The 66,177-nt window shown below is 36.7% G+C and overlaps 8 protein-coding genes across 8 annotated transcripts; 1 reads left to right on the top strand and 7 right to left on the bottom strand.

Annotated features, from left to right (window-relative positions):
- Positions 1-5,631: 5,631 nt before the first annotated feature.
- Positions 5,632-7,410, bottom strand: LOC143591930 (high mobility group B protein 3-like). The gene is made up of 6 exons (XM_077071985.1): positions 7,165-7,410; positions 6,437-6,544; positions 6,256-6,313; positions 6,095-6,139; positions 5,895-5,975; positions 5,632-5,805 (listed from the first exon to the last, which is right to left on the bottom strand). Exons 1-6 carry the CDS (start codon positions 7,368-7,370, stop codon positions 5,725-5,727), a joined length of 579 nt encoding a protein of 192 aa, XP_076928100.1. The 5' UTR covers positions 7,371-7,410; the 3' UTR covers positions 5,632-5,724.
- Positions 7,411-22,949: 15,539 nt separating this feature from the next.
- On the bottom strand, positions 22,950-25,145 carry LOC143591928 (uncharacterized). Its single transcript, XM_077071982.1, has one exon. It carries the CDS (start codon positions 25,143-25,145, stop codon positions 22,950-22,952), a length of 2,196 nt encoding a protein of 731 aa, XP_076928097.1.
- Positions 25,146-27,099: 1,954 nt separating this feature from the next.
- LOC143591927 (uncharacterized) lies at positions 27,100-28,470 on the bottom strand. Its single transcript, XM_077071981.1, has one exon. The coding sequence runs from the start codon at positions 28,468-28,470 to the stop codon at positions 27,100-27,102; it is 1,371 nt and encodes a 456-aa protein (XP_076928096.1).
- Positions 28,471-30,189: 1,719 nt separating this feature from the next.
- LOC143591925 (uncharacterized) lies at positions 30,190-30,870 on the top strand. Its single transcript, XM_077071980.1, has one exon. It carries the CDS (start codon positions 30,190-30,192, stop codon positions 30,868-30,870), a length of 681 nt encoding a protein of 226 aa, XP_076928095.1.
- Positions 30,871-52,595: 21,725 nt separating this feature from the next.
- Positions 52,596-54,128, bottom strand: LOC143591924 (uncharacterized). The gene has a single exon (XM_077071979.1). It carries the CDS (start codon positions 54,126-54,128, stop codon positions 52,596-52,598), a length of 1,533 nt encoding a protein of 510 aa, XP_076928094.1.
- Positions 54,129-56,009: 1,881 nt separating this feature from the next.
- On the bottom strand, positions 56,010-57,542 carry LOC143591923 (uncharacterized). Its single transcript, XM_077071978.1, has one exon. The coding sequence runs from the start codon at positions 57,540-57,542 to the stop codon at positions 56,010-56,012; it is 1,533 nt and encodes a 510-aa protein (XP_076928093.1).
- Positions 57,543-60,783: 3,241 nt separating this feature from the next.
- LOC143591922 (uncharacterized) lies at positions 60,784-61,602 on the bottom strand. Its single transcript, XM_077071977.1, has one exon. The coding sequence runs from the start codon at positions 61,600-61,602 to the stop codon at positions 60,784-60,786; it is 819 nt and encodes a 272-aa protein (XP_076928092.1).
- A 12-nt stretch (positions 61,603-61,614) lies between these two features.
- On the bottom strand, positions 61,615-62,910 carry LOC143591936 (uncharacterized). Its single transcript, XM_077071991.1, has one exon. It carries the CDS (start codon positions 62,908-62,910, stop codon positions 61,615-61,617), a length of 1,296 nt encoding a protein of 431 aa, XP_076928106.1.
- Between the last annotated feature and the right edge of the window lie 3,267 nt (positions 62,911-66,177).

The following is a 66,177-nucleotide window of genomic DNA, read 5'->3' as shown; positions in this document are numbered from 1 at the left end:
TGAGACTGATTCTATAGAAGATTTTGAGTTAGTTTGTTGGCGGGAAAGAATTACAATCAACTGTAAGAGTGTAGGGGGTGCAAATGAGCCGTGCCGGAGTTCAACTAGGTCGGAGCTCGGCTCGTTTAACTTACAGAAAGCTCGAGCTCGGCTCGTTTCGAGCTATGTTTCTAAAGGTTGAGCTAGCTCGGCTCGTGACTAGGTTTTCAAATCCTCGAGCTCGGGTGGGTCGCTCACAATTTATCAACTAGTTTTATATTTTATAATAATAATAACTTCTACAAATAATAGGCTCGTTTAGGCTCTCGAGCTGGCTCGAGCTCGATAAGTGAAGCTCTGACTTGGGCTCTGGCTTGTTTATTAAATGAGCTTATTTTTGGGCTAGAGCTCGGCTCGGGCTCGTTTAAGCTTGGTTTGATCGAGCTTTTTAATAAGTTGATCTCGAGTAACTTGCGAGCGACTTGGCTTGTTTACACCCCTACTCAAGTCTTATCACACTGTTTATAACTTGGGTTTGTGAGTTGTGACTGGTAAGCGTCTTTTTAATTGGTCACTATTTGTCGATCATGAACTTGTGATTTTTGTTAGATTTACTCGTTATTAAGACTTGAAGAAATTATATTACTTTTAATCACAAATTAAAACTTTATAAGAATGAAACTACAAGATAGGATAGCCTACATTTCCTCTTTTTCAGCCTCGAAGATGCATCGGTCACCTCCAACTACATATCACTAGTAATACATGGTAAAAGGTTAGCTTTCGCTAGAGATGCAATAGTTCAAAAACATTTTAATATATATATATTTTAAAACTACTTTTTCCTCACACAATATAAGATGCATATCAAAATGATTACATAAACATTCACGAAACCTACACATTTGTCAACAGTCAAGATTCAAACCATACATTAAAATTTGCGGAACCATTTATCTCATATTCCCGTTTACATCCTTTGTCACCTCTGACCTCTCAATCTCATTACACATTTGGATAGACAAAACGTTCTTTTTACCATCACATATATACCATTAATCTTTATAAATCAAAATCAATCTTTCACATGTTATTCTACTAGATTAGCCAACTAGGATGTCAACTAATACTATTAATATTTATAGAATTAATAACAAAGTTGTATTTTTTAACCATCCGTGTATTACACGGGCTATATTCTAGTGATAAAAAAGAATGAAAGCGAGCTAAGTGTCTTATTATGTAAGTAAAAATATTTAACTTTGGCGGCTAAAACATGACGGCTGAGAGAAACAAAATGTGAGCCGACTAAATATTTAATTCGTAGTAAAAGTATTTGATATGGCAGCTAAATGAAGATGACTAAGAGAGAAAAACAAGAAATCGGCTAATTATTTAATTGGTTTGGTAAATATTTTAAATTTTGGCAGCTAAAAGAAAGAAAAAAAAAGGACGGCTAAGTGAAGTTTTAGCTTACAAGCTGAGTTGGAGCCGGCTAAAAAGGAATATATGGAGGCGGCTAAGTGAATAGACACATATCCCGAAGCCGGTAAGAGTCAAGGATGTCGGCTAAATAACCAGAGATGTATGCTAAGTTTAGCCGCCTTTGACACGTGTCGAAATTTAAAGGCTAAAGGTGGGTCCCGTTTACATTTCACAAAAATTCCGTGTCCATAAAGTGGCGGCTAAGGTTTAGCCGGCTTCACAGACGTGTCATTTGTTTATTGATAAAAAAACTTAACAATTAAAATAGATGTGTTCTAAATTAGACATGTCTATTTTAATAAAATTTAGATCAAACTTATTTATTTTGATAATTAGCCATTAAAACGTTCTACAACCCGTTCTCAATATTGGTGGAATTACTTGCACCTTTACAATCTTTGTCACTTCTCGAATCAAATTTCCATACTTTTAGAATTCATTTCACTAACACTATACACCATTAGTCTTTAAATGTTTAAACTTTCCCACTGATCCTCTTTGGCACGTTTCAAGGTCAAACTAGCACATGAACACTACCTCTTTCCCTTCATGGCACGTTCCATGGTCAAACCTACACAAGAAAACTGCCTCGTTTCTTGTAAGTTATTGGATCGCTACAGGCAGTGTGTCAAATATCACACGCAGTCAATACTTAGCCTCTTACCATCAAAGCAATGGTATTTCCTTGCCAACACGCAACAACATATGAACCGTTTCTAGTAGTCACCAATCCCATCAACACTACACTTAAATAACTAATCAAGACAAAATTCCATCCTTTATATTTTCCCATAAACTCGTGATTAATTGTCACTTTATAATATAAATGATTACCCTTCTCTTTTGTGCAAACATAATCACCATTAGTCATGTGATCATTCACACCATAACATAACCTTACAATCATTATCCATGTACAACATTCACATGCTCAAAATCCAATACACAAAAAATCACATAGGAACTTCATTAATTCTATTAGTAACCCCACAAGTATATTTTCATATCCAATATAATCACATAAATCATCACGTTACTCATTCCCGTTTATAATGCATTTATCATTGTCATAAACCATATCTTACCTTATGTGAATGCGAGACAACATTTCACTCGTATTAATCCTTAGCAAGCAATTACCTAAATCCCATGCGCGCGTCAATTAAAATAAAGCGTGAGTGTGTTTTGGGGGGGGGGGTGATATAGTACCGACACGGTTATCTTTGATCGCCTGCCACAGACCGCCACCGCTGACGCCTCCTTTTTTGCCTTACTTGGCATCCACCGAGCCCCTTTACAACTATGGCGCGGTTGTGAACAACCACCATATTCGTCACTCACCTTGGCAGCTTGGCTTCCTCTACTTCTCGATCACGTCCCTTTAAAATTATCTCTACACCCCATATTACTTATCTTTTAATTAGTAGTGACTTATCTAAGTTAAGTTTTACTTTTAAATGATAATCTTTAATATTTGTGTGTGTCCCATTATATATCCACACGCATAATTATTAGTTTTTTACATTTTCAAATTTATGATTTTTAGTTAAAGTATTTTCTAGGAAAAATATTTCATTCGTTGATTTTTATTGCCTAAAATATAACTACATTGACAATATATATATTGGGAAATATTCAAAACGACTCATTCATAGAATGTGTTTTCAAGTTTATCCCTACTAAATCAAGTTTCTAACTTTGTTCATTTGGTATCTCGTCGCCGACGACATGATAGCGAACACCGACGATGCTATACTGAAACAAATATGATAACGACACGTTGGCGGAATCTGTGTTGACGATGCGTTATGTTGTTAACGTAGGGTAGCGGCGATGTGTTATGTTGCTAACGTAGGGTAGCAGCGATGCGTTATCACTAACGCATCGTGGAACCCTTGTGTTGTCATAACAAGGTAGCAGCAACATAACGCATCGCCGCTACCCTACGTTAGCAACATAACGCATCGTCAACCCTATGTTATACGTAACGTAGGGTAGCCGCGATGCGTTATGTTGCTAACGTAACGTAGGGTAGCAGCGATGCGTTATGTTGCTAACGTACGTAGGGTAGCAACGATGCGTTATCCACTAACGCATCCTCGACGACCTATTCCGGCCAGATTCCGGCCACGTGTCGTTATCCTATTTGTTTCAGTCACGCATCGTCGGTGTTCGCTATCATGTCGTCGGCGACGAGATAACAAAGAAACAAAGTTAGAAACTTGAATTCGTGAGGATAATTTTAAAAACACATTATCTAAATGGGCTATTATAGGAATTTTCTATGTATATATGCAACTAGTATCATCATAATAAAAATTTGAGTAAAAAGCAGTAAACTGCCACGTGTACAATTGAGAACCATTTGCCGTTATGCACCGTGACGGTTGACGACTACGCTCAATCATCGGTGGGTCGTGAATGGGCGTGTATAGCATGCTTTTTTTGGAAGGAATATGTATTGCATACTTTTAGATCAAACGAATAGTGCCTTAATCATTGATTACTAATTACTATTTTTTTCTTTTGTAGTTTTTTACTTTCGTGCATTCCCTATATCATCAAATTAGTATTCCATAGCTACTTTCTTAACAATTGATCTTATGTTACTAACTTACTATAAAACATTATATAGATGATGAAATCCAAATGATACATGTGGCTTGTCATCCGGTCAACAATATTTAACCCTAAAACAGCCTTGAATTCTTTAAGGTGTTGATTCTTTTAAAAGACAACAATTGTCTGCAATCTGATTTCATCGGATTTAATGTCTGCTACTGAAGATGTGGTATGAAGATCTGCAATCTGAAAATATAATACTGTTTGTTTTATAATGTAGATATCGTTTGCATAAGCTGAAAAGTAGTTGCCTATCATATATATTACAGTAAATAAAAGTCATTTAACGTTTGTAGACTGCTAAAATAATTGATGATGGTGTACGAACTATGGAAGTGAGTGTTGGTAGACAATTGTGGTAGGCGGTGAACGGTGGGTGGTGGTGATGGACGGTTGTGGTGGACCGTGATGATGGCCAACAATGGGTGGTGGACTATGGTTGTGGCGGGGTGGTGGTGGTGGATGGTGGTGGCGACGGACGGTGGGTGGTGGTAGCGACAGACAGTGGGTGGTGGTGGTGGATGGTGGTGGCGACGGACGGTGGGTGGTGGTGGTGATGGTGGTGTCGGGTGGTGGCGACGGACGATGGGTGGTGGTAGTGGACGGTGCTTGTGGCCTACGGGGGTGGTGGGTGGTTAACGGTGGTGGTGGTGAGTGGTTGACGGTGGTGGTGGCGGCAGACGGTGGGTGGTGGTGGCGATGTACGATGGGTGGTGGTAGTGGGTGGTGGTGGTAATGGACGGTGGGTGGGTGGTGGCGGCGGACGGTGGTGGTGGGTGGTGGTGGCGACGGACGGTGGATGGTGGTGGCAGACGGTGGGTGGTGGTGGTGTTGGACATTGGGTGTTGGTACTTTGTATGATGTTAAGAAGTGTGAAGATGGTGAAAAAAACTTATTTTTTAAGACAATAAAAGCAGTATTCAGATTTTTTTTTAAACAAACAGTCTTCAAGAGCTTATGTTTGCACGCCCGCAGACATAGTCTCCTTGCAAACATTATAAGCAAAAACAAACACAGCCTAAGATATCATGAAATTAAAACTAAGGTCTTATCAATTTTATATAGAAATTATAAATTCATGTAAGCAATTTACTCAATTTAATATCTGCATTAGTTTGGTTTGAAAAGAACTGAAATATCATATGTATTACTGAATATTAAGTCACAAGTTTCAAATAATGCCCCAAAGTTATACTAGGAATAAATCTATGAAAAATAGTTCCCCAACATAAGAAAATTTGAACATTTTGAAACTGATATTTTTGTGAATAAGCTCAGGTGATAATATGAAGTTTATCTATTATCCTTCCAAAGTAAATATCTAATGGACCATAGGAAGCAACTTGAAAGTACTAATTTCATAAAATGCATAAGCCAAATATCATCCACAACTTACATTAGTAACAACTTTATTCTACCCATCATAATATCTGCTATAATGCAACCATACCATAATATTTGATTCAATACTAACATACTATCTGCTTCAATACTTTCTTCCAGTTAAGTTCTAGACCCTCATCAATCTGCAAAAGATTATGGAAGATGAAAGTAATCAGAACTCATCACTATGAACATAAATGATTAAACTACTGTAAAAAATACTGATTAATTAGAGTAAATTTTGAATTAACTTACCTAAGAGGTAGCCTCTTGCTCCACATCATAGCTAACCTCTGATGACGATTTTGAAGTTGATGCGGATTTCTCCTTTTCAATCTAATTATGCACAATCACAAAATCAATTTAATAAGTTCAATTAAGAGTTTGTTAAACAAAATTGAAAAAACGAGATTATGAATTATTACCAGATCATCATTGTGCTGTTTCACAGCAATTCCATACTCAGCTTTCTTCGTTGCTGCCATAGCCACATAAGGAGCCTTCTCCTACACACAAAAACGCAGAATAAACGCATCATTCGTTAGACGAGTGCTTTAAAGGAATAAAATCAATCAACAGAAGCTTGGATCTGATAATATGATTCAATTTTATGAACAGATCTTACACTTTCTGACATAGACTTCCACTTAGCTCCACCTTCCTTAGCAACCTGTAATGAATTAAACACCAAACCTAATCAATCCGATATCTAAATTAACCTCTAACAAGTTCTATTCATTAAATCATACAGAATTTATTGATTAAATATGAAAATTGAAAACGTACAACAGAGATTGATTTGTTATCAGGAAAATTCTCCTTGTAATCCTTCCTGAATTGCTCCCTGTGATATCACAAAACACACCGTAAGTTATTATTATTTATTTATTAATATTATTATTATATAACTACTAACAAATTAATCACTTAATTTGAGATCCGGAATCATAATTCAAGTCGTACTTACATGAAGACGAAGAACGCACTCGGCGGACGCTTCGGTGCACCGGAATCCTTCTTCGAGGCTTTGTCCTTCTTAGCTACACTCTTCTCAACCTTCGACTTCTTCGTTGTGCTGTAACAACACGGAAATCAAACGCATCAATCAAACACTATCAAAATTTGACGGAAAATGCTTGAAACAGAAGCAATTAAACAACGCATCAACCAGATATAGTTATATAAACATCCACAAACGCGAATAATAACAGAGAGCAATTAACAACACGTAATTCAATTTCACATAAATTATCAGGATAAATTGTTAACTAATTCGAACGAAAATACTTGAAACTTAAGTAATTAAGCAACGCTTCAATCATATATAAACATTCTCGAACATAATTGAAAACAGAGAGCGATTATTAACATTAAACAGCTTAGATCTACGTTCGCACATAAATTACGAGAACAAAACGTTACAAAATTCGACGGAAAATGCTCGTAACAGAAGTAATTAAACAACGTATCAATCAGATACAAACATTCGCAAGCATAATCGAAAATAGAGAGCAATTAACAGCTTAGAAGTTAGATCTACGTTCGCACATCAATTACAATAACAAAACGTTACGAAATCTAACGGAAAATGCTCGTAACGGTAGATAATAAACAGTTATGTTCATAAATTAGATCTAGAATCAGTGAAACTACGAGATGATGAACGAAATAGAAGAGAGAGATGCAGAATATTACTCGGTAATGAGCTTCTTCTGAGCAACGGTAGCTGTGATTTTCGGTCCTCTCATTTTCTCTTCAACTTCTGGAGACTGAGATCTGATAAGTGTGTGTTTGCGTGTGTATGATTTGTGAGAGAAGGATGTATAGACGTGACTGATATATAGCGAGTTTCGAGCTTTTTGGCGGGAGAATTTGTTAGTTTTTTTTTTGTTGCACGTCATTGTCAAATTGCCGAGTGCCACGTGGGCTTTTTATTTGTTTTCATTTTGTTGATAGGTTTTTAGAAGTGTGAGAAGGAATCTAATCCATTGATTTTAAATTTATATGATGGAGATTAATTCAAGAATAAAAATTAAATAAAAATATATGAGAAGGGCATGAAGGTAATAACACACTTATGAAGACTCTCTTTCTTCACATGTAAGGCACATGTCAATTCCTCCATTATTTTAAAATGTCTATAACTTTTTCATACGACGTTTTTTTTAGAAATTTTTTTTATCAAAATAACAAGCCTTTTTTTATGTTTTGTTATATAAAAATAAAAAAAGTTGGTGAGTTTTTTTATATTGTGTTATTTGGTTGTCCATTGTGTTTTTAATTGAGTTTTTTTATGCATTGTGTTATAAATTTTGGTCATTGTTTTTTCAATTAATACTCATATTAAAGATAAAAATTAACACAAAGATTACATCATTGTGTCTTTCGTGCGTCATTGTGTCTTTGAGAATGTGTCATTATACTTATCTTTGTACTTTAGTCATTGTGTTCAATATTCACTTAATTTGAGAAAAATAGTATTATTTTGTCTGTGTATTACGTTCAAGGCATTGTGTAATATATAGATTTCATTGTGTTTTACATTTCAGACCATTGTGTTATATTATTTACCATTGTGTCTAACGTTTCTGGCCATTGTGTTATATGTATTTACCATTGTGTCTTACGTTTCAGGCCATTGTGTTATATTATTTACCATTGTGTCTTACGTTTCAGGCCATTGTGTTGTTATATGTATTCATTATTGTGTTTTACGTTTCAGGTTATTGTGTAATATGCATTCATCATTGTGTTTTATGTATTAGATAATTTGTTGGTATTTTTCATTATATATATATACACTATTACACAACGGTGTTATTAATATATAAAAAAACACCATGATTAGATGAAAGACACAATGACGAAAAACACACAATAACAAATAGAAAGACACAATGACGAAAAAAGACACTATGGTACTCAAAAAGACACAATGACGTAAATTACTTTTTATTATTATATAACAAAATTATACTCATATTAAAGGTAAAAAAACGCTTGTTATTATGGTGAATTTTATTTTTTAAAAAAATATCATATGAAAAAATTATAAACGTTTAAAAATGATGGGGGAATCAGCATGTGACTTGTATGTGGAGATAGAAAATGTGTAATATTACTTTTATACCCTTTTTACTTTGGTCCCTACTTGACACATGTCAATTAATCATGGCTTCTCATCCTTCTCATTTTTGTTCTCATTTGTAGAATAATATGACCCTATAGATTTATAGTGTAAGAGCATTCCCAATGGGTTCTCTATCTCCATCTTTAAATTTTAACTAAAAAACATAATTTCTTTAATTTATACATCAATTTCTAATAACATCCCCCAACCCATTCTCCATTACCATCTCTATATTCATTCGTCTTATTATAATTTTCAATATAAAATGATTTATAATATAAATTTATAGAAGGGTAGATGCAAATGGAGTATTGTGGAACACTTTAAATTTGAAGGCTTCTTATATAATTTCACTAAAATTTAGAGATGGAGTTTGGAGATAGAGAATGAGTTGGAGTGATTATTTGGATGTTTTTTCTAAATTTTAGAAATGAAGATGGATATAGAGAATCTATTGGGAATGCTCTAAGTTTAGGTAATGCTTCATACTTTGTGATAACTTTATTTAAATCCAAGCATGCTTATAATAATGGCTTTAAAATAAGAGTTGACATAAATTATGATTTTTAATAGAAAAATTAAATTGTGTATCGAAAAGATGCCCATAAGGCTATCTAGTGAAACTGTCGAGTGTCGATTCATCGCGGAGATGGATGAGGTGGCTACCTCGAGGGGCGATTTACAATGTTAATCAATGATTTTTGCGTGTAGATCTCCGCACATCGTCAGAGGTCCTAACACCTAAGAAAGAGAAGTGGAGAGCGGTGAAGGTAAACAACGAGCGGTAAGTATAGCGCATATATAGCCTAATGGCTTTTTTTCATTCAATGAATATGCTACATACTACAAAGGTTAACTCTTTAATAAGAGTTGGTGTAAAAATGAGCTTTTTTTCGATAAGGAATATATCCGGTTTTTAAACTTTACAGTAACTTTTGCGTGAATACATAAATAAATTAGCTAAACTTTCGCATTATAGATGTCTAATTTACTTACCAGTACATGTGAACGTTATTTTTTTTTTTAATTCTTTCAAATTTACAGAGTTACGGCTCAGTTACCCTTTTTATGAACTTGCAAGTATAACCTAACTTTTAGTATAAATAAAGTAAAAACGAATCGATAAACTTATTGAACTTGATCCATCAATGTGTACATATTCCATGACAATAAAAAGGAGGATATTATTTTATGGATTTACTCTTTATGGTGCTGTTTGTTTTTTCAGAGGTAAAATGTTTGAAGTCTGCGGACCACATCTGTCAAAATCTGTAGCAGAAGAGGTGGACCAAAACTCTGCATTTTACAACAAGAAGACTGTTTGTTTTTTAACATCTGCAGACTGCTAAATAAGTTGAAATTTAAATAAAATATAAATATAAATTAAAAAGGTCTTCATAGATAAAACTTTTATTGACCGATTTATTATAAGCAAAAAACATTCTGAGCATGTAATTATCTCATAAACCATTACAAATAACCTTATTTTTAACACCAAAAACGATATATATGTAATATGTATAAAACAAGTTTGTGCCTCCGAAACTTATGTGGCCCGGCCGATTGTACGGCTCGCACACCCTCCGAATTAAACCATATATGGTAATGTCAAAACACGGATTAATAACAGTTTGACTTGTGGTTCAATTTACAATTGTGTACTTCATTCCCGAATTCTACACCACCTAAAATCCATCTAAACGCCCACAATGGGATTACAGAAAATGATAAACCAACTATTATTATTCCAAAATAAAAAATGTTTAACCGAAAACGATGTTACAAGAAATCAAAGAATACAAACTGATACGAAACAAACGAATTATCCCTCTTAAGCAAGATCCAAACATATAAACAAGCACCAGATACGTGAGAACTCCATAAACATCAAAATTCAAAACTGTCCACTCTCTCTCATGCATATATTAGCATAATTTGAGAGATGATAAAAATGATGAAGACTATAACGGATGGGTGGAGCGGCGGCGGCAGTGGATGGGTGGAGTGGCGGCAGTGGTTGGGCGGCGGGTTGCAGCGGTGGAGGAGGCGGGTTGCAGCGGTGGAGGAGAGGAGGGTTGGAGTATTGGAAATGATTATTAGGGTTTGGACTTTGGTCTGATGAAGGAAAGATGAAAGAAATAAGAAAAGGGGTAGAAGACGTGAGAAGTAGCATTATCAACACTTCTAGGAGAAGAGGGCGCGAAGAGGTTTTTAATGAAATCTCTTCGGGAAACAAACACACTGCATGCCATAACCTCTGCGCGTGTTCTGCGCGGCGAAGAGAAAAGTGGTCTAGAAGAGCTTCTGAAGAAAAAAACACAGCCCCTATATTAACAAGAGCTTGATTACTACAAATAGCGCTATCAGCCTCTATGGGAATGCCAATTACACCATGGTAACATCGCTTGTGGTTGTTTATGGATGTTTTGGCCATCTTCATGGCATTTGAACTGCGTTAAATACGTTGGCCCTATCACATAGATCTACAAATGCATGACCTAATCCTTCTGCCCCACGATATGGGTAGAGTGCATGGCAACACCGTCACCTCATGTGTGTGGTATATGCAGTGTTGCAAAAATCCTGACTAGGCACCGATTGATCCCCGATTAATCGCTAGTCCCCACTTCACTGATTAAATTTAGGCTAGTCGGCCAATTAATATGTTAACGGTCAAATCCGGCCAAAATCGACGATTTTCGACGAGATTCCGACCAAAATCAGTGGTTTCCGGCGATATTACGGCCCAAATCAATTATTTTCGGCGAGATTGTAGCAAAAACTAGCGGTTTCCAGCGAGATTCCAGCCAATTTCCGGCCAAAATATGTTTGTGTGTGTATAAAACTGAAAATTACATATAAAACTGTGTGTTTGTATGTATAAAACTAAAAAATATACATTAAAGTCCAATCCGATTAATCTCGACTAATCCCGATTAATCGCTAGTCCCCACGCCACCGTCCGACCACCGACTATCGACTTTTGCAACACTGGGTATATGGCTTCATTTCATGGCAAATGTTTGCCACATGTATTAATTTATTTTTGGCATTTAGTGTAATTAGAGAACTAAAAAACAAAAAGTTCTAGGGTACTTAGGGTACTTGGGCTGTTCAAAAAGCTTGCGGCTCGAAGCTCGCTCGAAAAAACTCGAAAAAAGCTCGCTCGAAATTGGCTCGATTTATAAATGAGCCGAGCCTGAGCTAGCCCATGCTCGACTCGAGCTCGCTCGATAGGCTCGAATTATTTTTGTTTAATTTATTATATATAATATACATAGACACACACATATAAATTATCCAGCCCAATAATATGACACATGAGCTTCACTTAACATTCATATAATCTATATAATCAAGCCCAATCATTCTAATCTGACCCCTCATCCCATTTGACCCTAATTCTAAATAACCAGCCACTCATCTACCAGTAGCTCATATCTCAATTCCCATATCTCAATTCTTCTTAAACCCCTTATATCTCAATTCCCATTCCATATTCCTAATTAATTCTAAATCTTCACTCATTGTCATTGGCACATCGTTATTGCATTACAAAATGTGACTATGGAGCCACATTACAAAAAGAATGTAATGGGTTGAAAGATGATTTTGTAGTCATCGGCACCTGAAGAAGTGAAGTTTCAGAAAGATTTGAATGATGATTTGTCTCTAAAATTGACTAAAACTCAGAGTTAAATCTTGAGCATGATTCTGTTCAGAAGAAACCATAGAGAAACAAAACTTGGATATCAAGAATCTTGAAGGCTGCATATTATTTTCAAAAATTTCATTGAGTTCGAGCCAAATCGAGTCGAGCCGAGCCGAGCAGGCTCGATTTAAAACCGACCGGGGGGGGGGGGGGTACCCTTGGACCTTACTATGCCTCGACCATGATCATGGTACTAAAATTTGCCACATACATGATAAGCGGCCCTATATTTGTATGTTACTCTAGTAAGAGAACATTAAGGTAACGTTTAGCTAGAGTAAATGTGAGGCGAGATGGCATATACCATTACAAAGGAATGAAAAAAAAGTGTTTGGTAGGCTAAGAGCAGTGGCGGAACCAAGACATTTTAGTCGGGGGTCGTAACAGAAATGCTTATATTTTCATTAAAATAGATATCTAATCTAATCTAAGTATACTAATAAAAGAAAATAATGAGGATGATGTGGCAATCCCACATTCATTCTTGGTCTAATATCTCTTCTCATTCATCCTACATATCTATGGGTTATGGAGCAAAACCATATTGGCAAATGGGTTATAATTTCCTTTCTAATCTAATATTTCATCTCATTCATCATAACTATCAATTGGTAATGGGTCAAAATAATTTTGCCAAATGGGTTATAATTTAATTTATAATTCTCTAATTTTTCATCTTATTTATCATACATATCCATGGGTCATGGGACAAAACAATTTTGAGAAATGGGTTATAATTTTCTTCTAATTCTTTAATCTCTCATCTCATTATTATAGTTATTCACGAGTAATTGGTCAAAACAATTTTTGAAAATGTTGTATATAAAAAAAATCAAATTTATAAATTTGAGATTTTAAACTTCTTATTGTTTGTACTGTATATTTTATCTATAATTTTGTTTATGCTTTTAGATAATTGATCTTTTTATCTTTATTATTTGAGAAATCCCGTGTAATACACGGGTTCAAAAGCTAGTTAGTTAAAATAATAATTACTAGACTAGTAAAGGACAAAAGAAAATCAGTAAGCTTACTTCATAATTCTTGAGGGTTTGGCAGGGACCTTTTTTATGAAGGCGTCAGAGTTTTTTATTTAAGTATTAAACGCAACCTATAAAAATCTAGGTTTTTAATTTAGATAGTGGGCCAAGCTTTCTTTTGTTAAAAAGCCCACAAGATAATACATTTATTTAACCCACTAAACATATTTTATAACTGATCGTACTCTCTGTCTTCTCCATTTTACACTGCAACTTCCAAGAAAATATAAAACTCGCCGGACTTCTTTCTGTGCCGCCATTAGCCGACGCCAGAAAACCTTTCATCTATTTTTTTCTTTCAATTTTAATGCTTTGTGGAGGAAAATCAAGAGGGTCAGCTATATATAATTTTTTGGCTGTGTACTCCAGAGACCTTGTAATTTGGCCGGCCGGAGGGTCAGCCGACCCCCCTGACCCTCCCGTAGTTCCGCCCCTGGCTAAGAGAATGAAATCACATATTACCTTGTCCATTCAAATTATTTAAAACACCATAAATTCATTCCATCCACACTTATTATTATTTTTTTTCATTTAATCCCACTTCCACCCACATCACCTCCACCACCCACCACCACTGCGCCGCCACCCCACTACCACCTTTGGCCACCACCATCACCACCGCTCACCACAGCTTACACCTACCACCGCTCATCACCTCTGCCACCTTCACCCACAACCACCGTCATCTACCACCTCCAACCACCGCCACCCACCACCGAAAACCACCATCACTAACTGCCTACCACCACCATCGTCGTTCGCCACCCATTTTGTTTTATTCCTTCGTCTATCTTGTCTACCTGACAATATAAAAGCAACAACCCAACCCTTTTCTATTTACTACATAGTATTCAAACAACACAATAGAATAGTAATTATTTATTTTAACAACCCCTCAAAGTGAGAAAGTAGATAGAAATTAAGATGTATTTTTACAAAATTAAGTTTTTATGAAGAAAACATAAACATATAATATAAAATTTATATCAAGGCGTACATATAAACACTGACGTTTGTATTCGGAATTTAGAGTAACATTACTTTGTGAAAAAAAGTTAAAAATATATTATATATAGCCCAGATCGGTTTCGAATGAAACTTCACCCGAAACTCGTTTGATTGTATTCAAAATTTAGAGTAAAATTACGATGTAAAGCAAGTTAAAAATATATGAGTAAATTTGAAACTATTGGATCATCGGCCAATTGTTTCATTTTACTACATGTGCACAAGAATTGAATCATTGACCACTTTAACAACCCGTCAAAGTGAGAAAGTAGATAGAAATAAATATGTATTTTTACAAAATTAAGTTTTTATGAAGAAAACATAAACATATAATATAAAATTTATATCAAGGTGTACATATAAATATTGACGTGTGTATTTGAAATTTAAAGTAACATTACTTTGTGAAAAGAAGTTAATATATTATATATAGCCTAGATCGGTTTCGAATGAAACTTCACCCGAAACTCGTTTAATTGTATTCAAAATTTAGAGAAAAATTACGATGTAAAGAAAGTTATAAATATATGAGTAAACTGTCGTTTTCGTCCATGTAGTTTGTCCAAATTTGCGGCTTTAATCCAATAGTTTTAAATTTGCGATTTTCGTCCCCGTTGTTTCATTTTACTTGCAATCAAACCCAGTCGTTAAACCCATGAGCGTGCCCCTCACTTGTGAGGCAATTTTGTCAATTTTCTCCCCAAATAAACCCCAGTCCTAATTCAACAGCACTCTCACGTGAAGGGTTGGGGTGTATATGGGAAAAAAAGGACAAAATTGCCCTTCGCGTGAAAGGCACACTTATGGGTTTAACGACTAGACTTAACGTGATTATTAAATTTAGGTTTAATTGCAAGTGAAATGAAACCACATGGACGGAAATCGCAAATTTGAAACTGTTAGATTAAACCGCAGATTTGAACAAAATCACGGGAACGAAAACCGCAATTCACTCAACATATATTATATATCATTCGGATGAGTTTCAAACGAAATTTATACAAAGACGTAAATATTAATAAACATGTCCAATAGTATATACACATATTTTTTAATAAATAATTATACTATATATAAATGGAAACATAAAGCTATAGTAAAATGGGTATTTCTGTAATTTCATGTTTAAACCACCGCCACTAACCAGTGCATAAATCGATTGAACCGAATCTTCGAACGTACCTCGGACTGCTAGCTGTAATCAATGGGAGACTTCACCGGCGATAGACGTCGTTCAAAGGGTTTTGTTACTCTTCATCGGAGACAGTAGCGGTGGTTCGGATACCTGCAAACCTCGCGTGTTTCTCTAGTATATTTAAAAATAGAATTTGTCAAATACGGAGTATTAATTATAAAATAAAAACAATTCAAACATGAAAATGAACTGAATTTATGTTGGAGTATTAATTATAAAACAAAAAAAATTCAAACATGAAAATGAACTGAATTTATGTTGGAGTATTAATTATAAAACAAAAAAAATTCAAACATGAAAATGAACTGAATTTATGTTGCAAAGGAATATAATATGGGCATAGATGTCTAACTAAAAGTTAACTACAAACATAAAATAATTAAAAGAGTAAAGTGCTATTTTCGTTCTTGTAGTTTGACAAATAATGTGAATTTAGTCTAAAAAGTTTATTTTTTGTATACGGACCCTCCACGTTTCCCAGTTATTGCCAATTACATCCAAACTACTAACTCCGTTAAATTTAATCGTTAAGTTAGGGGTAAACATGTATTTTCACTATTTCTTTATTATAATACTTATTTTAGTGAACTGCGTTTTTCGTCCTTATGGTTTGTCCAAATCTGCTGTTTTAGTCCAATAGTTTCAAGTTTGTAGTTTTCGTACTTGTAGTTTCATTTAACTTGCAATCAAACCCGAATTTACTAACCTCGTTAATTTTGGTCGTTAACCCATTTGCGTGCCCCTCACGTGACGACCAGTTTGTCGTTTCTCTCCCTAAATAAACTTCAGTCCTAATTCGCAAGCCCCCTCACGTGATGGGCTGAGATGTATTTGGGAAAAAAAACAAGGAACAAAATTGCCCCTCATGTGAAGGGCACACTGATGGGTTTAACGACAAGACTTAACGAATTAGGAAATTCAGGTTTAATTGCAAGTGAAATTAAACCATAGGGAAGAAAATTGCAAATTTGAAACTACTGGACTAAAACTGCATATTTGGACAAACTAGAGGGACGAAAACCACAGTTAACTAAAATAAGTATTATAATAAAGAAATGGTGAAAAGATATGTCTATCCTTGATTTAACGGTTAAATTTAACGGGGTTAGTAATTTGGATGTACTTGGCAAGAACTGGGAAACATGGAGGGTTCATATACAAAAGATAAACTTTTTGGACTAAATTCGCATTATTTGTCAAACCAAAAGGACGAAAATGACACTTTACTCTAATTAAAATAAAGCTTGATAATAAATTGAATTTCAACTACCTATCAAAAATATGAAAAAGTAATTGGTCATCTTCATGTATAGACTATAGATACATATTTATTTTCACTTATAAATATTGGTTGTTGACTTGTATAAATTGCTTTACTAGAACACTCATTCTACCATCAAGAATCTATCCATTTGATTGAACAATTCAAGAAATGTCCATTTAAATCCGGCAGGCCTGGCGGTAGTTTATAGCTAGACGATGTTTTATGAACAAATTATAAGATGTCACATGTTCCAAGCAAATGTCAACCGGCAGAAAATTTCGATCTTTTTAAAACCATTTGATTTCGGTTTTTTGATTTTGGTTAGGTTTAGTTCAATTTTGATATTTTGACTTTTTTAAGTTTTGTCATTTGGGTTTGAAAGTTTTGTACCGAAAAAAGGAGTTTACAAAAAGTAATGAACTTGTTTTAAAATTTTTTATTAGTTAATATTAACTAATTATTTAATATTTGAGTTAAAATATATTTAAATACTATTAAAACAATACAATGTGGACACATGACCTTCAGCTAGGCTGTCCACATGTGCAATCTAGTCATTAAATTACTATTTCAGAAGCTCTAATATTGTGCCATGTGTCATGTTGACCAAACACCAAAAAACTTATTTAAACCTTAATATTTTTCACCAAAATCATTTTAATCTCTCTCTCTCTCTCTCTCTCTCTCTCTCTCTCTCTCTCTCTCTCTCTCTCTCTCTGCTTACTAACTCCACCATCCACCATCTTCTATATTCCAGTAATGTAACTCGGGAATAATCGTTTTCCGGTAAGGTTATATATTATACTCTAATGGCCAACAATGTTACTTGATTTTCCGGCAATGTAATATCTTTTTCCGGTAAGGTTTTCCGATATGGTTTTATATTTATTTTAATTGTTATATGATTTTGTAATAATCTCTTTAGGTTGTATATCAAAATCCAATATTGAATTGATATTTTGAAGTTATTACGGTTTTCCGGTAAGATTTTGTTTTCCGTTTTTGTTTGTATTTAATCTCTATCTCTCTCTCCTTATCTCTCTCGGCTTACTAACTCCACCATCCACCATCTTCTATATTCCGGTAATGTAGATCGAGATTGATCGTTTTCTGGTAAGGTTATATATTATACTCTAATGGCCAACAATGTTATATGATTTTCCGGCAAGGTTATATCTTTTTCCGGCAACATCATATTTTCTTCCGGTTATTGTAGATCTAACCTTTTTATCTTTGTTTTCATTGTTAACTGGTTTTTTAGGTACTAAATAAAAAACGACGATGAAGCTAATATTTCTACGTTTTTACGTTTTTCCGGCAAGTTTTCCGTTCATGTGTTATACCTATAACAATGGTTGTTTTATATTTATTTGAAGTTTTATATTTTTCCTGTTTTTTTCTTTCACATGTTGTTCTTCTAGGTTCTAAATAAAAAATTCATCCATGGACATTATTATTATTATTATTCTTTTTCCGCTAAGGCCAATAATAAATTATAAATTAGTGGTTTAACATTCCATAACATGTAGCATTACCGCGACTAATTTTTTTATATTTCTAAAACGATTACAATTTCGAATTTTAAATTCCAAATTTAAGTTAAAGTTGAAATTTATAAATGGTTGGTCAATATTCCATAACGTCTAAACTTACCATAATTACAGTTTATTATTTTCTAAAACTATTTGATTAAAAAAGTTTAAATTTCCAAATTTAAATTAAAGTTGATTTTTATATTTAATTGATGGTCAAATGTTTAAGTTGGTCAAACATTTTTAAATTGCCTGGTCAAACATTAAAGTTGATTTTAACTTTAAGTTGAACTTTTAAAATGGGTGACTAAACAAACATTCATAATTTCTAAAATTACCATCACTAAAAATTTATTGTTTATAAAACAATGCAATTTAAAATTTATAAATTTCCAAATTTAAATTAAAGTTGAATTTTATGAATTACTGGGTAAATTTTTCATAACATGTAACATTACCACGATTAAAATTTATTATTTGTAAAACGAATATTAATATTTAATTTTCTCATTTCAGGTTATGTTCCCAAGTTAATATAGTTAATTTCATGGGTTGAAGATTTGTTGATAAGATATCTTATTTTTTTGTTTAATATTGATGTATATTTTTGTTATTATTAATGTATTTTTCACAATTCATGTAATTTATTTGATTTTTATATAATCAATCATATACAGTTGTTGGTTTTGTCCATTTAATATATTTTAATCATAACCGATGTATTAAAGAAAATTTTTATTTTTGTATCTTATATTTATCTATTTATTAATGATAATCTCTATAACTTATAATAATTATTATAATTTTAGTAATTTTGTTATTATTAATTCATTACCTTTTCTAATTAGTTACGTCTTATTTTGACAGAAATAATAACATTTACACCTTACCATTTTTATATTTCAATATATTTGACTTAAAACATTATTATGTTATTATATTGTAAGATACATTATATTTTCTATATATAACCAATTATGTTATATATGAAAAACCCAATAAATAAGTTATAAAGTTTTCATGATTTTAATTACAAGATATTTAAACTTCTTTTAAATTTAGAAATTGACAAATCTTTCAACAAATGTTTTTAAAGGTTTTAATGCTCTCAATAATTTTAAACTCATTTCAAAATCTTTCCATAATTTTTTAAGGTTTTCAAAGTAACCAATTTGATTTTCATATTTGTAGTTATTTCTAAATTAATTAGTCATATTAGTAAAATTAGAACATATTTGATTTTAATATTTGTGATTTGGCATTAACTAGAATACGTTATCATTTTAATATTCAAAAAACTGATTGTCAAACAAAAAATACTTGTCATAATTTTAATGTAATCTTACTTTAATTTACGTGAATATTAATTATTAATTATTACCAAAATAATAACGGTGTTATTTTAGAACACAATATTCAAATTGACATAATTTCTAATAATCAATACTTAATATATCATAAATTAAATAACCATTTTATCATCATTTATAAATATTATTCGTCACATATGATTTAGTGAATATTATTAAACATGACAACTTTTCATAATTTATTAATTTTATTATTCTCATGAATCAAGATATTTCAAATTATTTCTATCTTTACATAGAAGACCAAATTCAAACTTAAAACTACAAAATTTAAACTCTTTTTTAATTAACATATTTAAACTCTTTTTAAATTCGGAAATTGATCAATCTTTCAAAATTTTTTTAAAGGTTTTAATACTCTCAATAATTTTAAACTCATTTCAAAATCTTTCCATAACTTTTTGAAGTTTTCAAATTAACCTATTTAATTTTCATTTTTGTAATTATTTCTAAATTAATTAGTCATATTAGTAAAATTAAAACCGATTTGGTTTTAATTTTTGTGATTTGGCATTAACTAGAATAAGTTATCATTTTAATATTCAAAAAACCGATTGTCAAACTAAAAATACTTACCATAATTGTAATGTAATTTTACTTTAATTTACGTGAATATTAATTATTAACTAATACTAAAATAATAACCGTGTTATTTTAGAACACAATATTTAAATTGAAATAATTTCTAATAATTAATACTTAATATATCATAAATTATATAATCGTTTTATCATCATTTATAAATATTATTCGGCACATATGATTTAGTGAATATTATTAAAAATGACAACTTTTCATAAAATATTAATGTCACTTTCTATTTCAAAAATTAATTTTTTTTCTTATTGTTATTATCAATAGTAGATTCAATTGATTATGAGATTCCACACCCGAAACATAAGTTTCTTTTTATATTCACCATTTTAAATTTGGTAATGTATGTTCAATATTTTTTTTTTGAATTTGTGTTCACAAAATATTAATGTCACTAAATTTCTCAATAATATATAATAAACACGTATTATATTTTTATTCATTTTAACTAAAAAGTTTTTTAAACATAATATAAATCTTCTAATTATAACATCCAAACAATTTGATAGTCTAAGTCTTCATAATGTTTTCAAAAAATATTAAAAATATTCGATAATTTATTTTTTATACGTTTATATTTTGTTTTCATTGATTTTGCATCATATTTTTTCACCTTTAATTATTTTCAAAGGCAACATAAAATTTTTAATCTTTCCAAAGTTATTTGAAAATTCATTTATTGTAAAACGTTTTCAAGTTTTCCAATTTTAACAAAATATTAATGTCAATGATCATTTAAAAGTTTGTTGCAAGATTGGTCAAAAATCAAACAAATTTTCATATATTTTTAAAGTTGACTAATCTCAATTTTATTATATTTTGTAACTATTTTGAAAATATTTTAAAACAGGTTGTTTTAGAAGAGTATAAAATTTGTTAGGTATAAAATGACGGCCAAAAAAGGTTTTTATTGTTATATCTTTTTGGTTTAATGGTTTAAGTTAAAGATATTTATGTCGTCATTTTACTTTGTTTGTTGTTATATGTTATTTTGTTTTAATAAAAACAAAATTTTAATAAAAACAACTTTATTAATGTTCAAATGTTACTCATTATTAAATATGTTATTATGGTATATTTAATTTGGATGCTATTAATTGTTTTATTATATTTTTCAGGTGATGAAACAAAATGAGTTTCTTTTGATAGAATGTTTGAAAAGATTGATGGTGGTTTAATATGAAAGTACATGTTTATGTGTTTTGTTGATGTTTTTTGGTTGTTCGATGTACATTAACTTATTGTAACTTTTAACTTTTAAGATCTAGACAATGTAAATGGTTAACGTTTTGGTCTGAAAGTTTGAAGAAGTATTGTGTTGTTTGAATTTGTTGTTTAAATTTATTATGTTTGTTATGTTCAAATTAACTTCCTGTAATTTGGAAGTTTTAATATTAAGACAACATAAATCTATTACTTTTTGGTTGGTATGGTGATGTGTTAAGTGACAATATAAATCTATCAAGTTTTAATAGTTAAAGAAATATTATGTTTATTTAAATTGATGTTTAAGTTGATTATATTTAATGACAAGTTATTCCACCCGCGTGTCACGCGAGCCTATACCCTAGTTTGAATTAAGACTATATATTAAGTTATAAATTCCTTAAAAATCACAAGAAAGTGAAAACCTATAAGTTTGGCCAGTTTCAATTTTAATTATATGCAACCCCGAGTTCGACCCGAATTTCGGATTTTACCCAAACATAAAATAAAATTGTTGGTTTTTTCGGATTTTTCCTAACTCCGGTAACTCACAATTCCTAACTCATGAACGCGACTTCCTGCATCTAGGATAGCAGAATTAGTTCAGATTCACAAGCCCAATAATTTCAAAACTTCACTTTTGTTCCAAGATAAGGGATCTGCGATGCATGGCAGTACCAATATTGCCATATGCTGTTTGATTATGACAATCGCTTTACGTTTTTGATTCAACACTTCGCCAACCGGCTTCCTACTGCAGCACTTAGTAGTCGTAATTCATGACTCGTAAGTTTTAACTTTTAAACTTGCAAATGTCCATAAATGATTCAAGTTTGATTTTGAGTAAGTGATGTGAATTCTATTGGTTCTAAATTCGTCATTTAGTTTATATATAATAACTATTTTTCTGTTTCTTATTAAGTGTTTGCTAAGTTGAACTCTAATATTTAAACCCTTATTTTTTGTATCCTATTTCCTACATCTGAAAACATTAATTGGCTAAATTTGGTCATCTTATGCATCTGATGACTGATCATGTACTGCCTGATATCTCTCCATCCCTCTTCCAAAGCTTGCATACCTTGTTTTTGCTACTTTCATATACACTAAGCATCCAGAGTTACATGAAAGACAATACATAAAACTTGGTGGTACAGAAATATGAAGAACGAAACAGAATACAAATTCTGACTGAACTAGTTATTAAGATGCTTTATAATGGACAACCGGTAGCTGCTGAATTCTTCAGCCTGCATCACCTTAGACACACCTTAAGGGACTGATTGCTTCAAGTAAAGACGCCACTCATCAACATATGCCATCTTTTCCAGGTCCATGCTTGGTAGTTCACGTGCCTCTAGTCTTTCCATTATCTTTGTTGTCTTACCAAGAAGCTTGGCTGCCACCTTGACACTTGCCTCTCTTTTCTCTATAAGCTTTCTTGACATTTGGCTGTTATGACACGCGGTATGTTAGTGAAGCAAGCAGAAAAGATGCCTGCAATCATGCCACTTAAAAGGGCAAACAACTGTTTTTTGGTAATTGGTTCTGTGTTGCTAAGCAAGATCGATTCTGCAATTCGGTACATTGAATTGGCAGCAATCAACTCCTTGGGAGTGTTCTCCATCAATTCTCCACGGACACTTCCATTCATTTCTCTATTTATGCTTCCACTCATTTCTTCACCGACACTTCCATTGACTTCTACACTGACACCTCCATTCATTTCTTCATTGACACTTCCTTTGATTTCTCTCACAATTTCTTTAGCTCTATCAGAAAACCACTTCAGAATTTCTATTGTTGTTTTACCTTTAAAAGCATCTTGTTCTAGAGCCTTGCCCAACCACGTGCGTTTGCGTTCCACCTCATTCCATAAGATTACTGTAGCCTTTCGAATATTTGCATATTCTTTTTCACAATTGAGGCTTTCTTCCACTCGACGAGTGTATGAAAGACCTTCACCAACACTTCTTAACAAGTTGTTAACTGTTTCCTTTGGGATATTTGGCAGAGCGGCCGCTATGCATGTTAAGGTTACTATTGGTAAGCTCCAACTGTTAACAAATTCAACGGAAAGCAGAGGCCGAACATGATTGATGTCAAAGTTCTCTACTCCTTTGAATCCTATAGATTTCTCTAGAAGCTCTAAGAGTTCCTTGCTTTGTTCCTTCTCAGCCTTTAATATGAAGAAATTCATAGAGTTTGATATTTGCGTCAGTGTTTTCTCTGCAAGCTCCACCTCATCATGAATTTTTAAAATGTAACTGCTAAGGTTGCCGTCCGTATTGTCAGTTATGGTGACGACGGGTGGAGTAACCTGCCTTGTCTTCAATGACTTCCAGCAGTAGATGACAAATATTGGAATGACTGTCGGGATGAGGGATATCACTTTGCACAAAATAACAATTACCTGTTGAAGTCTAATGCAAAAGCCTATAATGATACCTTTTGATTTATAGACGATAGTTCTTGATCTATTGCTTGATAGGAAATGTATAGGACTTTGTTTCCATTCTTGCAACTTTTGGGTCCAGTACTTTTCTACTTTAAAGACCATCAACTGAGTGTTGCTCCATTTGGTGATCAACTTGAAGCTCAAGACTGAAAAACACCTACATATGGGAGCAATGGCGCCCACAAAGACCCCAATGGACTGTGTTATGACAATGAAAAGTATTGACCCCTTGTAAGCTGATTTATATAGTTGCTCTCCATGCACTCCAAAGCGAACTTCACGCACCACAAGTAAGTTTATCATTAGTACACATACACAAATTACTCCAGAAGCAGTGGATGATGGATTGCTTGCCATCACAAATTGAGGGCTACCAGTTTCTGCCATGAGCCAGTATCTTCTCACATGTTGCCTTAGTTTCTCAATTTCAGACGTTTGCGTATCTTGTAGTTGTTGATCAGTTAAAGAAGTTTTGTTTGCGGTTTGATACTTGACTTCTAATATTTCCTTAGAGGTTGGAATTGTTAGGGATGAAGAAATCATTACAATTAGTAACAAAAGGATCATAGCCATATAGATGTATGCTACCATAACACAGTCAAAACTAGAAATATAGTCATCTAAACAATTTAAACTAATATGCTTGATAGCACCGGTATGTATATCAATGAAAATATTTACAATCATGGTGATAACGAGAATGGACAAACCTATGATATTCGCAAGAAGTGTCCGGTTGTCCATGGATGCCAATGAAGGCATAAAGTTAGCCATCATGGTGCACATGAATGCCAAACTTCCTAGTTTGGCTGCTTGGTCCATGTAACTTGGCATGTCACTGCTTAGATCCACAGGCAGTTTCATGGCGACTGTTATCACTGTAATAGATGCCGCGTTGAGACAGAAGTATTTGGACGGAAACCAGAATTTTTTGTTTCGGAAACCATGAAACAGATCTGCGGTCATGGCAAGGATGCAAAGCAACGATGCTATTGCAATGTATATCCCAATCCACACCATAGGTTCACTGTACTTGCCTTGATCTTCCCAATTATTTACAATGGAACATATATCGAACATGATCCATAGTTTATGATAGGTGGCATCCGCTAAATCTGAAATAATTTTCTCACAGTCCCCATGTACATAATACTGTAAAGGACGCATGTTTGTAATGTTGATGCAAATTGTTCAAAGCACGCGTCTTCTTTTATAACGAGTCATAATCTATCAGAAATTGCCAAGAAGGTGTAGATGCAATGCCATTGTAAAGTCATAGGAATGCTGAGTCTAGACATTTTACCAGTTCAATGACTTGGAGTGCGTTGACTTAGTTTGTCAATAATTAGACCTATTTTGGTGGTTGCAATACTCCGTCGCTAATTCTTCTTTCTGTAGCAGTGGACGTCTGTTTTGACAAACTATAGACCTTGCTTAAGATTTAGTATATGTTTCAAGCAGCTACATATAATTCATGGATTTGATAAATATTTAAAGAGATAACTTGGTTGGAAACGATATACAAAGAAAAGAAAGAAACAAATTCGTGGAAAATGAAGTTGTGACACACCGTCAATGATTAAATTAAGCCGACCATTACCTAATAAACGTTATAAAATAAGCAACTGATTGAGATGTTAATAAGTGTAACAAAATTATTATATTCTAAAGTAGCCTTTTATATTTTAAATAAAATTTGGAAGAAGTAGGGAGGAAACTTACTTGGATTAGTAAGTTGCGCATGCATAGAAGATGATAAAACCGTATTAAAATAAACGACTGTTTAAGAGTGCTTAACAGTGGTGTGGACGTGGACGAAATAGCCCAGATCTAGGATTAGGTGTCATGTCTGGGAAAAGCCCAACCAATATTAGGATGAAAATTAAAAATAGTATGCCCGGTCTTTTCTTCTAGGTATGGTCAACGAGAGTCAAAACCCATTCCAGGTGGAAGCCCGTTAGGTATGTACCTGGTTATAGAAGATTAAAAACTGATACGAACCAGATAGGGTAAGGTTTGGAGCCGAATATTAAAAACTGGGTTAGGAACTGGTTATTCTATAATTTTTTGTTTTTATTTTCAAGTATTATAAAACTTTTACTAAATAAAGATTGATTTTCATTTATTTTTGAGATTTTCAAAAGTACAAAATATGAACTTCAATTCAACCTAGAAATTGAAACTAAACTAACATACCAAGCATAAATTTGTAAACCCTAAATGGCTAAATTTGGTCATCAGCTTATGCAAGTGATGCACTGCCTGAGATCCCTCAATTACTCTTTCAAAGCCTAAATTCCTTGTTTTTGCTACTTTCAAACAATTGGCGAATTCATTAACTGCTTTGCCTGCTGAACTCAAGTATATGATCCATGAAAGCTTGAATTAGGACTAATAATGACTGATGGAGTTGATGCTAATTTATTTGACGGGTTTATGTATTCGTTGCTATAAATGAAATGACTGTAGTTTTTCACTTGTTCTTAGACCCCTTAGGCAAGTTCCTAGATCATTAATGACAATAGATGACGTAGTGATTTCCAATGAAACAACCGTACGTAACAGTTACAAAATACAAACAGGTAGGACAGGCCCTTTGTTTTACATGTTTTGGCTTGTAAGACTTCTCTGAGGAACCTCTAAGATTTTTGATATCGTCAAACATTAATTTTAATTTTTATATGTGTTTCAAATCAAACATTGTAGCTGAAGCTTGAGTTGGAAAATTGTTCATTTCATTTGTAGTTTTAGCTGAAAGACGGTTTTAGGATTGGTCACATGAATTTGGGAAATAGATTCATTATGCACACAAAACTTAGTAAACATATTACATATAAACAAATATACAGAGTTACATGAAAAACTTTTGATGTTTCATACATAGCACTTGCTAGAAAATAAATGAAAAAGAAAGATACAGAATAATAGTCATTAACATGCCTTATGAAGGACACTGGACAGTCTGGTAGTTGTTGAGTTCTTTTGCCTGCATCACATAGAGAGACCTTAAGGGATCAATGAATGCTTCAAATAAAGATGCCACTCATCAATATATGCCATCTTATCAGGGTCCATTCTTGGTAGTTCACGTGTCTCTAGTCTTTGTATAATCTTTGTAGTCCTACCAAAAAACCTTGGCTGCATCCTTGACACCTGCCTCTCTTTTCTCTATAACGCTTTCTTGGCATTTGACTGTTATGACATGCGGTATGTTAGTGAAGCAAGCAGAAAAGATGTCTGCAATCATGCCATTTAAAAGGGCAAACAACTGCTTTTTGGTAATTGGAACTGCATTGCTTGCGTCTCTACGCAAGATCGTTTCTGCAATTCGGTACATTGAATTGGCAGCAATCAACTCCTTGGGAGCGTTCTCCACCATTTCTCCTCGATTGATTTCTCTCACAATTTCCTTAGCTCTCTCAGAAAACCATTTAAGAATCTCTGTTGCTGTTTTCCCACTAAAATCATCTTTTTGTAAAGCCTTGTTCAACCACTTGCATTTGTGTTCGACCTCATTCCATAAGATTAAAATAGCCTTTCGAATATTTACATATTCCTTTTCACAGTTGAGGCTTTCTTCCACAATATTGGTGTATGAAAGACCTTCACCTACACTTCTTAACAAGCGCTTAATCGTGTCCTTATTGATATTTGGTAGACAAATCGCGATGCATGTTAAGGTTACTATTGGTAAGCTCCAACTGTTAACACTTTCAAAAGGAAGCAGAGGTTGAACATGATCAGTGTCAAAGGTTTCTACTCCTTTGAATCCTGTAGATTTTTCAAGAAGATCCAAAAGATCCCTGCTTTGTTCCTTCTCAGCCTTTAAGATGAATGAACTCATTGAGTTTGATATCTGCGTCAGTGTTTTCTCACTAAGCTCCACCTCATCATGAATTTTTAAAACGTAATTGCTAAGGCCTTCGTCTATATTGTCAGTTTTAAAGATGACTGATTGGGTAACCAACCTCACCTTAAGTGAGTTCCAACAGTAGACGAACAATATTAAAATCACCGTCGGGATGAATGATATCACTTTGCACAAAATGACAATTATCTGTTGAAGTCTAATGCAAAGGCTTAAAATGATACCTTTTGAATTGTAGGCGAGAGTTCTTGATCTAGGGCTTGATAGAAAACGTATAGGACTCTGTTTCCACTCAATCAACTTTTGGGTCCAATACTTTTCTACTTTAATAGCCATGAAATGAGTCATGTTCCATTTGTTATGCAACTTAAAGCTCAAAACAGAAAAACATCTAAATACAGGAGCAACAGTACCCACCAAAACCCCAATGGACTGTGTTATGGCAACAAAAAGTATTGACCATTTGTATGATGATCCATATACTTTTTGTTCCCCATGGTATCCACACGGGATTTCAAACACCAAAAGTAAGTTAAGTACTAGTATAATTACACAAATTACTCCAGAAGCAGTGGATAATGGATTGCAAGCCATCAAAAATTGAGGGCTACTGGTTTCTGCCATGACCCAGTATCTTCTCACATGTCGCCTCAGTTTCTCAACTCTAGAAATTTGGGTATGTTATATTAGTATATAAACTAAACTTATTAATATTTATATTACGTATAGGGGTCTTATTGTAATTATTGTATTTAGTAGGGTTAATATGTAATTACTTGGTCTATAAATATGGATGATGTCAGACAAATTAACATTAACGTATATTCAGTATCTTTAATCGAATGTTCAATATTTTAATTCAAGAATCAGTTTGTGTATATCATCTTGTTCATATTCAATTGTGTATTGTGTGATTTGTTCGCTGATTACCAACAGTGGCATCAGAGCCAAGGGTTTTAATCGATTTGGGTATTCTATTTGTGAACATCCCAGGTTTTAATCGATCTGAATCGATTTGGGAATTGAGTTTGTGAACGTCCCTTGTTTATAATCGATCAATCAGAAAAGGGTCATGTACAATTGGTTCTGATTAAGAGTTGTAATAAGTCGAAATCAAGAAAACCCATATGATTGAATTGACCGATTAAAGGAGATTCTGTCCCGGTCAACAAAGTGATCAGGAAATCAATTTCAATAAGAAATTATCTAATTGACAAAAACTAATTGTTTTTGTTGTCTTGGATCTCGACAAAATAAAAGGAGGCAATAGTAAGGGCTGAACGAATTTCAGTCAAGGAATTGATCAAGATTGTGATTACAGATTGTGCCTGATTATTGTTTGTTATAATCAGAATTGAAGAGAAAAAAAGAAACCAGAAGGTTTAAGAATAGTTGTTTTGATTTGTTTGAAAACCCGTGTATTGTTGTCAGTGGAGACGAACAATTGGTTTTTTGTTTTGCCTTGCAACCCAAAATCCGGATACTATTCTTGGTCGATTTGTTTGGATAAACCGATATACCATTTGTGTTTTTGAATAGTCAGCTTAGGCAACGGATAAACCAGTGTACTGTTGTTGGTTGAGACAAACAGTTGGTTTTGGCTTGCCTTGTTAAACCCGTGTACTATTCTCGGTATAAAAAAAACGGTTGTTTTTTAGTGTTTTGAATAGTCGGCTTAGGCAACGGATAAACCCGTATACTGTTTTTGGTTGAGACAAACAGTTGGTTTTGGCTTGCCTTGTTAAACCCGTGTACTATTCATCTCGGTTTAAAAAAACCGTTGTTTTTAGTGTTTAGAATAGTCGGCTTAGGCAACGGATAAACCCGTATACTGTTGTTGGTTGAGACAAACAGTTGGTTTTGGCTTGCCTTGTTAAACCCGTGTACTACTCTCGGTAGAAAACGGTTTGGTTTTGATTTATATTGTGATCGGAAAACCTGAGTATCATTGTTGATGAAATAGTTGGCTTCAAAAAACCCTTTCACTATTTCTGGGATTAACAGTTGGTTTGTTTATAACCCGAAACTGTTTAGATTAAAGTTGACAGCAAATTTTTCTGAATTTGTAATAGTCAATTTATCAAGATTGGGAAAAAGAAAACTCGTAAAATGGTTGAGTCCAAGGATAAAGAAGTTGTGACTTCAAAGGAAGGAGGGACATCAATGAGTTTTCAATGACCTGTGTTAAACTCCACAAATTACACCATTTGGGCTATAAAGATCAGATCGATCTTTAACGTCCATGGAATTTGGGAAGCTATTGAACCAAAAGAGGGCAGCGAATTTGATGAGAAAAAAGATAATACTGCAATTGCATTACTATTCCAAGCGATTCCAGAAAATATGGTATTGCAAATTGCTAATTTCACTTCGGCCAAAGAAATTTGGGACGCATTAAAGGTTCGACATGTTGGAGTTGACAGAGTTAAAGAAGCGCGTTTAGAAACACTCGAGTCAGATTTTGAGTCTCTAAAAATGGGTGTTGACGAGTCGCTTGATATGTATGCCGGGAAAATAAGTGAGATTGCATCACAAGCGATCAATCTTGGGCATACTATGAATGACAAGAAACTGGTCCGAAAGCTACTCAGTTCCGTGTTAGAAAAATTCATACAGATTGTTGCTGCGATCGAGCAGTTTGTGGATCTTGGTGCAATGCCATTCCAAGAAGCCGTTGGAAGGTTAAAGGCTTTCGAGGAACGCACCAAGAAGAAAAACAAGGAGGTAGACATGCATGAAAGACTTCTGTTCACGAAAGAAGAAGGAAAAGAGAAAGTAAAGGAACAAAAGTGTGAACATTGCGGTCATGAAAGTTCAAAGCAAGGAAACAAAGAACGTGGTCAAGGCAAGTACGGGAACACTTGGAAGAATAAACAAGGAAATCAAGCTCAACAGGACAAGGATCACGTAAAATGTTTCAAGTGTAATGAACGTGGGCATTTTAGGAATGAATGTCCAAATTGGAAAAGAAGGGAGGAGGCAAACTTGATTCGAGATGAAGATGACGAACCAACGCTACTGTGATGGCAACCGGATCTTGAAGAAACGAATACCTCACTTAAACTAAGTTTAGTTTAAGGGGGGAGTATTAGTATATAAACTAAACTTATTAATATTTATATTAAGTATAGGGGTCTTATTGTAATTATTGTATTTAGTAGGGTTAATATTGTTAGGTATTACGTGTACGCGGCTGACCCGAAAGGAGTCGGATAGGGTGACAGAAATCAATACAATACAACGGCTCGGGCCTTAAGAACTTAACGGTATTTCTAATTGATTTCTAAAACGAATATAACGTGCAGCGGAAACAACAAGAAGTAAAACTAGACTTAAATTAGATAACCTGGACTTACTGTTCAATCCTGATCGAACAAACCCACAGATGCAAACTGTCCGGCAACGTTCTTGACTTTTGATTCAAGAAAAACAATTGATTAAATAATACTATAATCTAATGATGATTGACTTCATCACATGTGCAGACTCAATTGCAAACTTTCAAATCAATATTATATTGATTATATGGTGGCGGCAGTAAGTTCACCACAAACATACACTCTTCCAAACAAAAGACTATAATATGCTTTGGTGGCAGTAGGTACACGAACACTTACAAGAAACAAATATAATAATGTTGTTGATGGCGGTAGGGATTTCACACGAGTCACAAACACAGATTACGAATAATTAAACGTAAAGCAGTAAAGATAAGAACACGGGATTTACGTGGTTCGGTCACGGTGTGTAACCTACGTCCACGGGCAACGAACAGGGTCTCTTCTTTTATTGAGGTGCTCAAAGAAATTACAAGATACAACATTGTTTATATAGGGAGGCTAACTAGGGTTTATTTCTTCCTCCATAAGTTACAAGAAATAATATAAAACGGGCCACTAAAGTTGAGTGGGTGGCCAGCCCATTCAACCCTTCTAGTCTTCAACTGCCCAACCCAAGACGGGCCGGGGCTACACCCGTATTAAACCCAACAATCTCCCACTTGGAGCCTCGGAACGTCTTCACTTGCTCCACCTGTAAACACACCAGTTGCTGTAATCTTTTGTCTTCAATATAAACCATGTCTTCTACCTGTTCGTCGCCACCCTCCTCAACACTATTCCTGGAGACCAACTGAAGCTACACATAGCTTCAGTTTGTCCAAGCTCACAACCTTGGTAAACATATCCGCCGGATTCCTGTCTCCCCTAATGTTGTCCAACCGAATAGTCCCATCACTGACTAAACCCCGAATGTAATGATAACGCATATGAATGTGCTTTGTTTTACCATGATACACAGGATTCTTGGCTAATTTCACAGCACTTTCATTATCGCAGTACAATGGATAATCTGTTTGTTCCCTGCCTAACTCCTCTAAGAAAGTCCTCAACCAAACAAGCTCTTTACTCGCTTCAGCAGCTGCCATATACTCAGCTTCTGTGGTTGAGAGTGCCACACTCTTTTGCAGTCTAGACTTCCAACAGATTGCAGTATCCCCCATAGTGAACACATATCCCGTAGTACTCTTATAAGTCTCCTTACATCCGCCCAAGTCAGCATCTGAAAACCCTTTAAGAATTGCATTCTTGCCTTTAAAGCATAACGCCATCTTTGAAGTTCCCTTTAGGTACCTAAGTAGCCACTTCACTGCTTCCCAATGTGCTTTCCCTGGATTTGACATGAACCTGCTAATAACTCCCACTGCGTGAGCGATATCAGGTCTCGTGCATACCATTGCATACATAAGACTACCCACTGCAGATGCATAAGGAATCTTTGCCATATCTGCCTTTTCTCCGTCAGTACTAGGAGACTGATCCTTAGAAAGTTTAATATGACTACCCATAGGTGTACTTCGAGTAGCGGTTTTCTCATCGCTTATGTTAAACTTCTCTAAAATCTTCCATATGTATTTCTCCTGAGATAAAGTTAGAGAACTGTCCTTCTTGTTTCTGGTGATGCTCATGCCAAGAATTTGCTTGGCTGGACCTAAATCTTTCATTTCAAATTCTTCAGACATCTGTCGCTTCAACTTATTAATCTCTGATATGTCTGAACCGGCAATCAACATATCATCTACATACAACAGTAGAATGATATAAGAACTGGCGAATTTCTTGAGATAACAACAGTGGTCCATCTCACATCTTTTATATCCATTCTTGCCCATAAAATCATCAAACTTGATATACCACTGCCTGGGCGCCTGCTTCAACCCATAAAGACTCTTCTTTAACTTGCACACCATGCTTTCTTTACCAACTGTTTGAAACCCCTCTGGCTGTGCCATGTAGATATCCTCCTCAAGGTCACCATGCAGAAAAGCTGTCTTCACATCCAACTGCTCCAGATGTAAGTTTTCTGCAGCCACAATACTAAGCACCAGTCTGATTGTAGTCATTTTTACCACAGGGGAAAATATCTCATTATAATCAACCCCATGCTTTTGTTGGAACCCTTTCACTACCAATCGTGCTTTGTATCTCTTTGTATCATCACTTTCATCCTTGATCCTGAATACCCATCGGTTCTAAAAAGCTTTCTTCCCGGCCGGAAGCTTTGTAAGAACCCAACTCTCGTTCTTGTTAAGTGAATCCATCTCTTCTCTCATCGCTTTCTCCCACTGAGACGAGTCTTTCAAGCTCATTACTTCAGAGTAACACTGTGGTTCACCATTCTCTGTCAGTAGAAGGTAATTAACAGAAGGAGAATATCTCTTAGGAGGTCTAATGGTTCTGGAAGACCTCCTAACCTCTAGCTGAGGTGTAATCATTTCTTGTTCTAGTGGAGACTGTTCAGTATTAGGCTCTGAACTTCCATTGTCAGAGAAATCCTCAAATTCATCTGCATTTTCTTCCAAAACCTCTTCTGTTGTTTCGGAGCTCTGACTATCAACCTTCTCACTTGAATCTTCAAACTCTACATGTTCTTTATCAACTTCTTGTGTGAATGACTTTCTATCTTTATAAAGTCTTGCTTCATTAAAAACCGGATCACGAGCCCGACATACCTTTCTGGCCTCTGGATCCCAAAGCCTATAGCCCATCTTTGCGTCTCCATAGCCTATAAAAGTACACTTCTTCGCCTTAGGGTCAAGCTTGTCCCTCTCAGTATCTTTTATCCCAATGTAAGCATCACAACCGAACACTTTAAGATGTTTGAATTTAACCTCTTTTCCACTCCATACTTCCTCTGGAAGTCTGAATCCAAGAGGAACTGACGGTCCTCTATTTATAAGATATGCAGCAGTGTTGACTGCATCTGCCCAGAAGGTCTTTGGAAGCCCTGCATTTAACCTCATTGCCCTAGCTCTTTCATTCAGTGTCCTATTAATTCTTTCGGCTACTCCATTCTGCTGTGGCGTACCGGGAACGGTATTAATCATCTTTATACCCCTTTCAGCACAGTAATTAACGAATTCCTTGCTGATGTACTCCCCACCATTGTCAGACTTTAAACACTTCACTTTCAGATTCGTTTCCATCTCCACGGCTGCCCTCCATTTCTTAAAAATCTCAAATTCCTCGAACTTGTTTTTGAGAAAATAGACCCATAGCTTCCGTGTAGCGTCATCAATGAAAGTAACGTAGTAGTTGGAGCCTCCTAATGATGATACTGGTGTTGGTCCATACACATCAGTATGAACGAGCTCAAGTTTCTTTGCTTTAAGTGTTTTTCCTGATTTTATGAAGGTGACTCGTTTCTTCTTGCCAAGCACACAAGGTTCACAGAACCCTGTATCAAGTTCCACCTTTTTCAAATCAGGGAATTTTTCTTTCTCTGCCAGTATCTTCAAACCTTTCTCACTCATGTGGCCGAGTCGTTGATGCCACAAACATGATGGACTCGGTCCACTAGCCACTGAATTCACCTCTCCCGCTGAGATTTCTGCCATGTACAACGTACCCTTTTTCTTCCCGCGAGCAATTACCAAGTTACCTTTTATGACCTTCCATTGCCCTCCTCTGAAAGTAACACTATAACCTTCAACATCAAGCTGCCCAATAGAAATCAGCATCTTCCTTAACCCAGGAATTATTCTGACATCTTTCAGAGTCCATGTAGTTCCTAAAGAAGTCTTCAAGTCGATATCCCCCATCCCGGTAATATCTAGAGCCTTATTATTCGCCAAACGGACTTTACCAAAGTTTCCTGTTCTAACATTCGTTAGACTCTTTGTGCTAAACGTGGCATGGAAAGACGCACCAGAGTCCATGATCCAAGACTCAACTGTGTTCTCAACACAACAGACTAGGGCTTCATCATCTGAAACTTCATTTGTAGCAGCATTTACTTCCGAAGTAGATTTTACTTCCTTTTTCTGTTGAGGTGCTGGAGGGTTGGTACATTGACTTCTGAAATGCCCATTCTCCTGGCAATTCCAGCAGGTAATATCTTTTCTTGGTCTAGACTTGCTTCTTTTCTTAGATTTTGATCTACCCCTGTTGCCTCCTTTGTTCTTGCTTCTCCCTCTACCTTCAGCACTTAGCAAAGTGCTTGATGATTCTCCATTATTCCTCCTTCTAGAATCTTCATTCAAAATCAGGTCACGAACTTTGTTGAAAGTCAAGGCATCCGAACCAACTGAACTGGTGACTGCAGTGATTGTTCCTGACCAGCTGTCAGGTAATGAAGACAAAAGTAGGCAAGCTTGCAATTCATCATCAATCTTGAACTTCACCGATGATAAACGTCTCAGGTGAGAATTGAAGGTGTATACGTGTTCGGTAACAGAACCTCCCTCTTTCATGCGTGTGTTTACCAACTCCCGGATTAGGAACACCTTATTTGCAGATGATGGCTTCTCATACATGTTTGACAACGCCTCCATGATTCCACGCGCTGTGGTTTCGTCTAAGATGTTGTACGCCACGTTCATAGACAAGGCAAGCCTAATTGTTGACTTCGCCTTCTTGTCAATAGCTTTCCACTCATCTGTAATCTTTTCTGGCGGTTCCTCCAAAGCCACATCTAGATCTTTCTGTATTAGCAAATCCGTGATTTGCATCTTCCACCATCCAAAGTTTTGTCCATCGAACTTCTCGATTTTCGTTTTACCCTCATCAGCCATAATACCGGAGATCAAAGAGTGAGAGCCAACACTGGCTCTGATACCACTTGTTAGGTATTACGTGTACGCGGCTGACCCGAAAGGAGTCGGATAGGGTGACAGAAATCAATACAATACAACGGCTCGGGCCTTAAGAACTTAACGGTATTTCTAATTGATTTCTAAAACGAATATAACGTGCAGCGGAAACAACAAGAAGTAAAACTAGACTTAAATTAGATAACCTGGACTTACTGTTCAATCCTGATCGAACAAACCCACAGATGCAAACTGTCCGGCAACGTTCTTGACTTTTGATTCAAGAAAAACAATTGATTAAATAATACTATAATCTAATGATGATTGACTTCATCACATGTGCAGACTCAATTGCAAACTTTCAAATCAATATTATATTGATTATATGGTGGCGGCAGTAAGTTCACCACAAACATACACTCTTCCAAACAAAAGACTATAATATGCTTTGGTGGCAGTAGGTACACGAACACTTACAAGAAACAAATATAATAATGTTGTTGATGGCGGTAGGGATTTCACACGAGTCACAAACACAGATTACGAATAATTAAACGTAAAGCAGTAAAGATAAGAACACGGGATTTACGTGGTTCGGTCACGGTGTGTAACCTACGTCCACGGGCAACGAACAGGGTCTCTTCTTTTATTGAGGTGCTCAAAGAAATTACAAGATACAACATTGTTTATATAGGGAGGCTAACTAGGGTTTATTTCTTCCTCCATAAGTTACAAGAAATAATAGAAAACGGGCCACTAAAGTTGAGTGGGTGGCCAGCCCATTCAACCCTTCTAGTCTTCAACTGCCCAACCCAAGACGGGCCGGGGCTACACCCGTATTAAACCCAACAAATATGTAATTACTTGGTCTATAAATAGGGATGATGTCAGACAAATTAACATTAACGTATATTCAGTATCTTTAATCGAATGTTCAATATTTTAATTCAAGAATCAGTTTGTGTATATCATCTTGTTCATATTCAATTGTGTATTGTGTGATTTGTTCGCTGATTACCAACATGTTGTTGATATTGATCGGTTAAAGAAGTTTTGTTTTTGGTTTGATACTTGACTTCTAAAACTTCTTTAGAGGCTGGAATTGTTAGGGATGAAGAAACCATTATTATTAGTAACAAAAGGATCATAGCCATATAGATGTATGCGATAACAACGCAGTCAAAACTGGAACTATACGCACTTAGAAGATTGAAGTTGATATGCTTGATAACACCAGTATTTATATCAATACAAATATTTACAGTCATGGTGATTACGATAATGGACAAACCTATGATACTTGCAAGCAGTGTCTCGTTGTCCATGGACGCCAAAGAAGGCATAAAATTAGCCATCATGGTGCACATGAAAGCTAAACTTCCTAGTTTGGCTGCTTGGTCCATGTAACTTGGCATGTCACTGCTTAGATCCACAGGCAATTTCATGGTGACAACTATCACCATAATAAATGCAGCATTGAGAGAAAAATACTTGCATGGAAACCATAATTTTTTATTTCGAAAACCATGCAACAGATCTGCAGTCATGGCAAGGATGCAAAGTAATGATGCTGCTGCAGTGTAGATCCCAATCCACACCATAGGTTCATTATACTTGTTTTGAACTTCCCAATCATCTACCACTGAACATATATACGCCAAGGCCTGGGAGTTTTTGTTGGTGACACATTCTAACGTGTTCACAATTTTGTGGCAGTCCCCATGTGTATACACACCGGGTGCATAATAATCTAAAGTACTCATGTTTGGAAATTTTTCGCCAGTAATGGGGAGAAGGTAAGCAATCATCTCTTTTTTATAACAAGGTCATACTTTATGAGAAATTCCCCAGAAATTTCACAAATCTCCACTTAATGCAACTGAAGAAGAGACATGGCATCTAGACTTTTGACCGGTTAATTGACTTTTGAGTTTTGACCTGTTATTGCACTATGGACCTTGGTTTAGATTTATTGAATTAGGTTCCCAAAATTGGATTTCAATTTAGAGTTCTAAAAAGTCAAAGTATCGATTTCTATATGCTCTTCTTGGGGTTGATAAATATTTAAAGAGAACTTGATGGGGAAAGAGTTGCAAAGAAAAAGAAAGAAACAAATAATTAAAATCTGATGTGAATTAGGTCTTGTCTCGTTAATAGCCGTTGACTGAATTGGCACGTTAAATATATGGTCTATGATACATAACATCTTACTCTACGTCTCTACGTACTACAACACCATCGCCCTTTTCTAGCAGCAAATTTTACCAAACCAAAAGTTTCAAGCTTAGTGATTAGAAATCTAAAGGTGCTAAATATAGCTATAGCAACTAGTATAGTTTACTTTTCATTGCAAATATGATTTAAGGATAAGTGGATAACAGTTGGTTGCGAACTTCTATTCACTTAGCTCGAAAGAGTTAAACTGGCCTAACCATGGAGATGAAAAATAAACCTAACTCTATAGTTTAAGCAAAACAGGAATGGCAATCTATTAAATGTCATATGGATTTATGGCAAAAAGAGTAACAAAGTTATATGGGAAAGACCAAAAGATATGGAAAGTTGCAACACATACCTGTGAGTGCTTCTTCCATAACACCAAGACTTTTGACTTTGAAAAGTTGAATCAAGCACTTTCCAAACTCATATTTGACACTATTTTCTTCTCACATAAGTGTTGTCGTCCAAATACCTCTTAAATATATTCGAGAACCACATTTTATACATCGTGGAAAGTTTAGATTGTTCTTGTTAGCATTGAAAATTAAAATTAGCTTTTTGCAGAATCACAAAATATCAGAATTAAAAGAAAAAAGGTAGAAGAAATGAGAATAAAAGAAAATTGTATGCCTGTTACCCGCTAGAAATTTGATTGTTTTCTAACCGAGTGACTTATTTCAAATATTTTGACCGATGACTCATAAACCGATGACTTATTAATTTTTATGTATATTTTTATATAAATTAAATTAGTGTTAAATCAAGTATAGATTTGCAGCAGCTATAATTGATGGTTTTGATGAATAATTAATGAGAACTTGCTTGGAAAAAGGATGCAAATAAAAAGAAAAAAATATGTGGAAAATTATGTCTTGTGTAATAGGTTCTTTAAACATATGGTTTATGACGCACGACATGTCTACGTCTCTACTGCAACCTACATTGCATTTAATTTGTTTTTATTTTCTTTTTGTCTGTGTGGAAATTAAGTCTTGTCTCATCAACACCCGTTGACTGACTTGGCACGTTAAATATATGGTGTATGATACGACACATGTCACCCGCCGTCTCTACTACGTACAACCCCATGGCCATTACTAGCGACGACCTGCACTAATTAAACCAGATCTTGCAAAGCCAAGTGATTAGAAATATGTGGGTGCTAAAATATTTCTGTAGCAGCTAGTACTGTAACTTAGATTGAAAAATGATTAAAAGTGGCCAGGAAAAGTTTGTTGTGATATTTCCTAATTATAAAAGATGTTATACAGTGCTAAATAATCAGTGGCGAGTGAAGTATATTGTTGCTAAATTAACAACGGCATGAAAAAGTTTGCTAATTTTTTTGTTACATGTGTTCTTCGAGTTGCTGATGACTTCTGTTGCTGACAACAGTTTGCTATTAGGCTCTTTAATTAGCTATGAAATGGATTATTGTTGCTGGGTTTTTGGTTGTCTCGTATAAAAGATCAGCATATCTCCCAATGAAACTTAATGAGTAAGGTTTGACATGTCTCCTAATGAAAATTAATGAGTTAATAGAGTGACGGATCTAGGATTATTCAACAATGGAGCTTAAAACCAGGTTGGATCGAGACAGGTCTAGTCAAAAGTTACTTATTTTAAACAACAAAATATTCACAAATCAAAGTCGCATATACACAATTGAGTGGTTGCAGTGAAACTATAAGCATATCTTCTAATGTCGCATTTTATGGTCTATAATGCTTCTTTCTTTAGTAGTGAAAATCCATTTTAACAAACAATAGAACTTGGTTTTGATTTAATAAAATAGGCTCCTGAAGAGGTAGGTCCCAGTAGAGCCCATTTGGTCCCGCAAGACTCACCTTAAACAGGGACGTCTGCGCAAAAACCAACTGGATCCGCAGGACCAACCATGCTCAGAGACGTGACGTCCTTACGCGCAGTACGCAAGCTGTTCCCGCAGGAAATGCCTCCCATGGTGAAGGACTCCGCCTGTTCCCGCAGCCTCGGATACAAGCCATGAGGGAAGGCCACCCGCGCAGCATGGCTACACGCACTAGGTACTTAGCTCTCGATCATTCAGTGTCACCTGAAGGAATGAGCAAAGCCGGGAGCAATCCCGCACAGAGGCGGGAGGGGGAATACTCCCGCCCAAATAAGCCAGTCTGTATACTGAAGGACCTTTTACTGTACCTGACGAGGTATGGGCGAAAGATCTGATCAGAGATACGACAGCTCACTGATACAGCATGGCGAGCAGCATGCTCCTGTACTGTATCACTATTAGCCGCTGCCTACTCACCAACTACTGTCATACCACGTGCGTAGCCGGCAGTTGGTGGAAAGGGAACAGTATACAGCAGGCCTGGTCACTATCAGCCGCTGCCTAGCCACCAACTACCAGCAGGGCACGTGCGTAGGCTACTGTTGATGAACAGGAACACTGTTGCAGCCGGCCATACCTCCTTGGAAACCTACCTTCGGCTATAAATACCCCAAATGGTATGATCATCGACACATTACATTATCATATTATCATCATAATATACCTGATATCTGCTCTAGCAATCTCTTAATATACTTTTATATTTAAAGAGCAATCTAGTCTGATTCTCACGCCGGAGGGTGGTCACAAGGAGGAACCCCCCCTTCTCAGTGACGAGCTCACGGTGTCTGTTTTGCAGGTTATCAGAAGAACCATCTTCCAAGGGTCTAACCCCTCGTGGGAAACAGCTATCCAACCCCCAGGTTACCAGTAATCTGCCCGGGGTCCGGTTAGTGTTTCTTCATTGGCGCCATCCGTGCATAAAGCTAGAACTTTATTTTTCTCCAGTTTTTGCAAACTTCTACAAAGATGGTTAGAGAAATTCCGGTAACCACAACCCCAGCTACTGGGATGAACACCGGCAACACAGTTTTTACGAACACTACCCCGGCTACCGAAGCCGGGGCAAGTGAAGTAAATTTTACGAACACTACCCCACTTACCAAAGCTGGGGCAAGTGCAGTAAATGATCACCTATTGGGATCCACCGATATCCAGTTTGAGAAACGAAGACTCCCCCGCCAGACTCTCGATGAAGTTAAGGCATGGGCGGAGGCACGACAAAAGGAATTCCAGGCTGAGTTGGACGAACGCTTGCGTTCCGTGCAACAGGCCGACGAATTCGAATACTGGGAGGATGACTCGGAGGAATCCGACTCCGACGCGAACCCTCGCCATAGGGCAAAAGGGAAGCGTAAGGAAACGGAATCCCAACCGAAAAGGCATTTTGGACAAGCCTTCAAACCAAAAAGCACAGGTGGAAGTCCACGGGACTTCTCTAAAACGTTCAGACCAAACGTTGCAAATGCAGGAACGTCCAAATTTGCAAGGGACATTGCTGAAGCAATCGCCCCAAAGAGTGCCAAACAAATGCCTAACATAGGCACATATGACGGTATATCTGATCCAGACGATCATTTGAACAGGTTCATAGCGGGGGCAACCGTCAGTAATTGGACGGAACCCACGTGGTGTTACATGTTCCAAATGACGCTGGTGGGGGCTGCTAGAGCATGGTTCGATCGTCTACCGGTCAACCACATCTACGACTGGGCAGACTTCCAACAGAAGTTTAGCCAACACTTCAGCCAGCAACGAAAGTATACCGAGGAGCAATGGACAATCCTCAAATGCATACGAGAGGAAGATGAATCTCTGCCAAACTTCATCACTCGCTTCAACTCAAAGAAGCTAAGTTTGGGCAATATCAGCGAAGATCTCGTTCGCGCTGCCTTCATCCAGGGCGCACATGACCCAGAGCTCATCCGCACCCTAACGGGTAAAGATGGCATGCCATCCACATGGGATGGCATCATGACAGCAGCAAAACGCTATGCGGAAACAGAGAAGCAACTGGGTAGAGATCTCCCACAGAGCACAAACCTCTACACCCAGAGGACGAGAGAAGACAACGTCCTCACCGCCCGACTAAATAAAAAACGAAAGCTAGGCATTTGGCAGTCAAGGGTAAACTTTGACACCTCATCCGGCTTGCAACATCGGTTGGACGGAAGGGATAATGTACAGTCGCACCGGAACTCCAGATGGACGCCACTCACCAAAAGCGTCACTGAGATATTCGCCACTGAAGAGCTCCCATGGCCAAAGCCTCCAATAATCCGACATCGTCACGATGCTGATCGGAGCAAATACTGTGACTTTCACAAGACAAAGGGCCACAACACTGAAGAATGCATAGATGTAAAAGATATGGTCGAAGCATTTGTCAGAGATGGGACGCTCGCGCACCTCGTGGCGTAATAAAGGCTGAGCAGGCGAGTGCGTATAGAACCCCAGCTGGGAAAAACACGAATCAATTCCAGCTTCAAAATCGAGACTACATGCTGCGTAAAGAACGAGATCCCGAACCAGGTGCGTATCGGCTCGATGGCACTCCCATCCCAACATGGAAGGGAGCTCATTTACACAGTCTGCATGTAAATCAATTCCAATTTGTAAAGAAAAGGCCAAGAGCCACTTCTAATGGAAATGATTCTCTTTAAGAACACCGAAGCTGATGATTTTACATTTATACTTTTCTGAACTAATATGCCGGTTTTCACCGCATAATTACGTCGTCATTGCATGGGAAGGCGGTCCTACCCGCACGAACCCAGCAACGTGACAAACCTTCACGCAGGTCAGTTGAAGGGGAAAAAGTTCAGCACCCAAAAATGAAAGTGTCGGTCTATCCGCATGAATCATTAAGAAAACTGAATAATAACCTATCAACAACCGCGCGTCGAACGGTTCAAAACAAAATTCTTAAAAAGGATAAGAAAAACCTACACGCAGGTCAGATAAGGGTAAAGTTTTGCCATCCTACTAAGTGCAAGTGACGGTTCTACCCGCACAATCACGAAAGAGGAAGCAAAACTTCACACCTATTATCAACCACGTTCAAAGGTTAACTTATCCTCAAAAGGTAAGAAAAACCTACACGCAGGTCAGATAAGGGTAAAGTTTTGCCATCCTACTAAGTGCAAGTGACGGTTCTACCCGCACAATCACGAAAGAGGAAGCAAGACTTCCTGTTATCAACCACGTTCAAAGGTCAACTTATCTTAATGCCTTAGAAATTTCGAAAAGGAAAACCTACACGCAGGTCAGATATAAGTTAAAGTTTAGCCATCCTACCAAGTGCAAGTGACGGTTCCACCCGCACAATCACGAAGGAGGAAGCGAAACTTTAACCCACTATCAACCACGTTCAAAGGTTCTTATTCTAAACACTTGGAAAATTGCTAATTTAAACTAAGTATGCAAGTCATAAGTTTATAAAGCAAGGAACCCAAAGAAGGAAATAACAATCTTATACGCAAAAAGATTAATATTTCAAGAATATATTACAAGAATGGCCGGGAAACTACCCGCCTAAAAGAAAAAAAAAAAACTATACAAGTCTTAGCAATGGGAAGGGATCTTCAGGATCAAGCTTCAGGGACGCTTCCACTTGGACCCGCTCCGTCAGAAGAACGGGGTGGTTCGAGGAACGCTTTGAGGACAGCTAACCCATCATCAGCAGCAGCTACTTCGTCCACCTTCTCCACCACTGGATGCGGGAAGGCGGCGTATTGGTTCAATGCTTGGTCATAAATGGCTTCGGTATCCACATTGAACAAAGGGAAGTTGGAAGGCGGGACGCCTTTCTCAACAAACCCTAGACCAAGCAAGAAGCCGGCCTTTTCCCCATCCTCATGAGAAGCGTTGAGGGCTGCGGTCATAGCATCATCGTAAGAGGTCTCTGAAAAGACCTGACGCACAACCTACAAAGAAAACACAAGTATTAGAACCTTTTCTTACAAAAGAAAAGCGTGAAGATAAAACCAAACATACCTGAGGCAACGCTTCTCGAAGAAGCCATTGGAGGGCAGCTTGAGCTTCGTTATGGGCGCGTTCGGCTTCGCTCTTGTTAAGGTTGGCAAGTAAAACTTCCTTTGCGGCAGCCTCTTCGACGCCCTTAAGCTTCCGCTGGGTCTGGTCAAGCACCCCCCTCTGGTCCAGGATTTCCTGGAGTTTCTTGGCATCTTCCATTGCCAAGGCATCATGAGCGCGTTTGAGAGCCTCTAATTTGCCTTTCAGCTCCTCATTCTCCACACGCAAAGGCTCAGCAACGGCTTCAGCCTTGGCAGCCCTCTCGGTTGCGTTTCGCGCAGTCTCCCTGGCCAGCCGAAGCTGTTCATTCACAGCTTGGGCAGCCTTGGAGCGGGCCTCGAGTCGCGCCTGAACTTCAACCTCGAGGGCCTTGAAGGCCTTCTCCTTGTCGGCGGCAGCTGCCGCCAGCTGTTGGTTCTCCTCCCGAAGAGCACGCGCCTCAGATATGTCCTTGGCGCGAGCTGCTTTCAACTTGTCGTTTTCACGACAAAGCAGCTCGACGCGCGGCTGCATCCGGGCCTGGAGAACCCGAAGCTCATTAGTTAGCCTACCCTCCTGGTAGCTAACCATGGCTTCCCCCAACGCACCCGGAGGAGCAGCGTGGCGAGCCCAGTCCACGCACTCCACAGGTGTGCGAAGGGTTGTTCCTCGGCGTATGTTCCATCGAGGAACATACACTTCATTGGAATCCGACACTGCAAAAGAAACAAAAGCAGTAAGGAAAAGATGATAAAAAACATAAGGGAAAAAGAAAGGAACCCTACGCACCTGTAGGGTCAATGACAGGCCGATAGCCGCCAAACCCATCACCTGAACCTAAAGGAAATCCATCCAACAGGTCAGGCAGACGGGAAGGTGGCAAAAATCGACGGGAAGCCCTGCGCGTACCTGATGGTCCGGCCATCGGTGCCGGTGGCGCGGGCATGGCGGCAGCCGCCGTGGTCGCCGTTGTGGTCGCCGCCGTGGTCGCCGCCTTGTAAGCAGCAGCAGTAACCGCCGGCTCTGTGAAGGATGCTGTAAAAATCGCACTCACAGCCGGCGGTGACGTCATCTCTGCCGGAACAGTTGGCTCAAAGGAATGAGCAACTGGACCAGCGGATGCAGGCGCAGGCACCTGGGTCGACGCCTCAGGAAGGCTGACCGAGCCTACCGTCATTGGCGGGGGGATACTCCCCTGCGCTTCACCCCGGAATGCGTCAACACCCACGCCTGCACAAAGAAGAAAGTGTTAGATAAATTTATAGTGATAAATCTGCAGACATTATGATTGTACTTACGGGTTTTCTTGACCCTGAACGTACGGACGGGCGGGGAGGAACCCGATGGAGCCGGCCTCTTGGTACCGGTCACCGTCGTCTTCGTTGGTTCTCCGGAGGTAACGGTCGTAGCCTCCGGAGTAGTGGTCTCCTCACCACCGGGCTTCCCCGCCACCTCTTCACTATCTGACTCCGAGTCAGAGAGAACCACTGGATCAGCTGTGGAGGCCTTCTCCTTCCCCTTCACGCCGGCAGCAGCCTTCTTCTTCCGCACAAGGGGAGGACCATCTGCGGATTCCTCAGAAGAAGACAGGATGTAAGGATTTCCAGCAACGGGTACAGCATTGAGGGGTTCAGGATAGAATATCTCCTTACCTGGCCGCCGGTGGCTCAGGATCTCTTGGCCCGGCGGATAGACCTCCACAAACCTATCCGCCGTTTGCTCCAGGATGGGCAACTCATTGTCGTCCAGAGCACGAGTGCCCACCCGCACGGGACTGTCAGCTTCCCGCGGGAACAGGAGCGACTCCAAATTATTCCCCTCTGAAAGAAAAAGAAACAGTTAGAAAATTAACTAATATCAGCAAGAAAGACAAGACATACCATAAGGAATAGAGTTCAAACCATATTCAAGAAGGATGGGAAACCGGGACGCATCCTTCCATACCTGGCTCATCCCCAGCAGCACCATCCCGGACTCCGCAAACCGGTAAACCGGAGATTGGACCCGGGATATCTTCGCGAACCATTCCGCCTCCTGGTAGCTGGAAGCGTGAAGGCTCGGAAGCGCTTGACCCTTCTTGAACTTCATAGCAATGGGGATGGCGCGGGCAGAGATGTAGAAAAACTCCCGCTTCCACGATCGGAGACTGCGCTCGGTCACGCAGATCTTCAAACCCTTAATACGGGTTGTCAGGGTGTACCACCCCTGGACGCACCTCCAAGTATAAAAGGTCATCAGGCGGTCCACGTAGGGCTCAATACCCAGAATCCGACACACCCACTCGAAGTGCCGGACCTTGGCAATCGCCATCGGATGCACCTCGGTCAGGTGCACCCCGTGCCTCTCCAGGACACGGTACACAAACTTTGTCAATGGGAACCTAAGGTTCCCATAAACAAAGAATGCAGCATATACCCCGATCTTGCCACTGGGGGCATCGTACACAGTCTGGTGGGATTCAGGAAACTCAGGCTCGAGAGACTCGAGCATGAACTTCCTGACGATGTACTGGTACTGATCGACAGGTAGAGCACACTGGCACTCGCCAGCAGTACTCCTATCGTCGGCTACAGCTTCAGCATCATGAGAAGACATTTTTGCAGAAAGAAGAGTGATTTCGGGAAAATGCTTGCCTGAAAAAGGGGAGTATTTGCCGGAAATCACTAAGAAGAAGAAGAGAGGTGAAAGTGTGGATTACAAAGAGGCCTCTCCCCCTTTATATACTAATCGCAATTAATGCGGTGAATTTAATGCGGAGGAGAGAGAAATCGAAGGTGCAATGAAACTTTGACACGTGGCAAAAAGCAGGCTGGCAACAGCTGTTGACAGGACGTGTGCCAGTAATTTCGCGGCCACGCGCCCGAAAAATCGTGCCCACGCGCCAGGAAAAGCGTCTGGAATGACCATGTTCTGTCACGTCACCATAACTTCCTGCACGTCCTGACACAGTCAGAAGAAACCGTCGCACGACGTTTCATAGGTTTGGACTGTTCTTATCTTTTCACCAACTCTTCGAATTTCAAAATTCAAAAAATTTGAAAATATTAAAAGGTAAGGGGGAAAATACCCCTTACCCCTTGGCAAACAAGTAACCGTAAGACGGATGCGGGTACAGTGTAAAGGCAAAACCCTTCACATACCTAGCACCCGCAGGGAATTGAAGCCAAATAAAACTTGGCAAACAAGTAACCGTAAGACGGATGCGGGTACAGTGTAAAGGCAAAACCCTTCACATACCTAGCACCCGCAGGGAATTGAAGCCAAATAAACCTTGGCAAACAAGTAACCGTAAGACGGCCGCGGGTACAGTGTTAAGGCAAAACCCTTCACATACCTAGCACCCGCAGGGAATTGAAGCCAAGTATTCCTCGGCAACCAAGTAACTACAAGACGGGTGCGGGTACAGTGTAAAGGCAAAACCCTCCACATACCTAGCACCCGCAGGGAATTGACGCCAGGAATACCTTGGAAGTAAAGTAACCGTAAGACGAGCGCAGGTACAGTGTCAAGGCAAAACCCTTCACATACCTAGCGCTCCGCTGGGAATTGAAACCAAGAAGGATCTTCTGGGCAATGCTAGCGGAAACGGAAATAACATCCCCGCATAGCGGGAACGTCGAGAACTACGTTGTTTGAAGCTCCAGGATGGAATTGGTGGTCTTAACATAATTGATCACTATGTTCAAAACTACCAAAACCTCATGGAAAATCCATACAACTGGGACTCAATGCTCCTGACTTGCGAGGAGGTTACAGACCTACCCGCATCATACCCAAAGACTAAGCAGGAAACTCGGGCATTTCTGCAAGTGACAAGGACTTCCGCGGAAAGAATCCCCATGGAAAACCTTACAAAACCCTTTTCAAAACCCTTTGCTCAAAGTCCAAAAGTTCACCTCACTTTATTAAACACGCATGAGAAGAACATTGGACTGGGGGGACTTGAAGAGGTAGGTCCCAGTAGAGCCCATTTGGTCCCGCAAGACTCACCTTAAACAGGGACGTCTGCGCAAAAACCAACTGGATCCGCAGGACCAACCATGCTCAGAGACGTGACGTCCTTACGCGCAGTACGCAAGCTGTTCCCGCAGGAAATGCCTCCCATGGTGAAGGACTCCGCCTGTTCCCGCAGCCTCGGATACAAGCCATGAGGGAAGGCCACCCGCGCAGCATGGCTACACGCACTAGGTACTTAGCTCTCGATCATTCAGTGTCACCTGAAGGAATGAGCAAAGCCGGGAGCAATCCCGCACAGAGGCGGGAGGGGGAATACTCCCGCCCAAATAAGCCAGTCTGTATACTGAAGGACCTTTTACTGTACCTGACGAGGTATGGGCGAAAGATCTGATCAGAGTTACGACAGCTCACTGATACAGCATGGCGAGCAGCATGCTCCTGTACTGTATCACTATTAGCCGCTGCCTACTCACCAACTACTGTCATACCACGTGCGTAGCCGGCAGTTGGTGGAAAGGGAACAGTATACAGCAGGCCTGGTCACTATCAGCCGCTGCCTAGCCACCAACTACCAGCAGGGCACGTGCGTAGGCTACTGTTGATGAACAGGAACACTGTTGCAGCCGGCCATACCTCCTTGGAAACCTACCTTCGGCTATAAATACCCCAAATGGTATGATCATCGACACATTACATTATCATATTATCATCATAATATACCTGATATCTGCTCTAGCAATCTCTTAATATACTTTTATATTTAAAGAGCAATCTAGTCTGATTCTCACGCCGGAGGGTGGTCACAAGGAGGAACCCCCCCTTCTCAGTGACGAGCTCACGGTGTCTGTTTTGCAGGTTATCAGAAGAACCATCTTCCAAGGGTCTAACCCCTCGTGAGAAACAGCTATCCAACCCCCAGGTTACCAGTAATCTGCCCGGGGTCCGGTTAGTGTTTCTTCAGCTCCCTAAATACTCCGTATAATTTTAGTTAGAGTTTAGTTAACAATTAAAGTATTGGTTGCAAGTGGCTATATATAAATTCATGATTTTGATAAATAATTTAGGAGAACTTGCTAGGAAAGAGACAAAGAAAATAGTGTATTTTTAACTTGAGTTTTGAAATAATAGTGTATTTTTATATAAAAAATATTAAAAGAATCGCCTTATAAATTAGGAAGGAACCATCATATTTACATTACAAGGGTTGGTGTAGTTGGTAAGCCGTTGGTTTGTAAACTTAAGGTTACAAGTTCAATCATGATTTTCAGGCGAATTTTTTGGATTTTTTTTCTTTCTAGTTCAGCATTATGTCCTTAGACTGTCCGTAGTGGTATAGTAATGGGGCTCCAAAATGTTGTGTTGTCTGCCAAGTCATTGTTCAAACCACTACGAGTAATTATGTTGGTGCTATAAATTTTCTCCGCCGTGCCCTTAACGGTGCTATTACCTTGAAATCAAAAAGTTTCTTTTATGGAAATTAAATAACCAATCCTTGATTGAAGAACAATTACAAAGATTATATTATAATTTTGAATTCTAAAGAAACAATCCGCTAGGTGTTTAAAAGAGAGAAAATAAAATTATTAATTCCAAAATCTTCATTATGTTAAGACTTAAGACTTAGGGATTAAAAAAGTAAAAATAAAAAATTACAACTTTTACACTATATACACCAACTAGCTTTAGAAACCCGTGTATTACACGTGATAAATTAATGTATAAATTACAATATATAATTTAATAGAAATAAAAAAAGATAATTAAATCTCTTTATATTATGTAAAAAAATGTATTACAAATATAGTCGTTTTATATCATCAAATATATTTGAATTTTAAATCGAGAATGAGTTGTTCTACCATCGGTATACAATGATGAAACAATCCCACTGGAAGCAACATTTAAAACAATGAGGCCTTTCGATGTGAAAAATGTAGCAAAAGTCGTTCACAAAAATGTTATACATTCCAAACCTGATCATAGATAAATAAACACCAGATTTTCCTTTTGAAAACTCTCATGTTGTCCTTATAAACACGTTGTTGTTCAACTATCACAAGAGTCTTATAATAAATATAAAAATGGAAAATTTGTCTATGATTTTTAATACTGAATATTCGTGAAAAAATATTTAAAAAAATATTATAGTTTTCTTCAATACGAAGATGTTTAAAAAAATTGAATGTTAATATACTCTTTAAACATAAACTCTTTTATATATATATTTCAATTTTAAATAAAATATATTTTTGACACGTAATTATTATATTAATATTTTTTTTATATTAAGTATGTTTAGAAAATATAATTTATTGCATTAATAATTCAATCAATGGAGATTGACCAATTAATACAATATGTTGAATTTATAATCATTACTATATTTAGAACCTAGATAATTTTTCTTTTCCATCAATTAAAGAGAAGTGATTTTGAAGGGAATTTGATAATTAGAATTAACCTCAGAATGACATGTGTCAAGAATTATTTTCTTTTATTAGTATATATAGGTGAATAATTTTAACTATTTTCACCATACCAAAAAATACCGAACTATATATTCTATACATCTCTCTCTTGCAATTATAAACCCGAACAAGCAAAACATACCCGCGATGAATGCTTTCGACCCAAATAACCCACTTCAAGTAAACATACATGTCGTGAATTTTATCAAGTATCGATTATTTATTCTTATGTGCTTGTAACTTTTATTATATAAAAATGTACTAGAAATTTATTGTGTGGTTTTATTACTAAAATTATTATGTTTATTAATACTAAGTAAATAAAAAAAGTGATTGAGTAATAATTGCAATTGGTTAAAACTTAAAAGTTAAAACCATTGCACTTCAATTAAGATAGGCTTTAGTGAATTCATTTTCGCCTATATGGCGCCTTGGTGGCATTTTAACTAAACATTTAGTTAAAACCACTAGGACATGTTTGGCAAAACTAGTTGTTAGCTATAGCTGGAAGTTGGTGACTAATGGCTTGAAGCTGGTAATTGTAGCTTTTTAGATATTAATTTATATGTTTGGCAGAGTAGCTGGAGCTTTAAATAAAATGTATAAAAATACAAAAATAGGCATAACTAGTAAAAAAAATAATAGTAAATATATTTATTTTGGAAGGTCATTTAAGTAATCAAAATAGTAAAAGCTTATAGTTCTTTCTAAACGTTACTCGTAGAAGTTTTAAGCTTTAAGTTTTTTCTCCTGACCTAAAAGTTTTAAGCTCATTGACAAAACATTGATTTCAGTTGAGTATGAGCTTTTTCTTATAAACTTAAAGCTAGAAGCTCCTAAAAGCTCTTTGCCAAATATACCCTAATCTTATATCAATTTAGGGTTTTATAGAACACACAATACAAAACTACGCCGCCTCTCTCCCCTCTTCAAACTCATACACACGGCTACCATACCACCGCTGCCGCCTACTGCTTTTCCGGCCGACCACCCACCTTTTGCCTTCCTCCAATCCTCCTGCTTTCTACTCTTCCTAGAAGCTCGAAATTCTTCTTGTTAATTGTTCTTGATGTTGTTAAATGTTAAATTATTTGTTAAATTTTAGTTTTAATTTGTTACTTTGTTAATTCGAAAAAACTATTGAATTATAGTATGTGTTTTTTTAATCTCTAATGACGGTTTTTCTGTTATTATTATTATTTTATCGTATTTTTATTATGTAATGAACTTTGTCGAACCATCGAGTCGGCCTGAACATAAATGGCTCGGGAGAAGCAGGCACAAAATTGACACTACCAAGTGGAATCAAACATAAATGATGAATAAGAAATAGAAGACCATGTATCTTACTTGTTTTGGCCTTTATGACTTTTCACGTGAACCAAAAAGTTTGTTAACTTTTTCAGGTCAAACATTGTAGCTAAAGCCTGACTTGGAAAAATTGTTCATTTGATTTGTAGTGCTAGTTGAAGGACAACTCATTCTAATTTCAAGCAGAGTATATGTGAGACACCCATACATCAAGGTCTCAAAATTCTAACCTCTTTAAGCAATTTCAGGACAGATCACATGAGGATGGGTAAGCAAATCAGTATGGACAAAATAATATAGCAATCATATATACTAAGCATCTAGAGTTACATGACGACACTATTAGATAACTATAAACATTATTAATTAGTTTTTATTTAGTTTTATTATTGTAACATATTTGTAAGTATTATTATTATTTAGGATAAGACTTAGGTTACTTAAGAATGTTGTTGATAAACAGATCGAAAACCCGTCATTAACGGTTTTAACTGTTTAACCGCCACATTCCTTTGTAAACCCTCGTCTATATAAGAAACAACTTCTGAACAATTGTACTCTCACCAAGATCAATCAAATTGTAATATATTGTTTGATGATATCGAGTTTCTAACAAACACTTGAAGTTTCATACATAAAACTTCCAGAATTAAAAAAAAAAACAGAAAACAGAGAAAGAAATGGAATACAACTTCTCACAACAAGATACTCATTAACATCATAACATGTCTTGTGATGGAAAATCTGCTGTAGAATCGTTTTGCTTGAATCACCTTCGAGAGAAGTGCAACAGAATGAACTAAGCAAGAGACCTTAAGACTTAAGGGATTGACTGCTTCAAATAAAGACGCCACTCATCAATATACGCCATCTTATCCGGGTCCATGCTTGGTAAGTCACACGTCTCTAGGCTTTGAATTATCTTTGTAGTCTTACCAAGGAGCTCGGCTGCAGCCTTGACACTTGCCTCTCTTTTCTCTATCACGCTTTCTTGACATTTGACTGTTATGGCTTGCGGTAAGTTAGTGAAGCAAGCGGAGAATATGTCTGCAATCATACCACTTAAAAGGGCAAGCAACTGTTTTTTGGTAAGTGGTTCTGTGTTGCATTTGTCTCTAAACAAGATTGTTTCTGCAATTCGGTACATTGAATTGGCAGCAATCAACTCCTTGGGAGTGTTCACCATTTCTCCATTGACGTTTTCATTGATTTCTCTCACAATATCTCTAGCTCTTTCCGAAAACCAATTAAGAATTTCCGTTGTTGTTTTGCCTCTAAAAGCATCTTTTTCTAGACTCTTGTCCAACCAATTGCGTTTGTGTTCGACCCCGTTCCATAAGATTATAGTAGCCTTTCGAACATTTACATATTCTTTTTCACAGTTGAGGCTTTCTTCCACCTGATGGGTGTATGAAAGACCTTCACCAACACTTCTTAACAAGCTCTTAATTGCATCCTTAGGGACATTTGGGAGAGAGATCGCAAGGCATGTTAAGGTCACTATTGGTAAGCTCCAACTGTTAACAACTTCAACAGAAGGCAGAGGCTGAACAAGATCAGTGTCAAAATTTTGTACTCCTTTGAATCCAGTTGATTGCTTCAGAAGCTCTAAAAGATCCTTGTTTTGTTGCTTCTCAGCCTTTGAAATGAAGGAGTTCATAGAGTTTGATATTCGCGCCAGTGTTTTCTCACCAAGCTCCACCTCATCATGAATATGCAAAACGTAGTTGCTAAGGTTGCTGTCTGTATTGTCAGTTTTTGAGACGATGGGTGGAGTAACCAGCCTTGCCTTCCGTGATTTCCAGCAGTAGACAACAAATATTGGAATTACTGTTGGGATGAGCGATATCAATTTGCACAAAATGACAATTCCCTTTTGAAGTCTAATGAAAAGGCTTATAATTATACCTTTTGTATTATAGATGAGAGTTCTTGATCTACTGCTTGATAGAAGTTGTATCGGACTTTGTTTCCACTCATGCAATTTTTGGGTCCAGTAATTTTCTACCTTGAAAACCGTGAAATGACTCCGGTTGGAAACCAACTTGAAGCTCAAAACCAAAAAACATCTTAATATGGGAGCAATGGCGCCCACCAAGACCCCAATAGATTGTGTTATGAAAATGAGATACATTGACCAGCTGTAGTCTGATTCATAATGATATTGTTCCTCACCGTGCTGAATTATTTGAGATATGAACACCACAAGTAAGTTGAAGACTAGTATAATTACACAAATTACACCAGAAGCAATGGATAAAGGATTGCTAGCCATCACAAATTGAGGACTGCCAGTTTCTGCCATGATCCAGTATCTTCTTACATATTGCCTGAGTTTCTCAGTTTTAGGCATTTGGGTATGTTGTAGATATTGATCAGTTAGTATTGTATTGTTTGTGGTTTGGTACTTGCCTTCTAAAATTTCTTTAGAGGGTGGAATAGTTAGGGAAGATGCAATCATTATTACTAGTAACAAGAGCATCATAGGGGTATAGATGTATGTGAGCATAATGAATTCGAGATGGGAACAGGTCCCGGTCATAAAAAAACTGAAACCGGTTTCAAAGAGAGCACCATTATATATATAAATAATAATATCAACAATCATGGTGATAACGAGTATGGACAAACCTATGACATTCGCAACGAGTGCCCTGTTGTCCATGGCTGCCAAAGAAGGCATAAAATTAGTCATCATTGTGCACATGAAAGCCAAACTTATTAGTTTGGTTACCCCTTTTATTGACGGCTCAACATAAAAATCCATTGGCAGTTTCATGGCGACTGTTATCACTGCAATAAATGCAGCATTGAGAGAAAAATATTTACATGGAAACCAAAATTTTTTATTTCGGAAACCATGCAATAAATCCGCGGCCATGGCAATGTCACAAAGTAATGATGTTATTGTGATGTAGAACCCAATCCACATTGTAGGTTGGTACTTTAAAGTGTGTAACGTAATAATCATGTTTGGAATTTTTTTTGCTGGGTAATGTGTTTAGCTTTGGTGCCAGTGGTTTAAAATATATGGAGAAGGCAAACATCTCTTTATATAACAAGTATATTATCAGAAGTTGCCAAGAAGTTGCAGAGTGCAGACTAAATGCAAGTGATCAATACACAATAGTCATAAATAATTTTGGACTTACACTTTTGACCAGTTCAATGACTTGGACGTGCACTGTAAATGATGGCCATTAGTATTACCAAGAAAGTATAAATAAACACTTGATTGAGATTTTTTTTAAGTTATATAGAAGTAACTGATCAGCAACTCAATTATGCTGCAAAGTTAGTTGCAGTGAAACTATAAGCATATCTTCTAATGTCGCATTTTATGGTCCCTAATGCTTCTTTCTTCAGTAGTGAAAATCCATTTTAACAAACTATAGAACTTGGTTTTGATTTAATAAAATAGGTTCCCTAAACATAATTTCAGTTTACAGTTTATTAACAGTTAAAGTATGGTTGCAAGTGGCTGTATATAACCCATGATTTTGATAAATAATTTAAAAGAACTTGCTGGGAAAGAGACAAAGAAAAAGATGGGGAGTCCTGAATGTTTTATCCCGGTCTTTATTTGTCTCTGTACGTGGAAATTAAGTCTGTGGACCAACACCCATTGACTGACATGACTTGACTTGAGTGTCTAGGGTGCAACTGAGTAGGCCTATAAATGAACCGAAAGTTCGGTGACTGTTCGTGAACCGTTCGGCGTGAAGTTCGTTTATGTTAGTTTATTTAATAAACGAACGAACATGAACAAAAAATTTATGTTCATTTCATTAAATAAACGAACATGAACACATGTTCCGTTCGTTCATTTATGTTCATGAACGTTCATTTATGCTCGTTTATTATGTTCGTTTATGTGCGACACCCATACATCAAGGTCTCAAAATTCTAACCTCTTTAAACAATTTCAGGACATATCACATGAGGATGGGTAATCAAATCAGTATGGACAAAATAATTTAGCAATCATATATACTAAGCATACAGAGTTACATGACAACACTTGAAGTTTCATACATAAAACTTCCAGAATTGTTTATTTTTCTAAAAAAAAAGGAAAACAGAGAAAGAAATAGAATACAAATTCTCACAACAAGATACTCATTAACATCATAACAAGTCTTGTGATGGACAATCCGGTAGCCGTAGAATCATTTTGCTTGAATCACCTTCGAGAGAAGTGCAACATAATGAACTAAGCAAGAGACCTTAAGACTTAAGGGATTAATTGCTTCAAATAAAGACGCCACTCACCAATATACGCCATCTTATCCGAGTCCATGCTTGGTAAATCACACGTCTCTAGTCTTTGAATTATCTTTGTAGTCTTACCAAGGAGCTCGGCTGCAGCCTTGACACTTGCCTCTCTTTTCTCTATCACGCTTTCTTGACATTTGACGGTTATGGCTTGCGGTAAGTTAGTGAAGCAAGCGGAAAATATGTCTGCAATCATACCACTTAAAAGGGAAAACAACTGTTTTTTGGTAAGTGGTTCTGTGTTGCTTTTGTCTCTAAACAAGATTGTTTCTGCAATTCGGTACATTGAATTGGCAGCAATCAACTCCTTGGGAGTGTTCACCATTTCTCCATTGACGCTTTCATTGATTTCTCTCACAATATCTCTAGCTCTTTCCGAAAACCAATTAAGAATTTCCGTTGTTGTTTTGCCTCTAAAAGCATCTTTTTCTAGACTCTTGTCCATCCAATTGCGTTTGTGTTCGACCCCGTTCCATAAGATTATAGTAGCCTTTCGAACATTTACATATTCTTTTTCACAGTTGAGGCTTTCTTCCACCTGATGGGTGTATGAAAGACCTTCACCAACACTTCTTAACAAGCTCTTAATTGCATCCTTAGGGACATTTGGGAGAGCGATCGCAAGGCATGTTAAGGTCACTATTGGTAAGCTCCAACTGTTAACAACTTCAACAGAAGGCAGAGGCTGAACAAGATCAGTGTCAAAATTTTGTACTCCTTTGAATCCAGTTGATTGCTTCAGAAGCTCTAAAAGATCCTTGTTTTGTTGCTTCTCAGCCTTTGAAATGAAGGAGTTCATAGAGTTTGATATTCGCGTCAATGTTTTCTCACCAAGCTCCACTTCATCATGAAGATGCAAAACGTAGTTGCTAAGGTTGCTGTCTGTATTGTCAGTTTTTGAGACGACGGGTGGAGTAACCAGCCTTGCCTTCCGCGACTTCCAACAGTAGACAACAAATATTGGAATGACTGACGGGATGAGCGATATCATTTTGCACAAAATGACAATTCCCTTTTGAACTATAATGAAAAGGCTTACAATTATACCTTTTGTATTATAGATGAGAGTTCTTGATCTACTGCTTGATAGAAATTGTATCGGACTTTGTTTCCACTCATGCAACTTCTGGGTCCAGTAATTTTCTATTTTGAAAACCCTGAAATGACTTCGGTTGGAAACCAACTTGAAGCTCAAAACCGAAAAACATCTTAATATGGGAGCAATGGCGCCCACCAAGACCCCAATGAATTGTGCTATGAAAATGAGATATATTGTCCACTTGTAGTCTGATTCATAATGATATTGTTCCTCACCGTGCTGAATTATTTGAGATATGAACACCACAAGTAAGTTGAAGACTAGTATAATTACACAAATTACACCAGAAGCAATGGATAAAGGATTGCTAGCCATCACAAATTGAGGACTGCCAGTTTCTGCCATGATCCAGTATCTTCTTACATATTGCCTGAGTTTCTCAGTTTTAGGCATTTGGGTATGTTGTAGATATTGATCAGTTAGTATTGTTTTGTTTGTGGTTTGGTACTTGCCTTCTAAAATTTCTTTAGAGGGTGGAATAGTTAGGGAAGATGCAATCATTATTACTAGTAACAAGAGCATCATAGGGGTATAGATGTATGTGAGCGTAATGAATTCGAGATGGGAACCGGTCTCGGTCATAAAAGAACTTAAACCGCCTCCGTAGAGAGCACCACTATATATATAAATAATAATATCAACAATCATGGTGATAACGAGTATGGACAAACCTACGACATTCGCAACGAGTGCCCTGTTGTCCATGGCTGCCAAAGAAGGCATAAAGTTAGTCATCATTGTGCACATGAAAGCCAAACTTATTTGTTTGGTTGCTTTTTCGATCATTGGTAGATGAACATAAAATTCCATTGGCAGTTTCATGGCGACTGTGATCACTGCAATATATGCAGCATTGAGAGAAAAATATTTACATGGAAACCAAAATTTTTTATTTCGGAAACCAAGCAATAAATCCACGACCATGGCAATGTCACAAAGGAATGATGCTATTGAGATGTAGATCCCAATCCACACCGTTGGTTGGTACTTTATATCTTCCAAAGTAGTCATGCTTGAATTTTTATTTTTATTTTTTGCCGGGTAATGTGTTTAGCTTTGATGCCAATGATTTAAAAGATCTGGGAAGGCAAACATGTCTTTTATAACAGTCATATTTTTATCACAAATTGCCAAGAAGTCGCAGAGTGCAGACTCAATGCAAGTGATCAATAGACAATAGCCATAAATAATTTTGGACTTACACTTTTGACCAGTTCAATGACTTGGACTTGCACCGTAAATGATGGCCATTAGTATTACCAAGAACATATAAATAAACACTTGATTGAGATTTTTTTAAGTTATATATAAGTAACTGATCAGCAACTCAATTATGTTGTAAAGTTAGTCGCAGTGAAAGTATAAGCACGTCTTCTAATGTCGCATTTTATGGTCCCTAATGCTTCATTCTTTAGTAGTGAAAATCCATTTTAACAAACTATAGAACTTGGTTTTGATTTAATAAAATAGGTTCCCTAAACATAATTTCAGTTTACAGTTTAATTAACAGTTAAAGTATGGTTGCAAGTGGCTGTATATAACCCATGATTTTGATAAATAATTTAAAAGAACTTGCTGGGAAAGAGACTAAGAAAAAGATGGGGAGTCCTGAATACCAATTATGTTATATCCCGGTCTTTATATGTCTCTATACGTGGAAATTAAGTCTGTGGACCAACACCCATTGACTGACTTGACTTGACTTGACTTGAGTGTCTAGGGGTGCAAATGAGCCAAACCCAAGCTAGATTAGTGATCAGTGCATTTTTAAGTACTCCAATTTTCATGTTAAATCATTTATAAAATGCATTGGTATAATGGTATTGGTACAAATTATATGATATTAAATTATTTTTATAGTTAGTAGGTTATCACGGAAACGAGCTAAAACGATAAAATTAGAGAGACAAGTAAAAACTAATAATCAGCAACCATAATTAAAGCTATGTAATATTAGATCAAGACATTAATATTTATTAATACATGTAGTATATGTAAATGAATATGATGGCAAAAATACTAACAAAGTTATATGGGAAAGATATGGCAAGTTGCAACACATCAAAAACCCCACTAAAACCTATGAGTCGCCGTAATCATCATCATACTCAATATATATATATATATATATATATATATATATATATATATATATATATATATATCCCACTAATAGCAAAACTATGGTAAGGTATGAGGAGGGTAAGATGTAGACAGCCTTACCTCTGTCCCATAGGAATAGAGAGAGGGCTTACGGTGAGACCCCGGCTCGATAGTAGTTTTGCATCAAGCATTGGTCATAAGGCACATAGCACTCGATCACCAGGACACCCGCTGATTGGTACATGCACCCTTGTCTTTCAGCTATCAACGCCACCACATGATGCCTGATTAACCTTCCGCCACTTTTAACGTTATTTTCACGAGATTAGTAAAATAACGTCAAAATTAGTGCAATTTCACTTTTGCCCACCCGAGGGTTCACACATATATACATTATATGCACGCTCCGCAAGCAGGACATTAAAACCTGTAAGTGTTTCTTCCAAAACACCAAGACTTTTTACTTTAAAAAGTTAGATGAAGCACTTTCCAAACCCATATTTGACAGTAATTTTTTCTTCTCACATACGTGTTGTCGTCCGAATACCTCTAAAATATATTCGAAAACCACATTAAATACATCGTGAGAAATTTAAATAGTTCTTGTTAGCTTTTTGCTGAATCACAAAATACCATAATTAAAAGTAAAAAAGACTAGAACAAATGAGAAATTAGAAAATAGTATGCCTATTACCCACTAGAAATTTGATTGTTTTTTGACCGAGTGACTTTTCTCAAATATTCTGACCGATGACTCATAAACCTGTTCTCTCGTTGCTATACTGACTAATGAGGATTTTTCTAGTTGACGCAGGGGCGGATCTAGACTCGTGGTTGATGTATTAATGCCGTGCAATCGTGCTGGATATGATTGGATCATTAGGGATTTCGATTGGGCAGCCTACATATAAATGTATTGCATTGCTAGAATGTGGCTAAATACGCTTGTTTAAACTTGAGTTTTTATATTATTGGACAGCATTTTTAGAATGGCAACTCACGTACACACTACGCTACATTGAATTACACCTTTTGATGATTACGAGGCTTGAACCCTCAATCTTTGGAAAGGCAAAGCCTTATCCAACTCTTGATACGGCCGCTAGTCCATAGGGGCTTTCCCCCACCGAGTAATGTTGAGATCTGCTCTCTTAATTTTTCTGTTCAATCTCAACAATCTTGTAACAATCTTCATTGCACTTGACTTTTTTTCCGAGACATAGAAAGTGGCTCGGGAGAAGCAGGCTCAAAATTTATACTATCAAGTGGAATCAAACATAATTCTAACCTCTTTAAACAATTTCAGGACAAATCACATGAGGATGGGTAAGCAAATCAGTATGGACAAAATAATTTAGCAATCATATATTACCAAGCACCCAGAGTTACATGACAACACTTGAAGTTTCACACATAAAAATTCCAAAAACAAAAAAAACATGATGGACAATCTGGTAGCTGTTGAATTGTTTTGCTTGAATCACCTTCGAGAGAAGTGCAACAGAATGAACTAAGCAAGAGCTCTTAAGACTTAAGGGATTGACTGCTTCAAATAAAGACGCCACTCATCAATATACGCCATCTTATCCGGGTTCATGCTTGGTAAATCACACGTCTCTAGTCTTTGAATTATCTTTGTAGTCTTACCAAGGAGCTCGGCTGCAGCCTTGACACTTGCCTCTCTTTTCTCTATCACACTTTCTTGGCATTTGGCTGTTATGACCCGTGGTAAGTTAGTGAAGCAAGCGGAGAATATCTCTGCAATCATGCCCTTTAAAAGAGCAAACAATTGTTCTTCGTTAATCGGCTCTGTGTTGTTTTCACCACTACGCAAAATTGTATCTGCAATTCGGTACATTGATTTGACAGCAAGCAACTCCTTGGGAGTGTACACCATTTTGCTTCCATTGATTTCTTTAGCTCTATCAGAAAACCACTTAAGAATCTCTGTTGCTATTTTGCCTCTAAAGGAATCATTTTGTAGAGCTTTGTCCAGCCACTTGCATTTGTGTTCGACCTCATTCCATAAGATTATAGTAGCCTTTCGAATATTTACATACGCTTTTTCACAGTTGAGGCTTTCTTCCACCTGATAGGTGTATGAAAGACCTTCACCAACACTTCTTAACAAGCTCATAATTGCGTCCTTAGGGATATTTGGGAGAGCGATCGCAAGACATGTTAAGGTCACTATTGGTAAGCTCCAACTTTTAATAACTTCAACAGAAGGCAGAGGCTGAACAAGATCAGTGTCAAAATTTTGTACTCCTTTGAATCCAGTTGATTGCTTCAGAAGGTCCAAAAGATCCTCGTTTTGTTGCTTCTCAGCCTTTGAAATGAAGGAATTCATAGAGTTTGATATTCACGTCAATGTTTTCTGACCAAGCTCCACGTCATCATGAATATGCAAAACGTAATTGCTAAGGTTGATGCCTGTATTGTCAGTTTTTGAGACGACGGGTGGAGTAACCAGCCTTGCCTTCCGTGATTTCCAACAGTAGACAACAAATATTGGAATGGCTGTCGGGATGAGCGATATCATTTTGCACAAAATGACAATTCCCTTTTGGAGTATAATGAAAATGCTTATTATTATACCTTTTGTATTATAGATGAGAGTTCTTGATCTACTGCTTGATAGAAATTTTATAGGACTTTGTTTCCACTCATGCAACTTTTGGGTCCAGTAATTTTCTACTTTGAGAACCGTGAAATGACTTCGGTTGGAAACCAACTTGATGCTCAAAACCGAAAAACATCTGAATATGGGAGCAATGGCGCCCACCAAGACCCCAATGAATTGTGCTATGAATATGAGATATATTGACCACCTGTAGTCTGATTCATAATAATATTGTTTTTGCCTGTGCAATATTATTTGAGATGTGAACACCACAAGTAAGTTGAGGACTAGTATAATTACACAAATTACTCCAGAAGCAATGGATAATGTATTGCTAGCCATCACAAATTGAGGACTGCCAATTTCCGCCATGATCCAGTATCTTTTCACATATTGCTGGAGTTTCTCTGTTTTAGGCGTTTGGGTGTGTTGTAGGTGTTGATCAATTAATAGTGTTTTGTTTGTGGTTTGGTACTTGACTTCTAAACTTTCTTTAGAGAGTGGAATTGTTAGGGAAGATTCAATCATTATTACTAGTAACAAGAGCATCATAGGGATATAGATGTATGCGAGCGTAAAGAAGTTGAGAAGGGAGTTGCCAGCCATAGAAACACTGGAAACCGTACTGTGGATAACACCATTATATATATAAATAAAAATATCAACAATCATGGTGACAACGAGTATGGACAAACCTATGACATTCGCAACGAGTGTCCTGTTGTCCATGACTGCCAAAGAAGGCATGAAGTTAGCCATCATTATGCACATGAAAGCCAAACTTAGTGGTTTGGTTGCTTTGTCGGTTATTGGCGGAGTAGCATAAATTTCCATTGGCAGTTTCATGGCGACTGTTATCACTGCAATATATGCAGCATTGAGAGAAAAATATTTACACGGAAACCAAAATATTTTGTTTCGGAAACTATGCAATAAATCTGCGACCATGGCCAAGTCACAAAGGAATGATGCTATTGTGATGTAGATCCCAATCCACACCGTAGGTTGGTAGTTTATATCTTCTAAAGTAGTCATGTTTGGATTATTAATTTTTTGCCGGGTAATGTGTTTAGCTTTTATGCCAATGATTTAAAAGATTCGGAGAAGGTAAACATATTCTTATTATAACAGTCATATTTTTATCAGAAATTGCCAAGAAGTTGCAGAGTGCAGAATCAATGAAAGTGATCAACGGAAAATAGTCATTGGAATGTTAGGCTTATACTTTACTTTTGACCCTTTCAATGACTTGGACTTGTACCGTAAATGATGACCATTAATATTTGTATTACCAAGAAAATATAAATAAACACTTGATTGAGATTTTTTAAAGTTATATATAAGTAACTGAGCAACTCAAATTTGTTACAAAGTTGGTTGCAGTAAAAATATAAGCATATATTCTAAAGTTGCATTTTATGAGTAAAAGATGTATAGGCTGAAAATAACTTGGAACAAAGTGGCCCTAGTGGCAAGCCAAGCCCACGTGAGGGGTTCTAAACAAAAGGCAGGACACGTAATTGACCGGAGGAGGGCCCTAATCTCATTGTAACTTTCTCTGGATAAACAGTTCGTTAAGTTAAACAGTAAACTTTGGTTGATTTATGTTTTGGGTTTGTTCTTTATGGTGGAACAACTTGTGTTTGGTTGATTCAGACAAATCGTTTGTGTTATTCGGTTTTTTACATCGTGAGTGGTTTGGTAACTAAGGGAGTATTTAGCATTTATAATTGGGTAATTGGATTGTCGAGTTACTATTATATACATGTATTCAATTATCACTTCAACTAATAAATTCCTATTATATACATGTATTCAATTATCACTTCAACTAATAAATTCCATGACCATGTTTATGTGGTATCCAATTAATCAAACAAGTTTTGTGTGAAACCAATTACCTTAAATCCCGAGGAGGTTGCGTTTTCTTTAAATTCAATTTTAATCTATAATCAAAGTCGTTTTATTTATGACATTGCATGTCCATCCTAGTTTAATTTAGTTATATAACTCTATTGTAAATAGTCAAACGAAAAGATATAATACTGGCCAAATGCTCCTCATGGATAAGATACCCTACTTACGTCAGCTTCAACTTTAGTTATGTTTTTGCATTACTATAACAAGAGTCGTCAAAATGACGTTTCTGGGGAGTTAGTTCTCTTAGTATTATATTGTTTGTTTGGTATATCTTTTTTATTGTTTGCTTTAAGTTCTAGAACTACAAAGTATTTTTATTTTTTGTTTATTCATTTTATTTGTTCGCTTGTACCTTGGGTATTATGGTTTTGTCTGTGCATATATTAGAATCTCAAGTTGAAGATATTACAATGGAAAAAGTTTATTTAGCATGCCGAGTTTGCGGAATTATGTTACACAAGCAATGAGTTCCCATAGAATCAGAAATTGTGTCAGAAATCATTGAGGAGAGTATCGAAAATCATGTGAGAAAACATTAAGGAGGAAGTCTCTTTCTGGTTACAACGTATATCCGAAAGTGGTATTTCTTTTTAGTTATAGTTTGTCTGTCACTGTGTTCCTGAGTCTCATTTAACAAGAAGATGGGAAAAAGGAAAATATGAAAATAATCATGTTACAGAGATTTTTTAAGAAAGGGTGGGGAGCGGAAAGGAGGGAAAAGGCTAGAAGATTTGAGCATATTATCATCCTCCCAAATTGGAGATTATGAGAGAAAATATATGTGTCTAACTATAGCTTCTATCAATTCCTAAATTACCATTATATCTAACTCCATGTAATAGTTTACTTAAAGGGTATAATAAGAAAAATGCATCTTTCTTTTCTTTTCCTCTTAACTCAGAAACACATAAAAATGTTTAATTTCTTTACTTTTCCTTCCTTTAAATTAAACTCAGAAACACGAAATCAAATCATGCATTTTCCTTCTTTTAGCTTTCTTTCCTGTCATAATTCCCCTTCCTTCTTCTCCCATTGTTAAATAAGACTCGAAAACACGGTGTCTGCAATTTTGTTTTGTTTTTGTTATGGGCTTTGGCCCTTTTATAGTTTAATATTTCATTTCAAAAGTTTGATTCATGGGATGATTTTCAAGGGAAAATTTCTAAATTGAATCTTTTGAAGAGACAAAATCTCATTTTGTCCCTTATTTTTTAAGATTCCATAAATATTCATATCAAACTTTTTGGCTCTGGCAAGTTTTAAACTAAATTCGTCAACGTTGACGAGTTTTGTGAGCCAATCAAAATGAGCCACGTGTTTACAAATCCGTCGACGCCAGCAAGTTTTGAACCAAATTTGTCGACACCAACAAGTTTTGAACCAAATCCGTAGACGCCGGCATATTTTAAAAACTATTGACGCCGACAAGTTTTTAACCAAATCTGTTGACGCCACAAAACATGTCAGTGTTGACAGGTGTGGTTCAAAGCATGTCGGTGTCGACAAATTTTGGTTCATACTCTGTTGGGGACGACATGTTTTTGCCACGTGGCAGGTTTTTATTGTCTCACAAACTCGTCAGTGTGAGTACCAAATTGTCGGAGCCGACGAGTTTTGATGGAGATTATTTGGGAATCTTCGAAAAAGGATGGACATATTCGATTTTTCTATCTTTAAAATGGACATTTTGGGAATTTTTCATTTTCTCAAACTAGCGGGTTTACTATTGCACTGTAACAACTTTAAAATAAAGTAAATCTTGACACGATCCTTCTGTTTGAGATTTTTACATATAGGTTCGTTATCTTTTATCAGGATATTAATGTTTACAAAAATAATCCAATTTATAACAATTCAAGAATTTAAACTCAAATTTCTTCTAATGTGATTTAAAAGGTTAAAAATTTGCTATGTTACTTATTATATATCTTTTGAAAAGTGTCCATTCTGTATCAATATAATAAATATCCCCGGTACAAACATTGATGAAGGTCGAACTACTTTTTAAAGTGTTGATAGATCTGTGTCGGTGTTGACCAATTCCTTAATCCATGCTGGCCATACTACAAAAAAACTACGAGAAAATCTCAATACTCCAAGTTAAATGCATACCATTAATTATCACATATTTAAATTAAAATGATCAAATAAACTATTTATAGCCTTTGGTCTTACAACAAACCAAAATAAGAAGCATAGTTATTAATGAAATGAAGTTGACATGAGAGGACTTATCTAAACTATCCATCAAAATCATAGAGATCAATGAAATGAAGTGGACATTAGAGTAGATGGAATGGTCATGAGAAGGGGCGGGGCGGGAAGAATTACAGTTGATGTGGTGTTTTTTGTACTAGTAAGAGCACCACCCTATATGATTAG

Source organism: Bidens hawaiensis, unplaced genomic scaffold (genome assembly GCF_021521415.1).
Source record: "Bidens hawaiensis isolate Kalapana, Puna unplaced genomic scaffold, B.hawaiensis_p1.1 tig00040174_1, whole genome shotgun sequence".
NCBI lineage: Eukaryota > Viridiplantae > Streptophyta > Magnoliopsida > Asterales > Asteraceae > Bidens > Bidens hawaiensis.
This window is presented reverse-complemented; position numbering and strand designations above follow the sequence as displayed.

Coding starts and splice junctions, on each gene's coding strand:
- LOC143591930 (XM_077071985.1), bottom strand. CDS start 7,370: ATGACGTGCAACAAAAAAAAAACTAACAAATTCTCCCGCCAAAAAGCT. Junction 5,976..6,094: donor GGAAGTCTATGTCAGAAAGT/GTAAGATCTGTT, acceptor TTTTGTGTGTAG/GAGAAGGCTCCTTATGTGGC. Junction 5,806..5,894: donor AACAGCACAATGATGATCTG/GTAATAATTCAT, acceptor GTGCATAATTAG/ATTGAAAAGGAGAAATCCGC.
- LOC143591928 (XM_077071982.1), bottom strand. CDS start 25,145: ATGCGTCCTTTACAGTATTATGTACATGGGGACTGTGAGAAAATTATT.
- LOC143591927 (XM_077071981.1), bottom strand. CDS start 28,470: ATGGCAGAAACCAGTAGCCCTCAATTTTTGATGGCTTGCAATCCATTA.
- LOC143591925 (XM_077071980.1), top strand. CDS start 30,190: ATGGTATTGCAAATTGCTAATTTCACTTCGGCCAAAGAAATTTGGGAC.
- LOC143591924 (XM_077071979.1), bottom strand. CDS start 54,128: ATGCCTAAAACTGAGAAACTCAGGCAATATGTAAGAAGATACTGGATC.
- LOC143591923 (XM_077071978.1), bottom strand. CDS start 57,542: ATGCCTAAAACTGAGAAACTCAGGCAATATGTAAGAAGATACTGGATC.
- LOC143591922 (XM_077071977.1), bottom strand. CDS start 61,602: ATGAATTCCTTCATTTCAAAGGCTGAGAAGCAACAAAACGAGGATCTT.
- LOC143591936 (XM_077071991.1), bottom strand. CDS start 62,910: ATGACTACTTTAGAAGATATAAACTACCAACCTACGGTGTGGATTGGG.